The sequence below is a fragment of the Oncorhynchus nerka genome, linkage group LG24 (genome assembly GCF_034236695.1).
Source record: "Oncorhynchus nerka isolate Pitt River linkage group LG24, Oner_Uvic_2.0, whole genome shotgun sequence".
NCBI lineage: Eukaryota > Metazoa > Chordata > Actinopteri > Salmoniformes > Salmonidae > Oncorhynchus > Oncorhynchus nerka.
Window position 1 is genome coordinate 89,418,931 of NC_088419.1, and position 72,089 is coordinate 89,491,019.

Here is a 72,089-nt window from a genome sequence, read left to right on the forward strand (position 1 = left end):
ACCTGGCACAGCCAGAAGAGGACTGGCCACCCAGTGGCCTGGTTCCTCTCTATGTTTCTTCCTAGGTTCTGGCCTTTCTAGGGAGTTTTTCCTAGCCACCCTGCTTCGACACCTGCATGGTTTGCTGTTTGGGGTTTTAGGCTGGGTACAGCACTTTCAAAGTACAGCACTTTGTGACATCGGCTGATGTAAAAAGGGCTTTATAAATAAATGTGATTGATTGATTGACTTGATCTTTTACCAAATAGGGCTATCTTCTGTATACCACCCCTACCTTGTCACAACACAACTGAATGGCTCAAATGCATTAAGAACGAAATAAATTCCACAAATTAACTTTTAACAAAGCACACCTGTTAATTGAATTGCATTCCAAGTGACTACCTCATGAAGCTGGTTGAAAGAATGCCAATAGTGTACAAAGCTGTCATCAAGGCAAACTGTGGCTACTTTGAAGAATCTCAAATATGAAATATATTTTGATTTGTTAAACACTTTTTTGGTTACTACATGATTTTCATATGTGTTTTTTCATAGTTTCGATGTCTCCACTATTACTTTACAATAGTAAAAATAAAGAAAACCCTTAAATGAGTAGGTGTGTCCAAACTTTGGATATATATATATATACACACTGCTCAAAAAAATAAAGGGAACACTTAACCTGTTGCTCCTACCCTCTACTTTTTTGAACATTTTGTTAAAAATCGCGCAGCATTTCAGCGCCCTGCTACTCATGCCAGGAATATAGTACGTTCATATGGTTAGAATGTGTGGATAGGAAACCCTCGGACGTTTTTAAAACTGGTTAAATCACGACTGTGGCTATTACATAACGTGCGTTACATCGGAAAGCGCAGGAAAACCTGATCACAGAAAATGGAAATAAATATCCTTGCGCCACTTCCAGCAATTGTTAACAGTGAGCCGAATTAGATAAGACCGAGCATTCAACTCCCACAGCATCCCCATGTTGTCTAGAGTCTTGTGAATTGAATCATCTTTGATTCTTGGTTGAACCGAAAGAGTGGCACGACTTACCTCCGGTCTCCGCCCAGATCATTCCGGAAGAGCTCTCTCCTGAAATTTTTTCCAAGACGACAGTAAATAATGATATTTACATCGCCTACGGATGATTTTTATCGCTTATTAACGTTTACTAATACCTAAAGTAGCATTACAAACGTATTTCGAAGTGTTTTGTGAAAGTTTATCGTCTACTTTTTGAATTTTAAAAAATGACGTTACGTTGTGAAATCGCTGTTTTTTTCGTTTATCACACAGTCTACATATAACGATATCTTGGCTTTATATGGCCCGATTTAATCGAAATAAAGACCCAATAGTGTTTATGGGACATCTAGGAGTGCCAACAAAGAAGATGGTGAAAGGTAATGACTGTTTTCTATTTTATTGTGCGGTTTGTGTAACGCCGAAATGCTAATTATTTTGTTTACGTCCCCTGCTGTGCTTTTCTGTTGTAGTGTATTGGTGCATGCTATCAGATAATAGCTTCTCATGCTGTCGCCGAAAAGCATTTTAAAAATCTGACTTGTTGCCTGGATTCACAACGAGTGTAGCTTTAATTTGATACCCTGCATGTGTATTTTAATGAACTTTTGAGTTTTAACTAATACTATTAGCATTTAGCGTAGCGCATTTGCATTTCCAGAGCTCTAGTTGGGACGCAAGCGTCCCAAGTAGAGGCAAGAGTTTTAAACAACACAATGTAACTCCAAGTCAATCACACTTCTGTGAAATCAAACTGTCCACTTAGGAAGCAACACTGATTGACAATAAATTTCACATGCTGTTGTGCAAATGGAATAGACAACAGGTGGAAATTATAGGCAATTAGCAAGACACCCCCAATAAAGGAGTGGTTCTGCAGGTGGTGACCACAGACCACTTCTCAGTTCCTATGCTTCCTGGCTGATGTTTTGGTCACTTTTGAATGCTGGTGGTGCTTTTACTCTAGTGGTAGCATGAGACGGAGTCTACAACCCACACAAGTGGCTCAGGTAGTGCAGCTCATCCAGGATGGGACATCAATGCGAGCTGTGGCAAGAAGGTTTGCTGTGTCTGTCAGCGTAGTGTCCAGAGCATGGAGCCGCTACCAGGAGACAGTATCAGGAGACGTGGAGGAGGCCGTAGGAGGGCAACAACCCAGCAGCAGGACCGCTACCTCCGCCTTTGTGCAAGGAGGAGCAGGAGGAGCACTGCCAGAGCCCTGCAAAATGACCTCCAGCAGGCCACAAATGTGCATGTGTCTGCTCAAACGGTCAGAAACAGACTCCATGAGGGTGGTATGAGGGCCCGGCGTCCACAGGTGGGGGTTGTGCTTACAGCCCAACACCGTGCAGGACGCTTGGCATTTGCCAGAGAACACCAAGATTGGCAAATTCGCCACTGGCGCCCTGTGCTCTTCACAGATGAAAGCAGGTTCACACTGAGCACGTGACAGACGTGACAGAGTCTGGAGACGCCATGGAGAACGTTCGGCGGTTTGGCGGTGGGTCAGTCATGGTGTGGGGTGGCATTTCTTTGGGGGGCCGCACAGCCCTCCATGTGCTCGCCAAAGGTAGCCTGACTGCCATTAGGTACCGAGATGAGATCCTCAGATCCCTTGTGAGACCATATGCTGGTGCGTTTGGCCCTGGGTTCCTCCTAATGCAATACAATGCTAGACCTCATGTGGCTGGAGTGTGTCAGCAGTTCCTGCAAGAGGAAGGCATTGATGCTATGGACTGGCCCGCCCGTTCCCCAGACCTGAATCCAATTGAGCACATCTGGGACATCATGTCTCGCTCCATCCACCAATGCCACGTTGCACCACAGACTGTCCAGGAGTTGGCGGATGCTTTAGTCCAGGTCTGGGAGGAGATCCCTCAGGAGACCATCCGCCACCTCATCAGGAGCATGCCCAGGCATTGTAGGGAGGTCATACAGGCACGTGGAGGCCACACACACTACTGAGCCTCATTTTGACTTGTTTTAAGGACATTACATCAAAGTTGGATCAGCATATAGTGTGATCAGCCTGTAGTGTGGCTCCAAATCCAGACCTCCATGGGTTGATAAATTTGATTTCCATTGACCATTTTTGTGCGATTTTGTTGTCAGCACATTCAACTATGTAAAGAAAAAAGTATTTAATAAGAATATTTCATTCATTCAGATCTAGGATGTGTTATTTTAGTGTTCCCTTTATTTTTTTGAGCAGTGTATATATATATATATACACACACTACCGTTCAAAAGTTTGGGGTCACTAAGAAATGTCCTTGTTTTCCATGAAAACATACATGAAATGAGTTAGAAAATGAATAGGAAATATAGTCAAGACGTTAATGATTTTTACTTGAAATAATAATTGTGTCCTTCAAACTTTCGTCAAAGAATCCTCCACGTGCCTTTACAGCCTTGTCAATTTGTTGAGGTAATCTGAAGAGACTGTTGTAGGAGGAAATTGGCTCAAAATGAAGCACCGTCCACAGGGTATGGCATGGCATTGCAAAATGGAGTGATAGCCTTCCTTAGATTTGTCTGTCCATAACACTTTTTTTCCAATCTTCCTCTGTCCAGTGTCTGTGTTCTTTTGCCCATCTTAATCTTTTGTTTTTATTGGCCAGTCTGAGATATGGCTTTTTCTTTGCAACTCTGCTTAGAAGGCCAGCATCCCAGAGTCGACAATTCACTGTTGACATTGAGACTGTTTTGTGGGTACTATTTTTATTTTTATTTATTTTTGAATTTTTACCCCTTTTTCTCCCCAATTCCGTGGTATCCAATTGTTGTAGTAGCTACTATCTTGTCTCATCGCTACAACTCCCGTACGGGCTCGGGAGAGACGAAGGTTGAAAGTCATGCGTCCTCCGATACACAACCCAACCAAGCCGCACTGCTTCTTAACACAGTGCGCATCCAACCCGGAAGCCAGCCGCACCAATGCACCGGAGGAAACACTGTGCACCTGGCCACCTTGGCTAGCGCACACTGCGCCCAGCCCGCCACAGGAGTCGCTGGTGCGCGATGAGACAAGGACACCCCTACCGACCAAGCCCTCCCTAACCCGGGCGACGCTAGGCCAATTGTGCGTCGCCCCACGGACCTCCCGGTCGCGGCCGGTTACGACAGAGCCTGGGCGCGAACCCAGGGACTCTGATGGCACAGCTGGCACTGCAGTACAGCGCCCTTAACCACTGCGCCACCCGGGAGGCCTTGTGGGTACTATTTAATGAAGCTGCCAGTTGAGAACTTGTGAGGTGTCTGTTTCTCAAACTAGACACTCTAATGTACTTGTCCTCTTGCTCAGTTGTGCACCGGGGCCTCCCACTCCTCTTTCTATTCTGGTTAGGGCCCGTTTGCGCTGTTCTGTGAAGGGAGTAGTACACAGCATTGTACGAGACCTTCAGTTTCTTGGCAATTTTTCACATGGAATAGCCTTCATTTCTCAGAACAAGAATAGACTGACAAGTTTCAGAAGAAAGTCATTTGTTTCTGGCCATTTTGAGCCTGTAACCGAACCCACAAATGCTGACGCTCCAGATACTCAACTAGTCTAAAGAAGGCCAGTTCTATTGCTTCTTTAATCAGAACAACAGTCTTCAGCTGTGCTAACATAATTGCAAAAGGTTTTTCTAGTGATCAATTAGCCTTTTAAAATGATAAACTTGGATTAGCCAACACAACGTGCCATTGGAACACAGGAGTGATGGTTGCTGATAATGGGCCTCTGTACACCTATGTAGATATTCCATCAAAAATCAACCGTTTCCAGCTGCAATAGTCATTTACAACATTAACAATGTCTACACTGTATTTCTGATGGATACAATGGATACAAAAATGTGCTTTACTTTCAAAAACAAGGACATCCCTAAGTGATCCCAACGTTTTGAACTGTAGTGTATATATATATATATATATATATATCATTATGGAATACATGCTGAATACATGCTGAAGGCAAGGAGGGTCATGTAACTTGTTCCCCAAGTGGGGGGGTCAATAGATTTGGTGCACCAGTTCCCACCCATGATACACCAGCAGAACAGCCAGAGGGCATTCTCTAGTCTCGATGGATGCCTTGAAAGTTGAAAAAAATGTATCTGAAGAATCTGTAGGCCTTTTCCATAATGAGCAGAAATATATCGTATTGACTATGTATATATTTTACAGAAGAGCTGTAAAACCAGCATTTCAGCGTTCACCCTTGACACAACATTGCAGTGTGCCCCCTTCACGCTGATCCCAGACCTGTGCCTGCGGGGAAAACTTCTATCCAGAACCATGTTTGCACATGCTTGGAGAGACACAGGAGAGAGACACAGGAGACACGGGGCTGTCCAACAGATGTTTCACATTCAACACGTGTGGTGAGCGATAGCTACAGCTGTACCCTTAAATGATGTATGCAAATATTCCCGAATGAAGTTGAAGAATGCAGCGAGGGTTCACCCAGCGTTTGTGACGACGGAGCTCCATAAAACATACATCAATGATGCAAACACAGACATAAATCAATTTCTATAGTCGAATATGTTATTAGTTCCTTATTGGCCAAATGCCTCAAGTAAACATGATGGAGGGATGCTTTCATTCACACAACACTGTCCAAGAAACAGTGACATCAATCTATATAGTCCTGTGTAGTTCAGTTGGTAGGCACTTGCAATGTCAGGGTTGTGGGTTCGATTCCCATGGGGGACCAGTATGAAAACGTATGCACTCGCTAAACTGTAAGTTGCTCTAGATCTGTGTGTCTGTTCAATACGTATAATACATAGTTGTTTTAATTAACTTGCTTTCACTGTCTAAGATATATTATTATTGACAAAGACCGTTTGAAATGCATTGCCCACATGTTCTTTTGGCAAAGGCCAACACTCCAAAAAAAGACTTCCTTTATTAGTCAAGAACATCAAAACCACAAAAAGCTAGACCGCATTTGATGCCATTTGGCACACGCTCTCTCCTGACTGACTTCATCACGCGTATTATGTCTGTGTGTGTGGCGTTCAGGGTCTGTGTTGAATCGGGGAGATAGCCTTACCTTGTATGCCACCTGACAAAGCAGACACAACATGAGAGAATGGGGTCTACAGTTAATAAATACTGAGAGGAAGAAGGAAGGGGGGGCGGACCTGAATGAAATCAGTGAAATGTAAATGGAGAGAAGATGAGTCACAGAAAAGAGGGAGATAGCGAATAAAGGAGAGGCGTCAACAAACAATAAATATTCATGTTTGCTCACAGTACCTCTGTGTGTTGTATTTACATATTCAGCTTGAACCAATGCACACGGGAGAAACCATTATGGGAGGAATAGAGGGGTGCAAGAAGGATTAGGAATGTGCACTCATTGGCCAGTGGTGACCTTCGAAGGCGTTCAGTATAGCAGAATAATGGTTCCCGAGTGGCGCAGCGGTCTAAAGGCATTGCATCACAGTGCTATAGGCGTCACTACAGACCCTGGTTCGATCCCGGGCTGTATCACAACTGGCCGTGATTGTGAGTCCCATAGGGCGGTGCACAATTGGCCCAGTGTTGTCCTTGTTAGAGATTCGCTGGTGTAGGCCATCATTGTAAATAATAATTTGTTCTTAACTGACTTGCCTAGTTAAATAAAGGTTAGAAAATAACATACGCTTCTTTCCCCTCTAATCAGGGACTGATTTAGACCTGGGATACCAGGTGGGTGATTCCCCTCTAATCAGCGACTGATTTAGACCAGGGACACCAGGTGGGTGTTCCCCCTCTAATCAGGGACTGATTTAGACCAGGGATACCAGGTGGGTGATTCCCCTCTAATCAGGGACTGATTTAGACCAGGGACACCAGGTGGGTGCAATAGAAAACCAGCAGTGCTCCTCCAGACCTCGTAGGGTCAGAGTTAAATAGCCCTGACATACTGGTTCTCTACTGGTGCATCAGGAACCACTGGTTGGTCAGGGCCAGTCCCTCTTGGGTCACGACTAAAGGAACATGGCTTGGGGTATCTATATGGTCATTTAAGCCTGTTCAGCTGTAGGTTGTTCACTCATAATGCAATAATTCTAGACAGCTGCCAATGATATAAGCAACATCAGCACCTTATTACTAAATACCTCCAAACAGACATTCCTTCATTCCCCTCATGATCACTGTTATAGCATTAGGTCAGCTCTCTCTCACCCTGCCGGCAGACAACATCTCATTCAGGCTGACTGTTCTCTGTGGCAGGTATACTGAAGCTCTTCTGTGGCGTTCCAGGGACTCAGAGTTGAAGGATCTTTTGAGAAGAAACATGAGGCTGCAGATTATTCATTCACTCTGAACAGGAATTAACTTTCTATCATTCACAGTTCGCTCTGAATTGGAGCCAGACAGATATGATACTTCCCGAGGACATGTCTATATAGGATGAAATACCTTATAGGCACTGAAGAACGGACAGAAAAAGGGCCATCTTGGATCAAATAGCATCAGAGGAAATCAGAACAGCTATTGTGCTGTACATTTTTCATCCTGCAATTTTATTTTCCAAACGGCCTGAGTCATACTTGAGAATAATACCATAGAATAGACTCCATAAACGGTCTGTTCCTTCTCTGCTTTATGATATCAATCAAATGTATTTATAAAGCCCTTTTTAACATCAGCTGATGTCACAAAGGGCTGTACAGAAACCCAGCCTAAAACATCAAACAGCAAGCAATACAGATGTAGAAGCACGGTGGCTAGTTAAAACTCCCGAGAAAGGCAGGGACCTAGGAAGAAACCTAGAGAGGAACCAGGCTCTGAGGGGTGACTGTAGAAGGTAACCTTTGATGTGACCGTTGCAGGTAAACGTTGATGTGACCGTAGGTGACCGTTGATGTGATCTTTGATGTGACTGTAGAAGGTAACCTTTGATGTGACTGTAGAAGGTAACCTTTGATGTGACCGTAGAAGGTAACCTTTGATGTGACCGTAGAAGGTAACCTTTGATGTGACTGTAGAAGGTAACCTTTGATGTGACCGTAGAAGGTAACCTTTGATGTGACCTTAGCAGGTAACATTTGATGTGACCTTAGCAGGTAACATTTGATGTGACTGTAGAAGGTAACCTTTGATGTGACCGTAGAAGGTAACCTTTGATGTGACTGTAGAAGGTAACCTTTGATGTGACCGTAGAAGGTAACCTTTGATGTGACCGTAGAAGGTAACCTTTGATGTGACCTTAGCAGGTAACATTTGATGTGACTGTAGAAGGTAACCTTTGATGTGACCTTAGCAGGTAACATTTGATGTAACTGTAGAAGGTAACCTTTGATGAGACCATAGAAGGTAACATTTGATGTGACCGTAGAAGGTAACCATTTAAGCACTGAGTCTTTTATCCCTCTTCTTGTTCCTATCTAAACGATAGACAGGAACAAATGTACCCTGCAGCCCTCTTCAGTTCAAATTATATACTGCAACCTCACGACCAAGCTGTTCACTCCTGCCCTTAAGCACAGATCTAGGATCAGCTTATCCTGTCCAGTCCCTAACCTTAACCACAAGGGAGACAAAATAAAAACTGACATTAGATCAGAGTGTAGGGGCAACGTCACCACACGGCCTCTTAGCATTCTCAGCAAGGAACATACCTTTTAATGGTGACACTAATTTCAAACAAAGGTAATTGGAAAGGGTATCACACAGCCACTCTCATCTCCTTCAGCCTTTTGCTTCATTCTTCCTTCAGGATGCATTTCAGATTAGCATTGACCACGAAGAGTAAACTACCCCCCCCCCCCCAACAAAAAATATTCCCAGGGCACATTTGTTTCATTACTATAATGAAAGAATAACAATATCGACGACAACAACAAAGTCTCTTGAATGCAGCTCATAATTGAAGTCTGTATCAACAGAGTCTCTTGGCAGTTGGTTTAATGGAGGTAGACTTCGTGCCCATTGAATACAGAGAACTCAAGCTAAAACGCTGAGAAACCCTTGGAACTGTTACAAAGTAAATATGGCAGATTTATCAAACAGGATAATCACATTTGAAAGCAGACTTAATGTTAACTTTACACTCACAGATTTATTTATTTAATATTATTAAATGTAACCTTTAATTTAACTAGGCAAGTCAGTTAAAAACCTCTTGCCGCTCAGATCCCTTTAGCGGGATCATTTTCGTCTACATCCGGTGAATTGCAGAGCGCCAAATTCAAATTAAATTACTAAAAATATTTAATTTTCATGAAATCACAAGTGCAATACACCAAAACACAGCTTAACTTGTTGTTAATCCAGCCGGCGTGTCAGATTTCAAAAAGGTTTTACAGTGAAAGCAAACCATGCGATTATCTGAGAATAACTCTCAGCAGACAAAGCATTACATACAGCTAGCAGCAAAGTAGATGGGTCACAAAAAGTCACAAAAGCAATAAAATGAATCACTTACCTTTGATGATCTTCGTATGTTTGCACTCAAGAGACTCCCAGTTACACAATAAATGTTTGTTTTGTTCGATAAAGATTCTCTTTATATCCAAAAACCTCCATTTGGTTTGTTCAGTAATCCCCTGGCTCGTACGGTCACGAAGGGCAGACTTCGTGACCGTTCCAAATAGTATCCGGAAAGTTCGTAGAAACATGTGAAACGTTTTTTATAATCAACCCTCAGGTTGTTTTTACAATAAATAATCGATAATATTTCAACAGGACGGTAGCCTTTTCAATAGAAGAGAGAAAGAAAAGTTCTAAAGACTGTTCACACCTTGTGGAAGCCATAGGGAAAGGAATCTGGTTGATGTCCCTTTAAATGGAGGATAGGCTTGCAATGGAAAAGAGTAGTTTCAGAAAAACAGCACTTCCTGGATGGATTTCCCTCAGGTTTTCGCCTTCCATATCAGTTCTGTTATACTCACAGACAATATTTTGACAGTTTTGGAAACTTTAGAGTGTTTTCTATCCTAATTTGCCAATTATTTGCATATTCTAGCTTTTGGGCCTGAGAAATAGGCAGTTTACTTTGGGCACGTTTTTATCCAAACATCACAATACTGCCACCTAGCATAAAGAGGTTTTAAGAACCAAATTATTATTTACAATGACGGCTTACACCGGCGAAATCCTAACGACGCTGGACCCATTGTGCGCTGCCCTATGGGACTCCCAATCACAGGCCCGGTTGTGATATAGGCTAGAATCTAACCTGGGTCTGTAGTGAGGCCTCTAGCACTGAGATGCAGTGCCTTAGACTGTTAAAATACTACCCTGCTCTTGTTACACCAGTTGTCCTGTGGTACACAAGTCCTAATTTAGCCTGCTTCCTTCAGCTCTGTACAAAAATACCTCTATTGTGAGGACTACCCTTAATGTCTCCTGCAGGGTGTCTGTTTGAGTCAGACACAGTAGAATACACAGTGAGGTCCTGTAGTTTAAGAGAACACACAGGAAAGAGGTGGTTCAATTTGATCTCTGCTTATAAGCATTGTGGTTTTAAAAAAGTCAGTTCCCTACTGAGCCGACATATGCAGCACAATCGTATTTATGGAAATGAAGGCTGTTCTGACAGGCATGGTGGTGGCTAGATATGTACCTGGGGCACACTTCCTCCTAGGTAGAACAGGATGCAGTGGTTTATCAAAACAGCAGAGCAGACAGAGAGGTTGGGCTGCTCACACACAGAGCTCTGAACACACAACTTGGGAGAATGTTGCCAGATCCTTTATTGTGGATTGATCTAACTAAACCTACTCAAATCTGTCACATACTAGGTTTGGCACCCTATTCCCAGAACGACCCTAATTGTCTTTCTCAGTTATCAGATATACTAGGGGGGAGAACCAGGTTGAAACCAGATGCTGCGAGGTGACCCTGGGATGCTGGGACGGACCACGTGAGGGTGTAAGGAAATGAACAAACTCGCCAGTCAGCAGCCAGGCCAGCACCATCCGTAATGAAACCTAATTTACCATAATGACCTGCATGCTCAGAAAGCAGGTTAATCTCTAGCCTCTAGCTTGCTCACACACGAAGGAACAAGACCCATGTACGACCGCCTGCCTCTGCCTGACCACCTGGTTGAAAAACAGAGATGTGCTGCAGTGCATGAGTGATGACAGACAGAGAGGCAGTGATGACAGACAGACAGGCAGTGATGACAGACAGAGAGGCTGGCTGCACCGGAGGTGATTACTGTACTCCGTGGAGACTGCAAAAAAAATAACACAAACGCACCACACAATTTTACAAAAGCACACAGTCATTTTTTTGGGAACACACACACAACACTCAGGAGAACATAGGCATTCACCACAAACACACACAACACTTAGGGGAACACTGGCACTCACCACAAACACACACATTACATTTGAATCATTTAGCAGACACTCTTATCCAGAGCGACTTACCCCAGTGTGAGTACACACATTTTGGTACTAAATGTCATAATGCCCTTAATACAGGTCCCTGGATACCCAAATCTTTATAATGAGCCATTACTAAACATCTTGTAATTCTATGAAAACACAGGATCAAAATGGGCCACATGATAGAGCAGATCTGTCTTTAAGGTTCCTACCTGCTGTGTGGCCTAGTAAATAAAACACAAAATACATGTGTTCATATGGAGAAACACTCTGAATGGTAAAACTGACCAGAGAACAGAGGAGCTTAATGACAGTGTCGAGTATAAAGTAGAGAGACGGACGGAAGCATGTGTCTACACACACACACACACACACACACACACACACACACACACACACACACACACACACACACACACACACACACACACAGAGAGAGAGGCTAAAGAGAGTACATAGAGATGCTAATGTAAAGCTAGCAGCATCTCCGGATTACCCTCAGAGCTGATAATCCTGTGTGTCCTTGGAGCCCTGTGCAGCCCTTCTCAATGACACTGAGCACAGATGCAGTGTAAGCGTGCACACGCACACACACACACACACACACACACACACACAGCACATTTACCCTCAGCCATAGACAACCAGATGCTATGCCACACACACACACACACACACATACACACACACACACAAACACATTTACCCTCAGCCATAGACAACCAGATGCTATGCCACACACACACACACACACACACACGCACGCATGCACGCACGCACGCACACACACACATTTACCCTCATTCGCTCTACCAGACACACAGACGCTCCAGCAGTCAGTAGCTGATGTAATGGGGATACAGTCCAGACAGTGATTGTTTATTCCCATTTCATCTGCGTGACTGTGGTCATACATCGTACGTACACCTATAAATGAGAGACGGGCAACCACGGTCAGAACACAGATCTTTTCCTGCATGTAGGCTACTGCACTCTGCTGCACACGCAGACAAGGACAGAATGACAACACAGATCTTTTCCTGCATGTAGGCTACTGCACTCTGCTGCACACGCAGACAAGGACAGAATGACAACACAGATCTTTTCCTGCATGTAGGCTACTGCACTTGACAACACAGATCTTTTCCTGCTGCACACGCTGCACACGCAGACAAGGACAGAATGACAACACAGATCTTTTCCTGCATGTAGGCTACTGCACTCTGCTGCACACGCAGACAAGGACAAAATGACAACACAGAACACAATATGGCGCTGTGTAAAAACTGGAACATTGTAATAAGGCTCAAAGACTAGGACTGAAATAGCTGCTGCTGAGCCGGTAGGTGTGGTATCATGGCAACTAGAGGCTCAGGTTTGATGTCACAGCAGATCACCATGGCAACCGGCCCAGATCGCCTGTCACAGCGTGAGGTCAGTGTTTCTATGGAAACACACCAGCTGAGCAGTAAGCTGCCCCCCCCTCCGCCCCTCCCCCTCTGCTCTGAGTGAGCGAATGAACAGGAACGGGGACAGGAAGAGAGTGAAAGAGGGGGGAGGGAGATAGAGAAAGGGGGAGGGAGAGAGCAGGAGAGGGAATGGGAGTGAAGAAGGGGAGGGAGATAGAGGGGGAGGGGATAGGGAGTGAAGCAGGGGAGGGAGAGAGAGGGGGAGGGGATAGGGAGTCAAGAAGGGGAGGGAGAGAGAGGGGGAGGGGATAGGGAGTCAAGAAGGGGAGGGAGAGAGAGTAAGAAAAAGATGCATATTCAGAACTGCCTGTAATAGTAGTCTACTCACAGGAACAGGCAGCCAGCAAATAGGAACAGGCAGCCAGGACACAGGCAGCCAGCACACAGGCAGCCAGCACACAGGAACAGGCAGCCAGCAAACTGGCAGCCAGCACACAGGAACAGGCAGCCAGCAAACAGGCAGCCAGTACACAGGAACAGGCAGCCAGCAAACAGGCAGCCAGCGCACAGGAACAGGCAGCCAGCAAACAGGAACAGGCAGCCAGGACACAGGAACAAGCAGCCAGCACACAGGAACAGGCAGCCAGCAAACAGGCAGCCAGCACACAGGAACAGGCAGCCAGCACACAGGAACAGACAGCCAGCAAACAGGAACAGGCAGCCAGGACACAGGAACAGGCAGCCAGCCAGCACACAGGAACAGGCAGCCAGCAAACAGGAACAGGCCGCCAGGACACAGGAACAGGCAGCCAGCAAACAGGCAGCCAGCACACAGGAACAGGCAGCCAGCAAACAGGCAGCCAGCACACAGGAACAGGCAGCCAGCACACAGGCAGCCAACACACAGGCAGTCACAGCACACAAGAAGCCAACACACAGGCAGCCAGCGCACAGGAACAGGCAGCCAGCACACAGGAACAGGTGCTGCATGTGGTCAAAACGAACACATTAAACAGAGCATTACCTCTAAACTACAAGCATCTTGGCAAACACACATGTAGAAACATAACCTTCATTGCACACAGACTGCACACCACATAATCATTCACGGCAGTGCACATCCACAATACCTGCAGCAGCAGCATGTCTGTGTTTGGACTTAAAAACCTGCATTGTTCAATTATGTCATAGAAGCCCGAAAATTATTACATTATAAGATTTGATCAAATAACGGCCATGGCTTCTCTGCAGTGTCCCTAGATTATATCAAAGCTTAAGGAGTTCCATAGCTTTGCAAGGGGCGCCATCAGGTGGGGAAAAGGTGGAACTACCTGGACACATTATAAATGCACCACGTCATAGAACAAGGACTTGTTGTTTGAGAACAAAATAAATTCCGATTTGAATTGTGGGGGGGTGCAATTTTATAAATAGTTGTGTTTCGGAGGATGCACGACTCTCGGCCTTCGTCTGTCCTGAGTCCGATGAGACAAGACTGTAACTACCAATTGGATACCACGAAATTGGAGGAGAAAAAAAGGGGTAAAGAAAAGATGTAATTATTACCCACCCCTACTCTACAATGTTCAGTTCGTTTTTAGCATGTTGAGTGAAAGCAGACACCCTTCACATGTTTTCCTTACGATTTAAGAAGCTCATTGGTTCCCTTTGATGAATGCAAATACAAAGAAACTAATGGGAGATCTGTACGTGATTACATCTTGCTAGAGGGACAGTAGAATGGATTGTGTCATAACAGGAGTACTTTATCAAAAAGGACCCCCCACCACCACTGATATAAGGTTTGTTTTGCATTCTGCGCCTAAGGGAAACTTCTTATATCCAACATAAAGTAAATATACTATAGATGACTTCTCTCCCTGTGAGGGCACATAACCACAACCAGATGAATAGATGAATAGAGTGATGTTATTTAGGCCACAGGGGAAGAGCAGTGTGCCCAGGTTCAGAAGCTGATGTTATAGGGTAGAAAAATATAAAAAACTTGAAACTGAGCTCAGGTGCATCCTGTTTCCATTGATCATCCTTAAATTGTATTTACAACTTGATTGGAGTCCACCTGTAGTAAATTCAATTGATTGGATTTTTTTGGGGAAAGGCACACACCTGTCCTTATAAAGGTCCCACAGTTGACAGTGGATTCCAGAGCAAAAACCAAGCCATGAGGTCGAAGGAATTGTCCGTAGAGCTCCGAGACAGGATTGTGTCGAGGCACAGATCTGGGGAAGGGTACCAAAACATTTCTGCAGCGTTGAAGGTCCACAGGAACACAGTGGCCTCCATCATTCTTAAATGGAAGAAGTTTGGAACCACCAAGACTCTTCCTAGAGGTGGCTGCCCGGCCAAACTGGGTAAATGGAGGAAAGGCCTTGGTCAGGAAGGTGACCAAGAACCCGATGGTCACTCTGACCAAGAACCCGATGGTCACTCTGACAGAGCTCCAGAGGTCCTCTGTGGAGATGGGAGAACCGTCCAGACGGAAGACACTCCTCCGTAAAAGCACATGACAGCCCGCTTGGAGTTTGCCAAAAGGCACCTAAAGGACTCTCAGAACATGAGAAACAAAGTTCTCTGGTCTGATGAAACCAAGATTGAACTTTTTGGCCTGCATGCCAAGCGTCAAGTCTGGAAGAAAGAAGGCACGGGTCATCATCTGGCCAATACCATCACTACAGTGAAGCATGGTGGTGGCAGCATCATGCTGTGGGTATGTTTTTTAGCGGCAGGGACTGGGAGACTAGTCAGGATCGTGGGAAAGAAGTACGGAGTAAAGTACAGAGAGATCCTTGATGAAAACCTGTTCCAGAGCGCTCAGGACCTCAACCTGGAGCAAAGGTTCACCTTCCAACAGGACAATAACCTTTAGGACACAGCCAAGCCAACGCCCAGCCACAGCCCGGACTTGAACCTGATCAAACATCTGTGGAGAGACCTGAAAATAGCTGAGCAGCGACGCTCCCCATCCAACCTGACAGAGCTTGAGAGGATCTGCAGAGAAGATTCGGAGTAACTCCCCAAATACAGGTGTGCCAAGCTTGTAGCTTCATACCCAAGAAGCATCGAGGCTGTAATCGCTGCCAAAGGTACTTCAACAAAGTACTGTGTAAAGGGTCTGAATACTTATGTGATCAGTTTCAACGCTTCTCCACTGAGATTCTCTGCCTCAAACCCTTTTACAGGGGCTGAGTCACTGGCTTACTGGTGCTCTTCCATGCAGTATTTAGGAGGGTTGCGTCACTTGAGTAACTGACGTGATCTTCCTGTCCGGGTTGGGCCCCCCCCCTTGGGTTCGTGCCATGGGGGAGATCTTCGTGGGCTATACTCGTCCTTGTCTCAGGATGGTAAGTTGGTAGTTGAAGATATCCCTGTAGTGGTGTGGGGGCTGTGCTTTGGCAAGGTGGGTTGGGTTATATCTTGGCTGTTTGGCCTTGTCCGGGGGTATCGTCGGACGGGGTCAGAATGTCTCCCGACCCCTCCCGTCTCAGCCTCCAGTAGTTACGCTGCAATAGTTTGTGTTGGGGGGCTAGGGTCAGTCTGTTATATCTGGAGTATTTCTCCTGTTTTATCCGCTGTCCTGTGTGAATTTAAGTATACCCTCTCTAATTTTCTTTCTCTCGGAGGACCATGCCTCAGGACTACCTGGCCTGATGACTCCTCGCTGTCCCCAGTCCACCTGGTCGTGCTGTTGCTCCAGTTTGAACTGTTCTGCCTGCGGCTATGGGACCCTGACCTGTTCACCGGATGTGCTACCTGTCCCAGACCTGCTGTTTTCAACTCTCTATAGACAGACTCTTAATGATCGGCTATGAAAAGCCAACTGACATTTTACTCCTGAGGTGCTGACCTGTTGCACCCTCTACAACCACTGTGATTATTATTATCTCACCCTGCTGGCCATCTATGAACATTTGAGCATCTTGGCCATGTTGTTATCTCCTCCCGGCACAGCCAGAAGAGGACTGGCCACCCCATCATAGCCTGTTTCCACTCTAGGTTCTGGCCTTTCTATGGAGTTTTTCCTAGCCACCGTGCTTCTACACCTGCATTGCTTGCTGTTTGGGATTTTAGGCTGGGTTTCTGTACAGCACTTTGTGACATCAGCTGATGTAAGAAGGGCTTTATAAATTTGATTGAGTTTGTCTAAATATGTTTATTTTTTTCATTATGGGGTGTTGTCAACTGAAGGGGAAAAAAACAATTTAATACATTTTAGAGTAAGGCTGTAATGTACCAAAATGTGGTTAAAGTAGAGTGGATATTTTCCTGTAGATCACATGGTTTTTTTCACCAGTTGGCTGAACATGGACCAGAACTCCAGTATTTTTCCTTCAATTTGTTCTCCATCTTTTTAAACAGGAAGCCAATTCGGTTTCACCACTTATTTCCATGACTTAACTCATTTTCTCATGGCTCCCTTGTCCCTCTGCAGACATACAGTAAGCAATAGGTTTGGAACATCGAATGGCAATTAAACGTTTATATTTTAAATCACAGTACTGAGTAACAATACATATCTTATCGTGAGGTCCCTGGCAATTCCCACCCCTACTATATGACCCACATTCACAGGCTGATGTCATACAGGCCAGAGGCAGAAAGCAAAAACTATTTAAACGGGACAAAAATGAGTCCATGTGTAGGCTACTTGTGCATTTGGAACGTTCATGTTTCCATTTTGAAAATGTTCCTTCTTGTTTATGCCTAACGAACACAGCCCAGGATTAAACATCAGTGCACATGTTAATCAACAAGTATTTATATGTTCGATTCCCAAGGGGAGGATACGGCAGCAACACATTCACTCCATTAAAAGGCCACTGCAGATGTACAGCTAAAGATCTCCCAGGTACAACAGGCCGTACTGTTATCCAATACGTCTGTTTCTGTCGTGGGATCATTTCATTTCTCAGAAAACCCTGAATGTGGACAATAGTACTTACAATGTGTTTTTTTCCCAAAACAAAAACATACACGAACACGTAAAAAGATTGAAATAAAACGTTCTGTCCCTGTTTATTTTCAGTCACGTCAACAGTGAACAATGTATTAACACTTAGAAGGGCAAAGCCTTTTTGTCAGCTCCAAACTAGTGGATGGAATCATTTTGGCAGACCCTTGTTCGCCACGAGGAGTAGTACCTTTCCCCAGCAGAGCTGCATCAGATAATATGGTCGTGTATCAAATAACATGGCCGTCATATAACACAACGAGGGCAGCTGGTCCCTGCAGTAGTTTCATAGAAAACAAAGAGGACTTAAGTCATTATTAAACACTTGATACACCAAGGCTGAGTTTAGAACAGCAGCCCAATTCAGATATTTGCTCTACCAATTGGTCTTTTGACCAATCACACCAGATCCTTTTCAGAGCTGATCTGATTAATCAAAAGACCAATTAGTTCAAAAAAAGATCAGAATTGTGCTGGCTGTCTAAACGCAGCCCAAGAGCCTAGTCCTGCTGTTCTCAACACATGTACACAAACACATCTAGGGATTAGACAGAACAAGTAGGATTCCTACAGCATCATCTACACAGCTTATTGTTAACGAAGCACCTGATTATGTTGTTATAGGCCAGTGCCATTTGGTTTGATTCCACAAAACACTATTGATTCCAAATCCCATTATGACATCATCCCTGCAGGTTCCATCTGCACCTAGAGCCATGTCAGACCACTAGTCCCAGAGGTTTACTGTACAGAGTCTTCTTCAGAGAGATGGTAAACCACCTGGTTACAATCAGATTAACAGGCAGGTGGACAGAGAGCAGTAGATGTAGCCTCAGACTGGTGGAATGCTAGAGGCCTCTCAAAAGCCTACTTCTTTCCCAGTGATAGACTGAAACGGAAGCAGAGAGGGGGGGGTTGCCCGTGTTAATGATACATAGTATTCTTTATAGTCCTTTCCTAAAAAACAAAAAGAGGATTCACAATAAGGCAATCACAAGGGGAAAACATAACAGCAATTTCAGCATTTCTTCAAGGCTTTGACAAGACACTAAGTCCAGTAAACAGGTCATCAAACACACACGATGGACAGGGTTGCAGATGTGTTTCTGAATATATCTCATTATGGTTCGTCTTGCCATTATTGTCAACTGTATAATAATTTAAGATGTATATGAGTTCTGAATGACTGGCGTTTTTGCACCAGGCCTGTGTCTCCGTTTCTGTGAACCGCTACACACGGACACTAAAGATCCTTGGCAGCATTAAGAGAAGAGGAGAATTACTTCAGTGTGGCACAGACCGTCTGACCAGAGCCATTCTCATTCCAGTGACCAGGCAAAGCAGTGAGATGGAGAGCAAAGACCACGGTTGTGTTCAATTAGCGCACATCGTAACAAAACATGCTCATGTTTTGTAAGGAAAACTAGCGTTTCTTGTTGGATAGTCCTTCCCTGTTTTCAACCTGTCGTCTTCCATTTACGTACCTAATGGTCATAGGTCAAAGCTGGGAAAATGACACGACATGCACACTGGAGGGAATGTGAGAAGAGCAGTCATAACGGTCATAGTTTTGCTAAAAATCATGTTCTCTTAGAGCTAGCATAGAGCCGCTTCACAAAACACTCCAGAGCAACTTTAGGGAATGTCTACTTTTCCCACAGGTAATGTGATAGAGAAGGGATGTCTACTTTTCCCACAGGTAATGTGATAGAGAAGGAATGTCTACTTTTCCCACAGGTAATGTGATAGAGAAGGAATGTCTACTTTTCCCACAGGTAATGTGATAGAGAAGGAATGTCTACTTTTCCCACAGGTAATGTGATAGAGAAGGAATGTATTTTCCCCCCAATATCGCCATTGATTTCCCCCAGCACCTGTAATGCACGACACAGTGTGCCAAACTGGGGATGTGAACACTCACGTCAGAGCTAACCCTGTTTGAGGCAACTACAACAAACCATCTGGGTAGTGGTGAGCCATGCAAGAAAGGACAAAAGCCAGACGAGGACATGATGCTGCGAGAGTGAAGCTAAGAGAAACATACTTGTTAAAAGAGTCGTCTTGAAGGTTGAGGACCAGGTTGTCGGCAGAAAGGTACACCTTGTTCTGGGACGTTGCCACCTGAGACAACATAACAGACAAAACACCCCGTTAAAAACACAGCGTCACAGAGCTAGTCTTTGTAGCAGCTCATAGTACGAGGGTAAACAACCCTCCTTCAGTCATATTGCCTCAGAAAATAACAGAAGATAGCGATATAACCAGCTAACTGCACTGTGGGTTACCATAGCAACGAGAACCAAACAGCCACAACGAGAACAGGCTGCTAAAAATGAATGACCCCATTCTGACTGGAACAATAAGATCAAAAGTTGAGTAACGATTTCCTCCTAAATGAATGAATGTAGTTATGAGGACAATAACTCCATTGATCTCCAAATTCCTTTATACAGGAACAAGGACACGATTACAACTCACCGTCTTAGCAATGGCCTGGGCAGCTCGGATTCGTCGAAGCTTCAGGTATCCAGGATTCTTCGTCACTGCTTGTCCCAACTACAACACCAAACACACAAGAGCCATAATGAAGGAATACTTCATGAAATTCACACGTGTCAGAAGTATTACAATGTAAATGTACTTTTAAATCCGTCTGTCTGCATATTTTTCAAGACATGGCATATGAAGGTGAAGTGAGAGACCCGTTGGATTGGACCATACTTTTCTCGTCCATCATCTTGGGAAAACATGTATACTTAAGTGGAAATCAACCAATCCTCCATCGTTAACACAACGGAAAGGTCACATGCTTTATTATCTAAATGTTGAAAGTTTGTGGGCGACAGAGACACAAAATGGTGCAGTTTGAGGTCATGTGGCGGAGATTGATGCAGGCGCTGGAGATGGGGGTGTGAGCAGGTGGGTCTGGAGATGGGGGTGGGCAGGTGGGTCTGGGCAGGGTGATGTAGTTGATGGGGGGGTGAGCAGGCGGGTCTGGGCAGGGTGATGTAGTTGATGAGGGGTGGGGGTGAGCAGGTGGGTCTGGGCAGGGTGATGTAGTTGATGGAGGGGGGGTGAGCAGGTGGGTCTGGGCAGGGTGATGTAGTTGATGAGGGGGTGTGAGCAGGTGGGTCTGGGCAGGGTGATGTAGTTGATGAGGGGGTGAGCAGGTGGGTCTGGGCAGGGTGATGTAGTTGATGGAGGGGGTGTGAGCAGGTGGGTCTGGGCAGGGTGATGTAGTTGATGAGGGGGGGTGAGCAGGTGGGTCTGGGCAGGGTGATGTAGTTGATGGAGGGGGTGTGAGCAGGTGGGTCTGGGCAGGGTGATGGAGTTGATGGAGGGGGTGAGCAGGCGGGTCTGGGCAGGGTGATGGAGTTGATGGAGGGGTGAGCAGGCGGGTCTGGGCAGGGTGATGTAGTTGATGGAGGGGGTGAGCAGGTGGGTCTGGGCAGGGTGATGCAGTTGATGGAGGGGGTGAGCAGGTGGGTCTGGGCAGGGTGATGCAGTTGATGGAGGGGGTGAGCAGGTGGGCCTGGGCAGGGTAATGTAGTTGATGAGGGGGAGGTGAGCAGGTGGGTCTGGGCAGGGTGATGTAGTTGATGAGGGGGTGAGCAGGTGGGTCTGGGCAGGGTGATGTAGTTGATGAGGGGGTGAGCAGGTGGGTCTGGGCAGGGTGATGTAGTTGATGGAGGGGGGTGAGCAGGTGGGTCTGGGCAGGGTGATGTAGTTGATGAGGGGGTGAGCAGGTGGGTCTGGGCAGGGTGATGTAGTTGATGAGGGGGTGAGCAGGTGGGTCTGGGCAGGGTGATGTAGTTGATGAGGGGGTGAGCAGGCGGGTCTGGGCAGGGTGATGTAGTTGATGGAGGGGGTGAGCAGGTGGGTCTGGGCAGGGTGATGTAGTTGATGGGGGGGTGAGCAGGTGGGTCTGGGCAGGGTGATGTAGTTGATGGAGGGGGTGTGAGCAGGTGGGTCTGGGCAGGGTGATGTAGTTGATGAGGGGGGTGAGCAGGTGGGTCTGGGCAGGGTGATGTAGTTGATGGAAGGGGTGTGAGCAGGTGGGTCTGGGCAGGGTGATGTAGTTGATGAGGGGGTGTGAGCAGGTGGGTCTGGGCAGGGTGATGTAGTTGATGGGGGGGTGTGAGCAGGTGGGTCTGGGCAGGGTGATGTAGTTGATGGAGGGGAGGGGGGTGAGCAGGCGGGTCTGGGCAGGGTGATGTAGTTGATGGAGGGGAGGTGAGCAGGCGGGTCTGGGCAGGGTGATGTAGTTGGTGGAGGGGGGGTGAGCAGGTGGGTCTGGGCAGGGTGATGTAGTTGATGAGGGGGTGTGAGCAGGGTGATGTAGTTGATGGAGGGGGTGAGCAGGGGGTGATGTAGTTGATGGAGGGGGTGAGCAGGTGGGTCTGGGCAGGGTGATGTAGTTGGTGGAGGGGGTGAGCAGGTGGGTCTGGGCAGGGTGATGTAGTTGATGGAGGGGGTGAGCAGGTGGGCCTGGGCAGGGTAATGTAGTTGATGAGGGGGTGAGCAGGTGGGTCTGGGCAGGGTGATGTAGTTGATGGAGGGGGGGTGAGCAGGTGGGTCTGGGCAGGGTGATGTAGTTGATGAGGGGGTGAGCAGGCGGGTCTGGGCAGGGTGATGTAGTTGATGAGGGGGTGAGCAGGTGGGTCTGGGCAGGGTGATGTAGTTGATGAGGGGTGGGTGAGCATGTGGGTCTGGGCAGGGTGATGTAGTTGATGGAGGGGGTGAGCAGGTGGGTCTGGGCAGGGTGATGTAGTTGATGAGGGGGTGAGCAGGTGGGTCTGGGCAGGGTGATGTAGTTGATGAGGGGGTGAGCAGGTGGGTCTGGGCAGGGTGATGTAGTTGATGAGGGGGGGTGAGCAGGCGGGTCTGGGCAGGGTGATGTAGTTGATGAGGGGGTGAGCAGGCGGGTCTGGGCAGGGTGATGTAGTTGATGAGGGGGTGAGCAGGTGGGTCTGGGCAGGGTGATGTAGTTGATGAGGGGGGTGAGCAGGTGGGTCTGGGCAGGGTGATGTAGTTGAGGGGGTGAGCAGGCGGGTCTGGGCAGGGTGATGTAGTTGATGAGGGGGTGAGCAGGCGGGTCTGGGCAGGGTGATGTAGTTGATGAGGGGGTGAGCAGGTGGGTCTGGGCAGGGTGATGTAGTTGATGAGGGGGTGAGCAGGTGGGTCTGGGCAGGGTGATGTAGTTGATGAGGGGGTGAGCAGGCGGGTCTGGGCAGGGTGATGTAGTTGATGAGGTGGGGTGTGAGCAGGTGGGTCTGGGCAGGGTGATGTAGTTGATGAGGGGGTGTGAGCAGGTGGGTCTTGGCAGGGTGATGTAGTTGATGAGGGGGTGTGAGCAGGTGGGTCTTGGCAGGGTGATGTAGTTGATGAGGGGGTTGGCAGGTGGGTCTGGGCAGGGTGATGTAGTTGATGGAGGGGGGGTGAGCAGGTGGGTCTGGGCAGGGTGATGTAGTTGATGAGGGGGTGTGAGCAGGCGGGTCTGGGCAGGGTGATGTAGTTGATGGAGGGGGTGAGCAGGTGGGTCTGGGCAGGGTGATGTAGTTGATGAGGGGGTGTGAGCAGGTGGGTCTGGGCAGGGTGTGAGCAGGTGGGTCTGGGCAGGGTGATGTAGTTGATGAGGGGGGTGAGCAGGTGGGTCTGGGCAGGTGGGTCTGGGCAGGGTGATGTAGTTGATGAGGAGGGGGTGAGCAGGTGGGTCTGGGCAGGGTGATGTAGTTGATGAGGGGGTGTGAGCAGGTGGGTCTGGGCAGGGTGATGTAGTTGATGAGGGGGGGTGAGCAGGTGGGTCTGGGCAGGTGGGTCTGGGCAGGGTGATGTAGTTGAGGAGGGGGATGAGCAGGTGGGTCTGGGCAGGGTGATGTAGTTGATGAGGGGGTTGGCAGGTGGGTCTGGGCAGGGTGATGTAGTTGATGAGGGGGTGAGCAGGTGGGTCTGGGCAGGGTGATGTAGTTGATGAGGGGGTGTGAGCAGGTGGGTCTGGGCAGGGTGATGTAGTTGATGAGGGGGTGTGAGCAGGTGGGTCTTGGCAGGGTGATGTAGTTGATGAGGGGGTGTGAGCAGGTGGGTCTGGGCAGGGTGATGTAGTTGATGAGGGGGTGTGAGCAGGTGGGTCTTGGCAGGGTGATGTAGTTGATGAGGGGGTGAGCAGGTGGGTCTGGGCAGGGTGATGTAGTTGATGAGGGGGTGTGAGCAGGTGGGTCTGGGCAGGGTGATGTAGTTGATGAGGGGGTGAGCAGGTGGGTCTGGGCAGGGTGATGTAGTTGATGAGGGGTGGGTCTGGGCAGGGTGATGTAGTTGATGAGGGGGGTTGTGACGTAGTTTGGATGACGTAGTTTACAAGAAAAAAAGGAATTCATATACCACGTTAAGTCAATAAAAAAAACAATTGTAGACCAGAATAATCTGGTTTTGAAGTCATGTGAGGAAGAGGGAGCAGATTGTCTAGAGGTTGTGGTGAAGATAATATGTTACCATCTTGGCAGGTTGTGGTGAAGTTAATGTGTCACGATCTTGGCAGGTTGTAGTGAAGTTAATGTGTCACGATCTTGGCAGGTTGTAGTGAAGTTAATGTGTCATCATCTTGGCAGGTTGTGGTGAAGTTAATGTGTTACCATCTTGGCAGGTTGTAGTGAAGTTAATGTGTTACCATCTTGGCAGGTTGTGGTGAAGTTAATGTGTTACCATCTTGGCAGGTTGTAGTGAAGTTAATGTGTTACCATCTTGGCAGCCTCTGCCTCTCCCTCTGCCTGAATAATCTTGTGTCTCTGGTCCTGTTTGGCTTTCTCCACGTAGAACTGGGCTCTCTGGGCCTCCTGTTGGGCTGGAAAGACACATAGGCTGTGTTTTAAAACCCAATGCATGTTCTCACACACACACGAACACATTAGCGTACTGAGAACGCCCCCACACATATGCAGACAACCTAACACATGCAAGTACACATCCACAGACAGCCATATATCCCCCCCCCCCCCATGGGTACGTACCAACTTGTTTGGCCTCTACGGCAGCAGTGTACTCCCTGCTGAAGCTCAGCTCTGTGATGGCCACATCGTCCAGGATGATGTTGAAGTCTTTGGCTCTCTCAAACAGCTCCCGGCGAATCAACAAGGACACCTACAGTAGACCCAGGAACACGCCAGACTCATAAAACACCGTCAGGGAAAGCCTAAACATATGCAAGAGTTCATGTGTCAATCTAATGCATGTACATTTTTTTTTTAAGCAGACTGGCAAAGTACACAACCTTAGTCCCCTATAATCCATCACTCCTGTGTGACAGTACCTGTGATCTCTGAGATGAGCTGTAGCGTACCTGTGGTCTCTGAGATGAACTGTAGCCTACCTGTGCTCTCTGAGATGAGCTGTAGCCTACCTGTGCTCTCTGAGATGAACTGTAGCCTACCTGTGCTCTCTGAGATGAGCTGTAGCCTACCTGTGCTCTCTGAGATGAGCTGTAGCCTACCTGTGCTCTCTGAGATGAGCTGTAGTCTACCTGTGCTCTCTGAGATGAGCTGTAGTCTACCTGTGCTCTCTGAGATGAGCTGTAGTCTACCTGTGCTCTCTGATGATCTACCTGTGCTCTCTGAGATGAGCTGTAGTCTACCTGTGCTCTCTGAGATGAGCTGTAGTCTACCTGTGCTCTCTGAGATGAGCTGTAGTCTACCTGTGCTCTCTGAGATGAGCTGTAGTCTACCTGTGCTCTCTGAGATGAGCTGTAGTCTACCTGTGCTCTCTGAGATGAGCTGTAGTCTACCTGTGCTCTCTGAGATGAGCTGTAGTCTACCTGTGCTCTCTGAGATGAGCTGTAGTCTACCTGTGCTCTCTGAGATGAGCTGTAGTCTACCTGTGCTCTCAGATGAGCTGTAGTCTACCTGTGCTCTCTGAGATGAGCTGTAGTCTACCTGCGCTCTCTGAGATGAGCTGTAGTCTACCTGTGGTCTCTGAGATGAGCTGTAGTCTACCTGTGGTCTCTGATGAACTGTAGTCTACCTGTGGTCTCTGATGAACTGTAGTCTACCTGTGGTCTCTGATGAACTGTAGTCTACCTGTGTGGCAGTACCTGTGGTCTCTGATGAACTGTAGTCTACCTGTGCTCTCTGAGATGAACTGTAGTCTACCTGTGCTCTCTGAGATGAACTGTAGTCTACCTGTGCTCTCTGAGATGAACTGTAGTCTACCTGTGCTCTCTGAGATGAACTGTAGTCTACCTGTGGTCTCTGAGATGAACTGTAGTCTACCTGTGGTCTCTGATGAACTGTAGTCTACCTGTGGTCTCTGATGAACTGTAGTCTACCTGTGGTCTCTGATGAACTGTAGTCTACCTGTGTGGCAGTACCTGTGGTCTCTGATGAACTGTAGTCTACCTGTGGTCTCTGATGAACTGTAGTCTACCTGTGGTCTCTGATGAACTGTAGTCTACCTGTGGTCTCTGATGAACTGTAGTCTACCTGTGGTCTCTGATGAACTGTAGTCTACCTGTGGTCTCTGATGAACTGTAGTCTACCTGTGGTCTCTGAGATGAGCTGTAGTCTACCTGTGTGGCAGTACCTGTGGTCTCTGATGAACTGTAGTCTACCTGTGGTCTCTGATGAACTGTAGTCTACCTGTGGTCTCTGATGAACTGTAGTCTACCTGTGGTCTCTGATGAACTGTAGTCTACCTGTGGTCTCTGATGAACTGTAGTCTACCTGTGGTCTCTGAGATGAGCTGTAGTCTACCTGTGTGGCAGTACCTGTGGTCTCTGATGAACTGTAGTCTACCTGTGGTCTCTGATGAACTGTAGTCTACCTGTGGTCTCTGATGAACTGTAGTCTACCTGTGTGGCAGTACCTGTGGTCTCTGATGAACTGTAGTCTACCTGTGTGGCAGTACCTGTGGTCTCTGATGAACTGTAGTCTACCTGTGGTCTCTGATGAACTGTAGTCTACCTGTGGTCTCTGATGAACTGTAGTCTACCTGTGGTCTCTGATGAACTGTAGTCTACCTGTGGTCTCTGATGAACTGTAGTCTACCTGTGGTCTCTGATGAACTGTAGTCTACCTGTGTACGAGTCCCTGTGCCGTACCTGTGCTCTCTGAGTAATGAGCTGTGAGGCATTGAACTTGGCCACCACGCTCTTTAGCACCTCGTTGACAATGGAGGGTAGTACTCTCTCGTCATAGTCTTTCCCCAACTGCTGGTACATGGCAGGCAGGTTGGCGGCCACGGGACGAGACAGCACACGCAGCCCAATGTTTATCATCTGCAGATCTACACAAGGGAAACAGAGACAGGGAGAGAGACCGGGAGAGAGAGACCGGGAGAGAGAGACCGGGAGAGAGAGACCGGGAGAGAGAGGAGTCACAGGGCTGTATCCCAATTGGCTGTGATTAGGAGTCCCATAAGACGGCGCACATTTGGCCCAGCGTCATCCGGCTTCGGCCGTCATTGTAAATAAGAATATGTTCTTAATTAACTGACTTGCCTATTTAAATAAAAGGTTAAAACATCACATCTTTACTGATCTGCTGGACATAATGTATTGGTCTACATGCGTCCATCCCTCCATTTCTGCCATCATGTACCTTTACTTCCAGTTAGTGAAGCGATCTTCCTGGGCCTGGCTCTGATGTCATAGATGATTGGGTACTGGATCCATGGTAACCTGAAGAAGAACAACAACTGTTCAGTTACAATATGGTCATGTGAATTCAGTTTTGTTTCAAGTTGGAGCCTACCGAACATGACGACCCTGGCTTCATGATAAACCCCTGAGACCGAGTCCGACAGTGTACCTGAAGTGCAGTCCCTCAGCCAGCACTGTGTCCATCTGCATCCCCCCAATTCTGTTGAAGATGATCGCTCTCTGACCACCATCAACTGGGAACAAACCATTTCACACAACATTAGAGGGGTGCACTCATGATTGTGATAAGTGTTACCCATTCCACTACCAGAGGTTAAGCATACCCGTGAATGTAGCCTCTTTGACGCCATAGGCCAAAGCTCCAGCACCAATGAGCAGCTTGAGACCTATCCCTGCTCCCTTGCCCCCCGCACCAGACATACGACCGGCCAGGTCCCGCAGATGTGTCAGGAAGCGCTGGGAAGACAGAACAAGGACGTCATGTTAAGCATCTGACAGAGACCCTTTCTCCACAAATGACTACATGGCTTCCTCTACAGTTGTTCATTTAGGCCAGTAATACATTTGAGCGATTTGGAGGGCTTCTTGTGATGGTCCAGCAATTTAACACCCCTCCCCCATCTGGTGGCCTTGAGGGGTACTTGTGTCCAGGACAATGCCTGCCATTCATATTCACCTCGAATATTCTTGAACATTTATAACATAACTGGATTGTGCAGGTCAATAAGTAATGGATGTGCATGTAAACTGGTCACGTTAACGTTTAAGCAGCACTTAAATCCATGTATTCCACGTAGAAACGGGTAGGCAAATTACTTGCATGTGTGTTGACATTGAATGAATGACTTGGAATTTGTTGGTTCTGCTAACTAACTATATTTTGGTAACTGCCTGCTAGGCTCGTCTGTTATTCCAAATACCAATATTTTCCCATACTTCAGAAAGAAGCTAGCTATGTTTAACTAGCTAGCAAATATTAACAAAATACATTTAAGTTAGCTAGCTTATTAGCATCTGATGCAACGTGAGACCTGGCCTGTTTCTAGCTGGTTAGAGAACTGTTTAGCTAAATTGGCATCGGCAAACCTTAGCTTCCAAATGGAATCTAAAAAATATATATACTTGCTATATTTGATAGCTAGTTGTCAAGCATTGCAGGGAGGATATGAGTCTTAACTACCAGCGTAGTTAGCTAGTTATGGTTAACTGGCTAACGTTAGTTATTAGCTAACCTGTGCTAGTTATCTCCATCTCCTCTCAAGCATAGCCTGTAAGTCATAATACATAACACACGTGTCTGAAATACAAACAGCGTCTACAAGCTGACACTATAACAAGTATTTATTCCCTGTCTATAGTAAGTATGGTTGGTAGCTATTTTAAATACTCACGTTGGGCTCTTTATTCGCCATGCTTGCAGTGCAGTCGATATCCAAGGTCGTCACAGACAACTTTACTCATTCAGGCGAAAGGCATCTGGGACTTGAAGTTCACTGCAGCTAAAATGATATAACTGACATGTGGTGGGCTAGGCTAGTCTGCCCATGGATTTATTGAAGTGTTGAGTGGCTTAGTCAAATATATGCATGAATGTTTAGTTATAATTTGCATACAGGTGCCCCATGCCTCATACACTAGCCAAGTTTGGGATCCTAGGAGACAAAATATCTTGCATGAACCACTAATTCTGTTGCAGTTAAACTTCATCAACTACAAAAAAAATGTAGTGAACATATTTTAATCCATAATTGTGTAGTAATAAACACAGCCTATTTTACAAGATTAGTAACAGCTATAAAAAAAAAGAAAAGAAATCCAAACAATGACAATATCAGCAACCACAACATCAACTGAAAGCAAACATCAAAAACACAAGGTGACAATGGAGCTGTGTACATCGCAGGGTGACACTTCTGGAATGACAAGGGGGAAATAATGAATGTACAAATAAAATAATTTACATGGTTTCTTGCCATGAGCATCATCTTTGCCCATATATATATATATATATATATTTACATACAAAAAGTCTCGTCTGCCAAGAAGCCAGTGTGATCTTGATGACTTGGTTGGATGACACTTTCTTCCCGCATTGTTCCCTTTTAGTGCTGCCGTCACCCGTACCCGTCACTGTAAAGAGAAACGCACTCCGTCGAACTCGGCTTCCAGTGACCATTGGATAACAACAATCAGTTGTGTATGCATGGTCCTGTTCCCCCCCCCACGCTCACTTCAAGGATTAATAGAAAAAAGAAGAAAAAAAGTAAAGTTGTTCGTTCTTCTTCAGACATAGAAAAGTCGTACTCGGGAGGTGCTGACGTGAAGATCGTCATCAAAGAACTTGGTCTCTATAACAACATTTCCACTGCAAGGGAGAGAAACGAAGAAACATTACAATTCAGCAAACACTATTCTCTAGCTGCAAAATATGAGACAAAGACGCCTCCATAACGAGGACATTGCAGTTTACAGGAAGTTTGGTGTAGAATAGATAAAGTGTGAAGGAATATTTGGCTGTAGCCTCTTTACTTATTCAAGATGCAGCCTAGTGAGTGACAGTTCTGTATTACCTTACAAACAATTTCACAACCCAAAAGTAGGACAATGAACAAAAGACCCAACAACCCATGCAGATAAATGCAAAAGGCTGAAATAGTTTCTCTTACGTTAAAACATTTGCAGGCATCATCTGCGACTCTGGAGCCGCCTCTATCAAAGACTGCCATGTGTTTGTGGAGTTGGGAATCACAAAGCCAAACTCAAAGAACCATTCTGCAGGTAGAGGAGAGAGCCATCCAAAATACATTCAATCAGTGTTTATTCACTATGCACGGATATTTTATTCTTTAGTACATACAGGCAGAAAGGAAGAGGCGAAGCAAGAGGGATAACTGAGCCCAAAATCTGTCTTCTTCAGCAGGTGGGTGGCGTTTTAAAAATGTTTTTGGTCACCAAGCAGAGTTTTTGATTGGAGGTCATTTAGTGTTGAATTTGGTTAACAAAAAATGTAATGGCTTTTTTGCTATGCGTGGCTCATTAGACCGAATATAAGTTTCGTAATGATTAGGTTGTTACGAATGTACTGATATAAGTAGGACACATGAAATCCCGGCAACTTAAAAAAAAACATTGGAGGTATGCCTGGTTGACACTAGTTACCACAGCCACAAAGTCATAAACCCTGCCTATTTCTAAGATGTGATTTTAAACCTAACATTACTCACACTGCTAACCTTATACCTTACAGTAATCTTAAATAATATTTCACGATATAGCCAATTTTGACTGTATCTGTGGTAACCGTTGTGCCTATTGTTCACATGCGTATCTGCCCTCTCATTGGCTAGAATGGTCCAACCGGCTCTTGCCACCTCCAGACTGCCTTCCATTTTTGAAGACATTTTTTTTACCTTGTTAGAGCGGCCACTACAGTATCATGTCAATAAAATGGATAATCTGTGATATAGGTAACTGCCAAAATAAAGGAAAAACTTGAGTAAATGAGGCATACAAAGTATATTGAACAAAAATGTAAAACGCAACATGTAAGTTGTTCTCGTGTTTGAAGAGCTGAAATAAAAGATCCCAGAAATGTTCCATAAGCACAAAAAGCTTTACATCCTTGTTACTGAGCAGGTCTCCTTTGCAAAGATTATCCAGGTCTCAAATTGAGGGAGCGTGCAATTGTCATGCTGACTGCTGCAGGAATGTCCAAAAGAGCTGTTGTCAGATAAATGAATGTTCATTTCTGTCTGTAATGGGTGTGTGTGTCTCTGTCACCAGATCTTAACCCAATTAAACACTTATGGGAGATTCTAGAGCGGCGCCTGAGACAACGTTTTCCCACCACCATCAACAAAACACCACATTTTATTTTATTTATTGTGGACGAATGGTGTTGTATCCCTCCAACAGAGTTCCAGACACTTCTAGAATCTATGCCAAGGTGCATTTGAATATGTTCTGGCAGCTCGTGGTGGTCCAATACCCTATTAAGACACTATGTTGGTGTTTCCTTTATTTTGGCAGTTACCTGTATATGAAACGCTTATTGAAACAGATCAGAGAGACTAGTACCTTCTAAACACTGGCCTTTGAAGAAGACCTTCTGCTCAAGGCGGAACTTTTCCAGTTTTTCTGATGAAGAGAAATTTAGCTCTCTGGACACAGCTTTGCACTTGAGAATTTTCTTGGGGACTCGAGCTGCAAGGAAATAAAAAAAAACAGACGGTCAAACTACCAATTAGGAGAGAAGAAATGCAGTCACAAACACAAACAACATCCTGGGGCCTCATTTACAAACTGTGCGTATATACAAAATATACCCCAAAATGTGCGTGTGCCAGTTCACGCTAAAGTTGGCATTTATGAAAAAATGTACTTGATGTGAGAATGTGTTCACATCCCTGTCAACTTTAGACCATGTGTAAGCACATCTGCTTGTGATTGAAATATTGTATTGCAAGCTGGCAAGTAAGTCATTTGTGTAAATCGCATTCATGCATATTCATAAAAAATAACAGTAAAAAAAAGAAAAGAATGCAGCCATTTACCATTACTGAGAGGATCCATTTTTATTTTAGAATCTAAAATCATTTGAAATAGGAATCTTTTTCCTATATATTATATAGCCATTGCCATTGCATATATTCATTACCTTTTCTGGTCTTGATTGGGTTTATATTCCTAAAGAAGCCATACAACAAATTACCATGCGCATCTCTCATTTAATTGGACCTAGTAGCCTAGTAAATAGATAGGTTATATGTATTTCAAGTTTTGCAATATCATAGGTAGTGCGGTTTATAATACCGTTATGCGGGTCGAATTTAACAGGTGAACCATTGATCTTGAACATTGATTTAGGTCTTAGTAAGCTACTGGAAGTAAGTTAATGGAATTCCATTTTAATTTGTAGCCTGCCTTAGACAATGTTTCACAATTCGCAGGCAGTCCATATTTAGGTTGGGGGGGGGGGGGGGGGATCAATGCAAAACATTGTTGAATTAAAATGTTCTGTAGACATGTCCACAACAATTTCTTCTCTTTCAGAAACTGACAGTCCTTTTCCAGAAACAGCATAAATGACTGCAGAAGATTAGAACATGCTGCACACACAGTAAATAAACTGGTAGCTTTATGTAAAATATTTGACAGTTTGTGTAAACTTAGGCTACAGTATTGCTGTGTGATATCAATGTCCATTTAAGCTCATAGTCTATACCAAGGTAGAACATATAAACCCAATAATATCTGGATGAACTAAATATTGAATGTCTTTTGCATGCTGTGGCCTAATGCCAATAGTTCCAAATTATAACTCAAATAAAAAGGGCGTTATTGTCACCACATGGAGAGCGTTTTTCAGGTGGAGCACTTTTTATTTTATTTAACTAGGCAAGCCAGTTAAGAACAAATACTTATTTTCAATGATGGCCTAGGAACAGTGGTTTAACTGCCTTGTTCAGGGGCAGAATGACAGATTTTTACCTTGTCAGCTCGTGGGGTTCGATCTTGCAACCTTTCGGTTACTAGTCCAACGCTCTAACCACTGCCGCCCCACCAATGCACGTTCACACACAGTTTTATGACAGGTTTGATTTATAACGAGAAACATGCTTATGTATGGCGTGCGCCAAGTTGATAAATCTCTCTATTTTTGTACATGCAAACTTTTCAGAAATGGCGAATTAAGAAATTATAGATTTATAAATTAGGCCCCTAATGTTTACCTAGAGCTAGGCTACTTTCTCACGTAACATACATGCTCCCTTTTCTATTGATCATAATATACACAATATTAACATGGCACAACATGTTAACTATGTTTAGAGGTAAATTGCTAATTATCATTTAGGGTATTTTGACATTGGTTCAGGGGTTCAAGCTCTTAAGGAAAAACTGACTGTTGGGATGGTTAGAACCGAGTGGTCATCTTGGTAGGGGTTGGAATATTCGGCCTAAAAATCCAGGTTTCCTCCAGGAGGGAAGCAAGATGACAGTAAAACCAGCCAGTACCTTCATGTTCGACCCCAGGAAGAGACAGATCCTCCGTTCCCTGCCACAGCACCTTCCCAGTCTCAGCATCACGCAAGTTCATCCAGTTTCTGGCAGAGGGAGTCAAGGAACACTACGGACACAGCCATGTACTTCCATCAGGCAACAGTAGCCTTGTCTAGGTTCTGGTCTGTACTGTTTGTGTCTGCAGCTCGTGGCAAACCTTAGAATTTTCCCTCAGAGCCAGGGATCAATTAAGTAACGCCAATATTCCTCAAGGTTGCAGGATAACAGGAAACCCATCAAGTTACGATAGTTTAGTGGAAGCCAACTGTCAGACAATTCAAAGAGTAGCCAAGCCCAATCAAAAGGAGGTAAATACACAACAATATACAACCTTTGATCTCTCGGAACCAACAGGTAATCCAGAAGTATGCAACAGATGTTCAACTCAGTCTCGGACAACAACAAAAAAGCTAACCAACGGACACAGGTTTTGTTGATAATTCAACTAGTGGGCACGAGTTAAAGCCAAAAAAAGAAACTGTCTAGGTCTATTTTTATACTTCCGAAACTCTTAAGAGAGCTGACGTTTGTGGCTCTAGTTATTTACATCAGCTCTCACACAATGTTCTTTTATTGGAGTGGCCAATAAAGCCGCCCATGATTATGTAGCTACTACTAGCTAACGTCTTCTAATAGGTCAAGTGGTGCAAGCCGAGGCAAGTGTGTCACGTAACAGTTCTCCAGCTGGTGCTAACAGAACAAAGAGTTTCTGACTCGGCTCTGGAAGCCGACCTGAAGATGTGGCTCGTGTGTCAACTAGAGGGTACTCCATGTCAGAAGCACCTGAACTCCTGTGTCAAGACCATCTGTGCTCCCCCTCCCCCCAAAAGGGTGTCAGCACCAGCCCTCCTCAGGACACAATGCCATTCAGTTGACATGACTATTTCATGACTAAGTGCTTCAAACAGCAAAACGGAATTAAATCGGAAGAGCAAAGTGTCTGTCGATCCATTCCGCACACGGGATCAATTCTTTCAAACTAACAATAAGAGTCAAAATATAGAATGACCAAATTTCAAAACAGCAGGTAGGAAAATAACAGTTGATGTGAAGTGAAAACAGAAACATGGCGCAACCAACTCCTACGCTGAGTTTAGCTAGCTGTTTTAGCGAGATTAAACGTGTGGTGCTTTGAATCATTTAATCCTTTCAAAATCTGACAGACTGCATCCCAGCAACATTGGGTCAGCTCAGTCACCAGCTCAGTCACCAACCTCCCAGCAGCTTCCCACAACCTCCTAGACTGAAACTCAAGTCTACAGTGCGTGGCTCTGTCACCTCAATAGAAACTTCCTCAGAAAACACAGGCCTACTACCAAAAGGTTTACTAGCCTCGCAAGCCACCCTGATCTTGCAAGTTTACATGAATGGTTTGCTGCGCAGTGGTAATCAGTCTGGTATACACGAGGCTACAGTTTTACCCCTTCATTCAAAAACTCTGTACATGACTGGGATGCTGTGTGTGAGGCGGGTTTGTTAGGTAATATTTTGGCTGTGGACTTTGTGCAGTCTGTCTCCTACATCATTTAAATTGATTTCAACAGTTGTCAGTCCTGCTGGACAATGACTGGGGGACGAAGCAATTTAGCAGCGTCGACCCATCTAACGTTTTATGAATGGATTAGAGTACGATCTGTCCTGCTGCTGCTTCAATGTGAATTATATATATATATATAAATTATATTTAGATATATTATAAATATATATATTTTTAAATTAAGCTCCTTAACTGGCTGCAGAGAACAATTCCGGGAGAATGTTTCCAGTACATTCTAAGGTCAAAGCCTAGACAACACAAAGTTCTTCATAATAGGCCCGGATAAAGATGTCAGCTCAACGCAGTTCTATTAGGCCCGGTGGGGAAACAGGTGACAGATGTCTCCAGGATCATACCTACTGAGATCCCTGGCGCTAAGCAGAGAATATCCGCAAGGGGGATAGACCCTTGTTCCTGAACATACTCAAACAGGCTTTTAATTAGCCCCTAGGGTCATGCTAGCCTCACTTAAGCCCAATCCATTTTTAAAGAGTAGCTTTAAAAATGGTCCATGTATAATTTTTTCCCCCCTCTTCTTCTCAATATCAAATATGTTCTGGGTAACAATTAAGTACCTTACTGTGATTGCTTTTCAAATAAAATGGTAAAAAAAAAAAAAAATCTTAGCAAAAAAGCAATTTCTTAAAGAACAATTTTGCTAAGACTGTCCGGGAGTAGCCTGAGTGAGGGGCATAATTGGAGGAGCCTAGTGTGAGGGATATGTAACCTGAAAACTAGCTATTAATGGAGGGCAAACTCTCTTTGTTATGGTCTATTAACCAAATGAATCCAAGGTCATACCGTCTATAATATTGTAACAAGCTCACATAGTTGCTGTCAAACTCTACCCAGTTGTCACTGACTAGTTGGATATTGATTTCCCACAGAGCAAACCATTTCTGTATTTACAGCATTCAGAAATGCATTTTTATCATTTTGTTTGTTTGTTGCTTTTTGGCAGACATTTGAGTTGTTGTTGAGATTTGTTTAAAACACTTCATTGTGAGACTAAATATAAAGGCTGGACATGCAGATCAATGAAAAGACGATTTTCGTTGGCGTCTCGGGACTGATAGGGTTAACTTGTATCACCTGGCGATGTAGCCAAGTGGCATAAAGAACCCACCCATGCAAAGAAGCTGACATTTCAAAAATCTTTTTTTTTCTCTCTTCAAAACAGATCTTAGACTATCACAGAGTATTATTCCTACCTCATAGTGGGAATATAAAACACAGGAACTTAGACTATCACAGAGTATTATTCCTACCTCATAGTGGGAATATAAAACACAGGAAAATCACATTTGACTGCACATGCAATAAACACGAGACATTAAAAGTCATGACGCATGGAATATTGCATAAACTGTCAAATGAAAGCATTGCAAATTATTACATTTCAAAAAACATTTTTTTTGTAACAAACATCTTCAGAAATGCAATTGAGACAGTTTTACTTTTCTGAAGTCTTAAAGCTGAAATATCCTACCACTACACTAGACCCACTCAAGACTTTCCCTGTGAGGTTAGCCAGTCATTGTGTTCACACAGTTCTGTGAATCAGTTTGTTACAGGGACAGATTAAAATGCAAGTCAGATCTACTCAGGGGAAGGAGAAGCTGGCTACAGTGCACACTGCATTCTCCTCCGAGGCCAGCCTTTGCCTTTCCTTAGGGACATAACAGAGGCAATGTTGTACAAGCCAGGAAGCCCAATGCAGCAACAGCATCATACATAAATCAGTCATGTAGCCTGTAGATTTTTAGTCTGAGATGTACATTTGTCTAATTAACCAAACTGCAGAGAGGTTTTTCAATACAATGAACTACTGTAGGGCGGCTTAATAAAAAACTGTGGTGTTCTATGGAAAGGCAGGATTCTCAGCACGACTTGGGTAATCGGCTATAGCCTAGGCCTAAGGCACACGCTACTGGGTTATTCATGGATGCAAGGCAGTTCCCAGGAATCAAAGTATCAAATCATCTGATTAGGCAGCACAAGGGAAAAGCACACAAATCACACTTTCATCATTTCAGGTTATACCTACATATTACGCTAGACTTAGAATTTGTAATAACTGAAAACAATTACGATAGTGTCGTCGTCAAAGTTTGCAAAAACAAGCAAATTGGTGATGACGCTGAGTTGTAGCACATCTTGTGCCTTCTTTGAATTCTCCCTGCTGTGATACAACTTCTAGTGCTTTCTATAAATATCCTCATTGCATAAGACAATGACCTACAGGTCAAAAACCTGGTCATGCTGGGGAAGACTTCCTGACCTCCTTAACCCGATAGTCACCACACAGCACACATCAAATAAATACACCACTTCTAGATTCATTTGATGGAAAACCTTGAGAAATCTGTGTGAATGTAGCCTGTTTCTTGATGACGTTGTAATCACGATTAATCTGATGCTCGTTACGTACATTTTTAAGGAGGGGGGGGGGTGGTTTTAGTTCAAAGATGGACAATTCCTCAGAGTACAGATTGATTGGTCTCAGAAGAATCATCTTACACTTGAAACAGCTAGACTATCCACTGTATCATTTAGTTTTTTTAATAACAATTTTTTTAACCTTTATTTAACTAGGCAAGTCAGTTAAGAACAAATTCTTATTTACAATGACGGCCTAACCCAGACAACGCTAGGCCAATTGTGCGCCACCTTATGGGACTCCCAATCAGAACCTGGATTTCGAACCAGGGACTGTAGTGATGAGAGTGCCTTAGACCACTGCGACCCTCGCGATTCTCTCGCAATACACAACCAAACAAAATTCAAAGGCTAACCTCTTTTGCAAAGGTTGTAAAATCAGGTACACAATAGAGCCCCATAAAACCTAGCGGTCAAAAACGGAAATGGTTCCTACATTTATAAACCACCCATTTTAGAACCCTTTCGAACAAGGCCTGCATTTCATGTAGGTTTTCCCTGGCATTACGTTTTGATAACCATGTAAATCACTCTAGGACAAGGTTACTTTTATCAATATAGTCAGCTCCATTTACTTTGAAATTTGAAAATGCTAATTACCATCAAAGTACACATCATAAAAATTCCTGCAAGACTTCTCTAACGGACACCTTTGCTGTCAGCTAGCTAGCTACCTTGTAACAAAACAAAATATTTTGATTTACTGATCTAAATCATTTAAATAATATTTGTTGGCTTATGCATTTGGTTTTGTACACAATACTATCAGTCAGACATTTACATTATGCCATGAATACTAGGCTATATATATATATATATATATATTTTTTTTTTTTTTTAGCAAAGTCGCTAGCTAGCTAACCTACCTAAGTGAAAATAGCAACATAACCTTCTTTTACTAGATCCTCTTCTCCTTTAGCTGGTGGTATACATTTCATCCCTTATCAGTTCTGCCAACTATATGAACGAGGTGATACCTATTTCAATTAAATGGTGTCAGAATGCACTACTGTATTAAAGCGATTCAGAACTAACTTAACACATTCGGTTGCAGATTCAAAGCCAGACTTATTCATAGTAGAATTTAACAGGTCATGAATGAATAAGCATATTTATTTGACAAGAACGCACCTAGTCACTCATCAATCAAGTCAAACACCTTAACTCCACCAATTACATTGTTTTACAGAAATCTAAATAGTAAACAATGCATACATAAAATAAACATATGTCTTGAAGTAAAGCTTAAACTATTTAAATCAAATCAAATTTTATTTGTCACATACACATGGTTAGCAGATGTTAATGCGAGTGTAGCGAAATGCTTGTGCTTCTAGTTCCGACAATGCAGTGATAACCAACAAGTAATCTAACTAACAATTCTAAAACTACTGTCTTATACACAGTGTAAGGGGATAAAGAATATGTACATAAGGATATATGAGTGAGTGATGGTACAGAGCAGCATACAGTAGATGGTATCGAGTACAGTATATACATATGAGATGAGTATGTAGACAAAGTAAACAAAGTGGCATAGTTAAAGTGGCTAGTGATACATGTATTACATAAGGATGCAGTCGATGATGTAGAGTACAGTATATACGTATGCATATGAGATGAATAATGTAGGGTAAGTAACATTATATAAGGTAGCATTGTTTAAAGTGGCTAGTGATATATTTACATCATTTCCCATCAATTCCCATTATTAAAGTGGCTGGAGTTGGGTCAGTGTCAATGACAGTGTGTTGGCAGCAGCCACTCAATGTTAGTGGTGGCTGTTTAACAGTCTGATGGCCTTGAGATAGAAGCTGTTTTTCAGTCTCTCGGTCCCAGCTTTGATGCACCTGTACTGACCTCGCCTTCTGGATGATAGCGGGGTGAACAGGCAGTGGTTCGGGTGGTTGATGTCCTTGATGATCTTTATGGCCTTCCTGTAACATCGGGTGGTGTAGGTGTCCTGGAGGGCAGGTAGTTTGCCCCCGGTGATGCGTTGTGCAGACCTCACTACCCTCTGGAGAGCCTTACGGTTGAGGGCGGAGCAGTTGCCGTACCAGGCGGTGATACAGCCCGCCAGGATGCTCTCGATTGTGCATCTGTAGAAGTTCGTGAGTGCTTTTGGTGACAAGCCGAATTTCTTCAGCCTCCTGAGGTTGAAGAGGCGCTGCTGCGCCTTCTTCACGACGCTGTCAGTGTGAGTGGACCAATTCAGTTTGTCTGTGATGTGTATGCCGAGGAACTTAAAACTTGCTACCCTCTCCACTACTGTTCCATCGATGTGGATAGGGGGTGTTCCCTCTGCTGTTTCCTGAAGTCCACAATCATCTCCTTAGTTTTGTTGACGTTGAGTGTGAGGTTATTTTCCTGACACCACACTCCGAGGGCCCTCACCTCCTCCCTGTAGGCCGTCTCGTCGTTGTTGGTAATCAAGCCTACCACTGTTGTGTCGTCCGCAAACTTGATGATTGAGTTGGAGGCGTGCGTGGCCACGCAGTCGTGGGTGAACAGGGAGTACAGGAGAGGGCTCAGAACGCACCCTTGTGGGGCCCCCCGTGTTGAGGATCAGCGGGGAGGAGATGTTGTTGCCTACCCTCACCACCTGGGGGCGGCCCGTCAGGAAGTCCAGTACCCAGTTGCACAGGGCGGGCCGAGACCCAGGGTCTCGAGCTTGATGACGAGCTTGGAGGGTACTATGGTGTTGAATGCCGAGCTGTAGTCGATGAACAGCATTCTCACATAGGTATTCCTCTTGTCCAGGTGGGTTAGGGCAGTGTGCAGTGTGGTTGAGATTGCATCGTCTGTGGACCTATTTGGGCGGTAAGCAAATTGGAGTGGGTCTAGGGTGTCAGGTAGGGTGGAGGTGATATGGTCCTTGACTAGTCTCTCAAAGCACTTCATGATGACGGAAGTGAGTGCTACGGGGCGGTAGTCGTTTAGCTCAGTTACCTTAGCTTTCTTGGGAACAGGAACAATGGTGGCCCTCTTGAAGCATGTGGGAACAGCAGACTGGTATAGGGATTGATTGAATATGTCCGTAAACACACCGGCCAGCTGGTCTGCGCATGCTCTGAGGGCGCGGCTGGGGATGCCGTCTGGGCCTGCAGCCTTGCGAGGGTTAACACGTTTAAATGTCTTACTCACCTCGGCTGCAGTGAAGGAGAGACCGCATGTTTTCGTTGCAGGCCGTGTCAGTGGCACTGTATTGTCCTCAAAGCGGGCAAAAAGTTATTTAGTCTGCCTGGGAGCAAGACATCCTGGTCCGTGACTGGGCTGGGTTTCTTCTTGTAGTCCGTGATTGACTGTAGACCCTGCCACATGCCTCTTGTGTCTGAGCCATTGAATTGAGATTCCACTTTGTCCCTGTACTGACGCTTAGCTTGTTTAATAGCCTTGCGGAGGGAATAGCTGCATTGTTTATATTCGGACATGTTACCAGACACCTTGCCCTGATTAAAAGCAGTGGTTCGCGCTTTCAGTTTCACGCGAATGCTGCCATCAATCCACGGTTTCTGGTTTGGGAATGTTTTTATCGTTGCTATGGGAACGACATCTTCGACGCACGTTCTAATGAACTCGCACACCGAATCAGCGTATTCGTCAATATTTTCATCTGACGCAATACGAAACATGTCCCAGTCCACGTGATGGAAGCAGTCTTGGAGTGTGGAGTCAGCTTGGTCTGACCAGCGTTGGACAGACCTCAGCGTGGGAGCCTCTTGTTTAAGTTTCTGCCTGTAGGCAGGGATCAACAAAATGGAGTCGTGGTCAGCTTTTCCGAAAGGGGGCGGGGCAGGGCCTTATATGCGTCGCGGAAGTTAGAGTAACAATGATCCAAGGTTTTACCACCCCTGGTTGCGCAATCGATATGCTGATAAAATTTAGGGAGTCTTGTTTTCAGATTAGCTTTGTTAAAATCCCCAGCTACAATGAATGCAGCCTCCGGATAAATGGTTTCCAGTTTGCAAAGAGTTAAATAAAGTTCGTTCAGAGCCATCGATGTGTCTGCTTGGGGGATATATACGGCTGTGATTATAATCGAAGAGAATTCTCTTGGAAGATAATGCGGTCTACATTTGATTGTGAGGAATTCTAAATCAGGTGAACAGAAGGATTTGAGTTCCTGTATGTTTCCTTCATCACACCATGTCTCGTTAGTCATGAGGCATACGCCCCCGCCGCTCTTCTTACCAGAAAGATGTTTGTTTCTGTCGGCGCGATGCGTGGAGAAACCTGTTGGCTGCACCGCATCGGATAGCGTCTTCCCAGTAAGCCATGTTTCCGTGAAGCAGAGAACATTGCAGTCTCTGATGTCCCTCTGGAATGCTACCCTTGCTCGGATTTCATCAACCTTGTTGTCAAGAGACTGGACATTGGCAAGAAGAATGCTGGGGAGTGGTGCGCGATGTGCCCTTGTCCGGAGTCTGACCAGAAGACCGCTACGTTTCCCTCTTTTTCGGAGTCGTTTTCTTGGGTCGCTGCATGCGATCCATTCCGTTGTCCTGTTTGTAAGGCAGAACACAGGATCCGCGTCGCGGAAAACATATTCTTGGTCGTACTGATGGTGAGTTGACGCTGATCTTATATTCAGTAGTTCTTCTCGACTGTATGTAATGAAACCTAAGATGACCTGGGGTACTAATGTAAGAAATAACACGTAAAAAAACAAAAAACTGCATAGTTTCCTAGGAACGCGAAGCGAGGCGGCCATCTCTGTCGGCGCCGGAAGTGGATGAGAGCGCACAGATTCTTCTGCTTTTCCATGATAGGAATTAGACCAGCATAAATAAAGCAAAATGTAAAACGGCATTTTGTGATTTTTGGTGGGTGAGTTACAAATGGAGAAATAACGATGTTGAAGGTAGGCTTAAAACACACTGAACAAAATAAACCATTTTTTCTCAATATTTAGCCAGTTTAGCAGATACTGTAAATTGCTCTGGATAAGAGTGAATACATTTCCATTCTTTTTGCATTGGTCCCCTGTGGGAATAGAACCCACAACCTTGGCATTGCAAGCACCATGCTCTACCAACTGAGCCAAACAGGACTGTGTCGATCCCATGTTATATGAGCTGAAATAATAGACCCCCAAAATGTTCCATGTGCACAAAAAGCTTATTTCTCTCAAATTGTGTGCATCCCTATTAGTGAGTGTTTCTCCTTTGCCAAGATAATCCATCCACCTGACAGGTGTGGCAAATCAAAAAGCATGATCATTACACAGGTGTACCTTGTGCTGGGGACAATAACACAATGCCACAGATGTCTCAATTGGCATGTTGACTGCAGGAATGCCCAACAGAGCCAGATCATTTTATGTTAATTTCTCTACCATGAGTCGCCTCCAACATATGGCGCTGTGTGGGTGAGCGGATTGCTGTTGTCAACGTTGTGAACAGAGTGCCCCATGGTGCCAGTGGGGTTACAGTATGGGCAAGCATAAGAGACAGACAATGCACACAATTGCATTTCACCGATGGAAATTTGAATGCACAGAAATACTATGACGAGATCCTGAGGCCCAAGGTATCTGTGAACAACAGTTGCATATCTGTATTTACAGTCACGTAAAATCCATAAAGTAGGGTCTAATTAAATGCATTTACTCAAATGTTATTTAACTAGGCTAGTCAGTTACGAACCAATTATTATTTATAATGACGGCCTACCAAAAAGGCCTCCTGCGGGGACAAGGGCTGTGATTATTATTATTTTTTTTAAATAACAAAAGGCAAGAGAGACACCAAAGATACCTAAGACAACAACATGGCAGTAACACATGACAACACAGCATTGTAGCAAAAAAATAAAAAGACATGGTAGCAACACGAACTGTAACTCAGAAAATATTTGAAGTGATTGCATGTTGTGTTCATATTTTTGTTCAGTATAAAGTACTAGGTTAAACTCCAGCAGAATGAGAAATACTTAAGACAACAAAAAAAATGAAGCCATGCCTAAATACAGCTTCTTCATGAACTATTCATACCCTTTGACTTCTTCCACATTTTGTTGTGTTACAAAGTGGGATTAAAATGGATGTCATTTTTTGGCAAAAAAATCTAGTGTCAAAGTGGAAGAATAATTCAATGGAAAATAACACATTTTTGATTAGCGAAGTTCCCAAAGTTGACACAAATGATAAACCAAGAAATGCGAGAAACTACTACACATACAGTGCATTCAGAAAGTATTCAGACTCCTTACCTTGTTACATTACAGCCTTGTTCTAAAATGTATTAAATATTTCGTCAGTCGTGGCCAAAAGTTGAGAATGACAAATATGAATATTCATAAAGTCTGCCGTCTCAGTTTGTATGATGGTAATTTGCATATACTCCAGAATGTTATGAAGAGTGATCAGATGAATTGCAATTCTTCGCTATGCAAATGAACTGAATCCCCTCCAAAAAACATTTCCACTGCATTTCAGCCCTGCCACAAAAGGACCAGCTGACATGTCAGTGATTCTCTCGTTAACACAGGTGTGAGTGGTGATGAGGACAAGCCTGGAGATCACTCTGTCATGCTGATTGAGTTTGAATAACAGACTGGAAACTTCAAAAGGAGGGTAGTGCTTGGAATCATTGTTCTTCCTCTGTCAACCATGGTTACCTGCAAGGAAACATGTGCTGTCATCATTGCTTTGCACAAAAAGGGCTTTACAGGCAAGGATATTGCTGCCAGTAAGATTGCACCTAAATCAACCATTTATCAGATCATCAAGAACTTCAAGGAGAGCGGTTCAATTGTTGTGAAGAAGGCTTCAGGTCGCCCAAGAAAGTCCAGCAAGCGCCAGGACAGTCTCCTAAAGTTGATTCAGCTGTGGGATCAGAGCACCACAAGTTTTGGAGGATGGCCTGGTGTCAAGAAGGGCAGCAAAGAAGCCAATTCTCTCCAGGAAAAATATCAGGGATAGACTGATATTCTGCAAAAGGTACAGGGATTGGTCTGCTGAGGAGTGGGGTAAAGTAATTTCCTCTGATGAATCCCTTTTCCGATTGTTTGGGGCATCCGGAAAAAAGCTTGTCCGGAGAAGACAAGGTGAGCGCTTACCATCAGTCTTGTGTCATGCCAACAGTAAAGCATCCTGAGACCATTCATGTGTGGGGTTGCTTCTCAACCAAGGGAGTGGGCTCACTCACAATTTTGCCTAAGAACACAGCCATGAATAAAGAATGGTACCAACACATCCTCCGAGAGCAACTTCTCGCAACCATCCAGGAACAGTTTGGCGATGAACAATGCCTTTTCCACATAATGGAGCACCTTGCCATAAGGCAAAAGTGATAACTAATATTTTGGGTCCATGGCCAGGAAACTCCCCAGACCTTAATCCAATTGAGAACTTGTGGTCAATCCTCAAGAGGCGGGTGGACAAACAAACACCCACAAATTCTGACAAACTCCAAGCATTGATTATGCAAGAATGGACTGCCATCAGCAGCATCATGACATCACAACATCCTGATGTGGCCCAGAAGTTAATTGACAGCATGCCATGGTGGATTGCAGTGGTCTTGAAAAAGAGGGTCAACACTGCAAATACTGACTCTTTGCATCAACTTCATGTAATTGTCAATAAAAGCCTTTGACACTTATGAAATGCTTGTAATTATACTTCAGTATTCCATCGTAACATCTGACAAAAATATCTAAATATACTGAAGCAGCAAACATTGTGGAAATTCATATTTGTGTCATTCCCAAAACTTTTGGCCACGACTGTACACACAAAATCCCATAATGGACAAAACAATAACAGGTTTTTAGAAATGTTTGCAAATTTTTTACAAAAAATTTAAAAAGAAATACCTTATGTAAATAAGTATTCAGACCCTTTGCTATGAGACTCGACATTGAGCTCAGTTGCATCCTGTTTCCATTTATCATCCTTGAGATTTCTACAACTTGATTGGGGTTCACCTGTGGTAAATTAAATTGATTGGACATGATTTGGAAAGGCACACACCTGTCTATATAAGGTCCCACAGTTGACAGTGCATGTCAGAGCAAAAACCAAGCCATGAGGTCGAAGGAATTGTCTGTAGAGCTCGAGCAGAGACAGGATTGTGTCGGGGCACAGATATGGGGAAGGGTACCAAAACATTTCTGCAACATTGAAGGTCCCCAAGAACATAGTGGCCTCAATCATTCTTAAATGGAAGAAGTTTGTAACCAACAAGACTCTTCCTAGAGCAATCGGGAGAGAATGGCCTTGTTCAGGGAGGTGACCAAGAAGTGACCATCGAGTTCATAACAACCCTAAGCACACAGCCAAGACAAAGATCATTTCTGTGGCACTCCACCAATCAGGCCTTTATGGTAGAGTGGCCAGACAGAAGCCACTAAAAGGAACAAGACAGCCCGCTTGGAATTTGCCAAAAGACACCTAAAGGACTCAGAACATGAGAAACAAAATTATCTGGTCCGTTGAAACCAAGATTTAACTATTTGGCCTGAATGCAAAGCATGACACCTGGAGGAAACATGGCACCATCCCTACGGTGAAGCATGGTGGTGGCAGCTTCATTCTGTGTTGATGTTTTTCAGCGACAGGGACACTAGTCAGGATCGAGGGAAAGATGAATGGAGCAAAGTACAGATATCCTTGATTAAAATCCTGCTCCAGAGAGCTCAGGACCTCAAACTGGGGTGAAGGTTCACCTTCCAACAGCAGAACAACCCTAAGCACACAGCCAAGACGATGCAGGAGTGGCATTGGGCCATGTCTCTGAGCGTCCTCGAGTGGCCCAGCCAGAGCCCGGGCTTGAACCCGATCGAACCTCTCGAGAGACCTGAAAATAGCTGTGCAGCGACGCTCCGATACAACCTGACAGAGCTTAAGAGGATCTGCAGAGAGGAATGGGAGAAACTCTGCAAATACAGGTGTGCCAAGCTTGTAGCGTCATACCCAAGAAGACCCGAGACTGTAATCGCTGCCAAAGTTGCTTCAACAAAGTACTGAGTAAGGGGTCTGAATACTTATGTAAATGTGATATTTCAGTTAATGAAATTGCACAAATTTCTAAACCTATTTTTGCTTTGTCATTATGGAGTACTGTGTTGATGAGGGAGAAAATAACTAATCCATTTTAGAATAAGGCTGTAACTTATCAAAATGTGGAAAAGTTTCAGAAGGCACTGTGTGAAATACTGTACAATAGCCTACACATGGAGAGGAACTGAAAGGCACATGCCAGTACCAACCAATACTACTCATCCGACAGACAGTGCAGGTGTGGACCAGTGATGCCTTCTAGTTGCAACCGCTCCCCTCTTAGCATCAGTCAACAAGTTCAACTTGAGTGTGACATGCATTATATATACACACTGCTCAAAAAAATAAAAGGGAACACTTAAATAATAAAATGTAACTCCAAGTTAATCACACTTCTGTGAAATCAAACTGTCCACTTACGAAGCAACACTGATTGACAATACATTTCACATGCTGTTGTGCAAATGGAATAGACAACAGGTGGAAATTATAGGCAATTAGCAAGACACCCCCAATAAAGGAGTGGTTCTGCAGGGGGTGACCACAGACCACTTCTCAGTTCCTATGCTTCCTGGCTGATGTTTTGGTCACTTTTGAATGCTGGCGGTGCTTTACTCTAGTGGTAGCATGAGATGGAGTCTACAACCCACACAAGTGGCTCAGGTAGTGCAGCTCATCCTGGATGGCACATCAATGCGAGCTGAGGCAAGAAGGTTTGCTGTGTCTGTCAGCGTAGTGTCCAGAGCATGGAGGCGCTACCAGGAGACAGGCCAGTACATCAGGAGATGTGGAGGAGGTCGTAGGAGGGCAACAACCCAGCAGCAGGACCACTACCTCCGCCCTTGTGCAAGGAGGAGCACTGCCAGAAGCCCTGCAAAATGACCTCCAGCAGGCCACACATGTGCATGTGTCTGCTCAAACGGTCAGAAACAGACTCCATGAGGGTGGTATGAGGGCCCGACGTCCACAGGTGGGGGTTGTGCTTACAGCCCAACACCGTGCAGGACGTTTTTCATTTGCCAGGGAACACCAAGATTGGCAAATTCGCCACTGGCGCCCTGTGCTCTTCACAGATGAAAGCAGGTTCACACTGAGCACATGAGACAGAGTCTGGAGACGCCGTGGAGAACGTTCTGCTGCCTGCAACATCCTCCAGCATGACCGGTTTGGCGGTGGGTCAGTCATGGTGTGGGGTGGCATTTCTTTGGGGGACCGCACAGCCCTCCATGTGCTCGCCAGAGGTAGCCCGACTGCCATTAGGTACCGAGATGAGATCCTCAGACCCCTTGTGAGACCATATGCTGGTGCGGTTGGCCCTGGGTTCCTCCTAATGCAAGACAATGCTAGACCTCATGTGGCTGGAGTGTGTCAGCAGTTCCTGCAAGAGGAAGGCATTGATGCTATGGACTGGCCCGCCCGTTCCCCAGACCTGAATCCAATTGAGCACATCTGGGACATCATGTCTCGCTCCATCCACCAACGCCATTGCACCACAGACTGTCCAGGAGTTGGCGAATGCTTTAGTCCAGGTCTGGGAGGAGATCCCTCAGGAGACCATCCGCCACCTCATCAGGAGCATGCCCAGGCGTTGTAGGGAGGTCATACAGGCATGTGGATGCCACACACACTACTGAGCCTCATTTTGACTTGTTTTAAGGACATTACATCAAAGTTGGATCAGCCTGTAGTGTGGTTTTCCACATTAATTTTGAGTGTGACTCCAAATCCAGACCTCCATGGGTTGATAAATTTGATTTCCATTGATCATTTTTGTGTGATTTTGTTGTCAGCACATTCAACTATGTAAAGAAAAAAGTATTTAATAAGAATATTTCATTAATTCAGATCTAGGATGTGTTATTTTAGTGTTCCCTTTATTTTTTTTGAGCAGTGTATATAGCAATACCATCAAAATTAATTCCCCTCACAAAAAATGTGTACCCATAGTACAGAATAATTACAGATCTGAATGGCAGGAGTATGTATAAGCTTTTGTTCCTGCCCAGCTCATATTGGAATACAAATCTTAGCTTACAACCGTGATTCATTATGTTGATTATTTAAGCCAGGTGTTAGAGCTGGGCTGGGACAAAGCCCTTCATACACTCCAGCTCTTCAGGACTTCCTGCAACGACAAACAGACCAAAGCAGGAGAAAAGTGTTCCAGGTTGAAACAGCTTCCTTAGTTGAGAGGTGATGAGACTCTGGCACACCCATTGGTTCTGCAACAGAGAAAATGCAAATAAGGTCTGCAATTAGGCATCAATAACACAACATTTATTCTACCTCAAAAAGAAACGTGTGAACACCAATTACATTAAAACCCACCATAACAGGTCTGACTAAATAAGGTTACATAACATTGCCTACTAGTGTAAATACAGGCAAATATATTGATAAAAGTCACCTTGTCCGGGGCCTCCTGAATGGCACAGCGGTCTAAGGCACTGCATCGCGGTGCTAAGGGTGTCACTACAGAGCCGGGTTCGATCCCGGACTGTATCACAACCAGCCGTGAGCGGGAGTCCCCTAGGGTGGCGCACAATAGGCCGAGTGTTGTCCGCGTTAGGCCGGGGGGCTTTACTTGGCTTATCACGCTCTAGCGACTCAGGGCCAGGTGCCTGCAGGCTGACCTCGGTTGTCAGGTAAACGGTGTTTTGTCCGACACATTGGTGCGGCTGGCTTCCGGGTTAAGTAGGCTGGTGTTAAGAAGCATGGTTTGGCGGGTCATGTTTCGGAGGACGCATGACTCGACCATCGCCTCTTCCGATGAGACAAGATCGAAATTGTGGAGAAAAAAGGGGGCAAACAAAATACATTTTAAAAAAAGTGGGACCTTGTCCGAGAGAGATTTGCATGGTAATCAAAACGTCCCACCAGGGTAAGACTACACAAAACAGACCTTCATTTAAGTGTTTCTATAGTCCCCTACGGGGAAAAATTAACAGTGGAAAAACCATTGGAACCATTTCATTGTTCGACTGCTAGATTTTATGGGTATTATGACCTCGACTGTGGTACTCTAGGAGTATGTAGCGGGCCGTGTCTCCATGCAGTGCTTGGTAGCATGTTAACTCAGTCACCAGGCCTGTTAGGAGAACCATAAGACAGTAAATCCCTGTCATTGCAAATCAAGGATTTAAGAATGAGAAGCCTAGAAAATGAAGCCTATCTTGCCTTGAATGTCATGAATACGCAGTCTGCTACACGAGTCACGATCCCTTACCTATTCAACACTGAATAGGCCTACCCTCAGTGCTACCAAGTCATGTTTAATGTACAGGGAGTAATTAAAGAACGACGGATCTTCAGTCTTGAAGCCGATGGCAGTAGAGTAGGTGCGATTAATCTCGTCCGCATTACCGTGCCTATTTTGGGACCGTTGGCTTGTGTTAGCCTATGTAAACCAGAAGAAGGGCTTCCATCTGAGCTACAGTAGGGGAGGTGCACTGAACATTACCCATGGAAGGTACATGGAAAGCTCCTCAAATGACCTCCTCCACTATGGTAGGATTAAAAATGTTAGACATAGGTATGAGTTACAACAACCTGCCCTACCCCACTTCCCGCCCTCTCTCCCAGACACCATTTGGACAGCACTGACTACTTGCAAAGACAAGTCTCAGTCCTCAGGTCTCTACCCCACACACACACACACACCATAACACATATGGAATCCTGACCAAAAAGTAACCAAAAAATAAATTTAAAAAAGTGTTAAAAAACTATATTTTGTGGTTTAGATTCTTCAAAGTAGCCACCCTTTGCCTTGATGACAGCTTTGCACACTCTTGGAATTTTCTCAACCAGCTTCACCTAGAAGGCTTTTCCAACAGTCTTGAAGGATTTCCCACATATGCTGAACACTTGTTGGCTGCTTTTCCTTCACTCTGCGGTCCAACTCATTCTAAACCATCTCAATTGGGTTGAGGTTGGGTGATTGTGGAGGCCAGGACATCTGATGCAGCACTCCATCACTCTCCTTCTTGGTCAAATAGCCCTTACACAGCCTGGAGGTATGTTTTGGGTCATTGTCCTGTTGAAAAACAAAAGGATAGTCCCACTAAGCCCAAACCAGATGGGATGGCGTATCGCTGCAGAATGCTGTGGTAGCCATGCTGGTTAAATGTGTCTTTCATTCTAAATAAATCATTTACAGTGTCAACAGCAAAGCACCCCTACACCTCCTCCTCCATGCTTCACGGTGGGAACCACACATGCGGAGATTATCCGTTCACCTACTCTTCGTCTCACAAAGACACGGCAGTTGGAACCAAAAATCAAATTTGGACTCATCAGAACAAACAGATTTCCACCGGTCTAATGTCCATTGTCGTGTTTCTTGGCCCAAGCAAGGTGTCCTTATTGGTGTCCTTTAGTAGTGGTTTCTTTGCAGCAATTCAACCATGAAGGCCTGATTCACGCAGTCTCCTCTGAACAGTTGATGTTGAGATGTCTGTTACTTGAACTCTGTGAAGCATTTATTTGGACTGCAATTTCTGTGGCAGGTAACTAATGAACTTATCCTCTACAACAGAGGTCCACTCCGGGAAAATGTCAAGAACTTTGAACGTTTCTTCATGGCAAAAAACATCCAGAGCAATGATGAAACTGGCTCTCATGAGAACCGCCAGAGGAAAGGAAGACAGAGGATAAGTTCATTAGAGTTACCAGCCTTAAATTGCAGCCCAACTAAATGCTTCACAGATTTCAAGTAACAGACATCAACTGTTCAGAGGTGACTACGTGAAACAGGCTTTATGGTCAAATTGCTGGAAAAAAAAAAACGACTAAAGGCGCCAGGCTGTGTAAGGGCTGTTTGACTAAGAAGGAGAGTGATGGGAGTGCTAATGAGTGTGCAAAGCTGTCATCAAGGCAAAGGGTGGCTACTTCGAAGAATCTCAAATATATTTTGATTTGATTAACACTTATTTAGTTACTACATGATTCCATGTGTGTTATTTCATAGTTGATGTCTTCACTATTATTCTTCAATGTAGAAAATAAAGGAAAACCTTTGAATGACTTGGTGTCCAAAGTTTTGACTGGTACTGTATATATGAAAGGACAACGATCACGTGACACCATTCACTCCCATGTGAAGACTCAATAGCGCATTGTCTCATGGACACATAACATGCACACTTTGAGCTACTCCAGGAAGAGACGTTGCAGGCTCAGTACTGCCCCTCATTGAGTAACTCAAGTTGAAGGCTGACCAGGTTAATGCAACCTGCCATTAGCGACTAAATTATCCTTCTAACTTTTTCTGTGTGAGATTTAAAAGTAAATTGGTTGAAGGACATACATCTAGTGTATTAGAAAGCAATTATGATTGTCTTCTAAACTTTATTCCACAGATTTTTTTTCTTTCCATTCACTATAATGGTGGGGATCCTGCTTTCTGCTAATACACAATATTATAATAATCAATCATAGTTGAATTCCGATTGGAACTATAGCTGAAATCTTTGTGAAAACTCTTGTCACAAGCACAGTATTCAGCAGGAGCAGGCTGTTGTGGAGTGGGTTGAGAACTTCAAGTTCCTTGTCGTCCACATCACTAAAGACTTAACAACGGTACAGACATACCCACGACGAGGGCAAGGCAGCACCTCTTCTCCCTCAGGAGGCTGATAAGATTTGGCACGGGCCCTCGGGATCCTCAAAAGTTCTACAGCTGCACCACCGGGGGCATCTTGAATGGCTGCATCGCCGCTTGGTACGGCAAATGCACCACCCTTGACCGCAAAGCGCTACAGAGGGTGGTGCAGACAGCCCAGCACATCACTGGAGCCGAGTTCCCTGCCATCCAGTACCTCTATATTATGCGATGTCAGAGGAAGGCCTGAAAATTTTTCCAAGACTCCAGCCACCCAAGCCATAGACTGTTCACGCTGCTACCGCCAGGCAAAGAGTACTGGAACATCGTCTCTTGGACCAAAAGGCCCCGAGACAACCATAAGACTGCTAAATAGTGAATTAATAATACAAACTATATGCACCAAAATCTATTTTGCACTGAGGCACACTCACTAAACTACACACTCACTAAACTACACACTCACTAAACTACACACTCACTAAACTACACACTCACTAAACTACACACTCACTAAACTACACACTCAGTGTACAAAACACTGAGTGTACAAACCTAATATTGAGTTGCACACCTCCTTTGGCCTTCAGAACAGCATCAATTCATCGTGGGCATGGACTCTACAAGGTGTCGAAAGCATTCCACAGGGATGCTGGACCATGTTGACTCCAATGCTTCCCCCAGTTGTATCAAGTTGGCTGGTTGTCCTTTGGGTGGTGGACCATTCTTGATACACATGGGAAACAGTGGATCGTTTAAATAATACAACAAATAATGCCATTTAGAAGAAGACACTTATGAAGAAAAAACCCAGCAGCGTTGCAGTTCTTGACACAAACCTATTCAAAGACACGTAAATATTTTGGTCTCGCTCATTCACCCTCTGAATGGCACATACACACAACTCATGTCTCAAAAATCCTTCCTCCCCTTCATCTACACTGATGTGGATTTAACAAGAGTTCGGGAAAAACCGCACCAAACCAACTTGGTATGAAAGACCCCGAAAACTCGAAACTAATGCTGTAAGAAAGGATGCTCTTGCACAAGTAATAGGCAATGCATGACAATTGGCCAATACTGTTCTGTATGTTCGAACAGGTAACGCTACAGAGACTGAGCATCAGCAAACGACTCAAAGTTTAGTGCCAGTCAGAACCAGTCAGCAAACTAGCGACGGCAACAATTCAGCTAACCTTAAATGCATATCTAAATAGCATCTAATTGTCCAATGTAACTGCTCCTTATCAACTTATCCGAAATAATTGGCTAAAGTTAACCACCACATCTATGAGTTGAGTATATAACTAGATAACATAGCGAGGCCTGTTACTGTTAGCTAACGTTAAGCTAACTTGACAGCAAACTAACGTTAGATTCAGAGCATATGACCAAGAAAGACACTAAGCAACACTAACGCTACCAACTAGTTAGTTAATAAACCATCAACAGACTGAAAATATTATCTAACTTCGCTAACGTTGCCTAGACTAGCCATCCACGAACTAGCTAACGACTTAACAGTAGCCAGCGTGGTACAACAAGGACAGGTAACGTAACTGGCTTAGCTAGCTAACTGAAGACTGTAGCCAAATAGCTAGCTAAACAACCAAGCAAAACTCAATTAATTGAAAAGGATACAGCTTAAACCCCTTCAGGATCTCCTTGGCCCGGTCTTCGGTTGAAGACATTATGTCGGAGTCGGACATCTTCAATTTCGTGAGCGTAGAAAAAAAAACTGAGGTTGCTTGTGATGTTACTGTACAGTTAGTTAGCTTTACCAAGCTAATGTAAATGCACCTGAAACTGGCATAAAGTCCAAGGACTCTATCACATTAACCTCTAACAGACCCAGAATGAATCTCACTGGGAACTGCTACAGTACTGATCCCTTAATCAACCTACCCTAAATATATTTTTGGTCGGAGATTGACAGCTAATTCGTCCGAACACCTTGCGCTGGTAGCAAAGCAACACGCAAAACAACAAATGAAACCGGGCGTCTAGGGAGGGATCAGGCTGGGGGAGACGCGTCACCAGTGGCAACGCCAAAAGGCGGAGGCAACGCCCCATTTCCGCCCCCTTTTTTTCTTGCACGAGTGCCACAGGCAGAATCTATACAAGATAAATCATACAGAGATATTTGAGGAGCACCGCTCAATTTGCAGACACAAAAGCTTTGAATCTAGTGTAGGGGCTGTTGCACCTGTGCTTTAAATCAAATTGTCTAGATAGAACCATGAACAAATAGTATGAATACACAATCCTGAGTGTCCTTTTTTTAATCTGATAATTGTATTCTTAATATAAACCAATCAGGTTTTAGGCCTGGGCATAATACTATCACAGCAACCACGCTAGTTGTTAATGATCTTGTCAATGCCTTGGATGCTAAAAAGAGCTGTGCTGCCTTGTTCATTGACCTGTCAAAGGCATTCAACACTGTTGATAATTTTGTTTTGCTGAAGAAATTATATAGTAGGCCTGGGATATACAGCCTGTTAATTGTTTCAGAATTATCTTAGCGACAGAACTCAGGCCATCTGGATAGATAGGGTTAAATCTGAATTTCTTGAGATTCAAAAAAGGTGTTCCTCAGGGTTCGATGCTGGGCCCATTATTGTTCACTTTGTATATTAATGACATAGGAAACACTCTTGATACTTGTACTACTCATCTCTATGCAGATGACACAGTTTTGTATTCCTGTGCCACCTCAGTGCAGCAGGCCATTTGTGAACTTCAGCATGACTTTGATCCAATAAATAAAACAGAATGCACCTTTCTTCTTACAGACAGAGAGGTTCATCCCACATGTTTATACAGACTACAATGATGAGTCCTAAAATTGTCCCCTGTGATAAAACATATTGCTGAATGGTAGACTGCAGCCAAGATTATTATTATTTATTTTTAATATCAAAATAAATCATGCCTTAGTATTAAAAATAAGAGAAAGATTGTTCAAACAACGCCTCTCCCTGTATTAGATGTTGGTGATATTGTTTACATGCATGCGGCACAACCTCTGTTTTAAAACCCTTGGACACAGTCTACCATTCAGCAATACGTTTTATCACAGGGGACAATTTTAGGACTCATCATTGTAGTCTGTATAAAATGTGGGAATGAACCTCTCTGTCTGTAAGAAGAAAGCCTCATTCTCTTTTATTTATTTACAAAGCAATCTGACAGAAACTCCCTCTATATGTAACATCATTAATAAAGTTAAGAATCATAAGTTATCAAACCCGTTCACAGGAACGGATAACACTAGAGATCCCTCCAGTCTCCACAGATTTGGGAAAATCTGCATTTTGTTTTTATGCTACAAATCTGTGGATCAATCTGCAGAGTTCACTGCAGTTAGATGTGCTGGTGCCACTGAGGCAGTTTAAATTATTGATTGAGGACCTCTATGTGTTGAATGTGATTGCTTTTCTTAAATGTTATATATATATATTGTCTGTTTTTTTTTGTGCTGAATTCTATTGTTTTATACACATGTATATTGTTTTAATATTATGTTTTTATTTGTAATGTGTTCATGGCTCTCTTGTAAAATATATTTGAATCTCAAAGTGACTCCCTGTTTAAATAAAATAAATAAATAAATAAAGATAAATGGATGTTTGTAGAGATGAGAATGTCTAGCAATTTACAATGGATAGAGGGATGATCTTATACAGTTGGCCTAAATCATCACTCAAGGGCGCTCACACAGGCCTATGTCTGCAAACAGTGAACAAAACTGTAATTGCCCAGATTTCCTGCAGTCTCTCTGATCACCTCTGGACTAGTATGATATATTATACAGCTGCTTCACACTGTCTATACGTCGGAAGTCACCCAGCTGCTCATGGCAACGTCAGAAATCTGCAGGCCTCAAAACTGAAGGAATGGAAAATATTAGCGTAGTGTAATTCCATCTAATTAGATGGTGCCAATCTTTCCCATTGATTAGGGATTGAGGCCCTTTATCCTAATATACACATGACAGGCTTACTACATGGTGACCCAACATGGTATGGGGAATATGGACACGAGTCAACTTAAGACCACTTACTCTGTATATATTGTAAAACATCTGACTAACCCTTTGGGGTAAACTATCTCTTTAAGGATATATGCAGTGACCTGTCAGTCATCACAGTGCTGAATATTGGCTTGATAGCAAGGTGCAATTCCCAACACAATCAAAGGTGATTACAACAGACAAAGGGACTGAGTATAGCTAATGAACTCCATCTTCAAGAGAATGACCTTTGACTTCTGCCATACAGGTAGTCAGTAAAATGTCCTTCAGTATTCACATAAGCCTCTCAGTGTGCTCCAGCTGAACTCCTCATCAGCTAATTAATGAATGTCATTTATCCTCAGAGAGGACAATTGTAGGCTTGCCAACAGCCACAGACATAGATATACAGTACATTACAGAGACTCACCGGTACACAGAACATAGAAAGGAACCAGGAAGAACACCGATAAGAATGCTGTAATGGGACAACACCAGTTTGCGGTGCCACAGGTGGCCATCTAGTGATTACAGAATGGACTCACACCTTCTGATGAGCATCAGATTAAAAGGGGGGAAAAGGTCCTATAGAAACATTTTTGTGTACTCTGTCAAACATTCTTTCAATAAAACCAAATTTAATGCAGCACAGATAATGATACAGATTATTTTCAATAAAAATAAGACTGTTAGTGGAACTGTCTGTGACTGTTTACCTCATTAGAAATATATTTGGTTCTAATGTACTGTCTATGAGATGTTAATATTGTATTTCAGTAAAATGTGTACATTTTCTTGTTTACTTAATGCTGGTGTGTCATTATACTGCGTTAACAGGCAAGTGATACTGTGATGTCAAGATTCTTACAGTACCCAGAAGCTATAGAAAGGGGGAGCCATCCACCATAAACAAAACACATACTGTACTCCTGGGAATTCATGAATAACTAGGCCACCTCAGATATCCAAAGAACTAGGCAACCACTGAGAACAAAAATAGAATAAATAAAGAGAGTAAAAAAGAGAAATGTAGATCATGCCATACATTTGGCAAAGCATGTCAAATCAAATCAAATGTTATGTCACATGCACCGAATACAACAGTGAAATGCTTACTTACAAGCCCTTAACCAACAATGCAGTTAAAAAAAATACGTAAATAAGATATAAAAGTAAAAAATAATTAAAGAGTAGCAGTAAAATAACAATAGTGAGGCTATATACAGGGGGTACCAGTACAGAGTCAATGTGGAGGCTATATACAGGGGGTACCAGTACAGAGTCAATGTGGAGGCTATATACAGGGGGTACCGGTACAGAGTCAATGTGGAGGCTATATACAGGGGGTACCAGTACAGAGTCAATGTGGAGGCTATATACAGGGGGTACCAGTACAGAGTCAATGTGGAGGCTATATACAGGGGGTACCAGTACAGAGTCAATGTGGAGGCTATATACAGGGGGTACCAGTACAGAGTCAATGTGGAGGCTATATACAGGGGGTACCAGTACAGAGTCAATGTGGAGGCTATATACAGGGGGTACCAGTACAGAGTCAATGTGGAGGCTATATACAGGGGGTACCAGTACAGAGTCAATGTGGAGGGGCACCGGTTAGTCGAGGTAATTGAAACTAGACTTGGCGCTCCGGTACTGCTTGCCGTGCGGGAGCAGAGAGAACAGTCTATGACTGGGGTGGCTGAAGTATTTTTAGGGCCTTCCTCTGACACCGCCTGGTACAGAGGTCCTGGATGGAGGGAAACTTGGCCCCAGTGATGTACTGGGCCATACACACTACCCTCTGTAGTGCCTTGCGGTTGGAGGTCGTGCAGTTGCCATACCAGACAGTGATGCAACCATGGTGCAGCTGTAGAACCTTTTTGAGGATCTGAGGACACATGCCAAATCTTTTCAGTACCCTGAGGGGGAATAGGTTTTGTCGTACCCGCTTCACGACTGTCTTGGTGTGCTTGGACCATGTTAGTTTGTTGGTGATGTGGACACCAAGGAACTTGAACTCTCAACCTGCTCCTTTACAGCCTCGTTGATGAGAATGGGGGCGTGCTCGATCCTCCTTTTCCTGTAGTCCACGATCATCTCCTTTGTCTTGATCACGTTGAGGGAGAGGTTGTTGTCCTGGCACCACACGGCCAGTAGATAAGGATCTACACTGAGTGCACAAAACATTAGGAACACCTTCCTAATATTGAGTTCCACCCCCTTTGGCCTTCAGAACAGCCTCAAGTTGTCGGGGCATGGACTCTACAAGGTGTCAAAAGCATTCCACAGGGATGCTGGTCCATGTTGACTCAAATGATTCCCACAGTTATGTCCAGGTGGCTAGATGTTTTTCAGGTGGTGGATCATTCTTGATACACACAGGAAACTGTTGAGCATGAAGAAAACCCAGCAGTGTTGCAGTTCTTGACTCAAGCCGCACCGCGCCTGGCACCTACTGCCATACCCCGTTCAATGGTACTTAAATGTTTTGTCTTTCTTGCCCCATTCACCCTCTGAATGGCACACATACACAATCCATGTCTCAATTGTCTCAAGTCTCAAGGCATAAAAATCCATCTTTAACCTGACTCCTCCCTTTCATCTACACTGATTGAAGTGGATTTAACAGATGACATCAATAAGGGATCATAGCTTTCACCTGGATTCACTTGGTCAGTCTATGTCATGAAAAAGAATAGGTGTTCCTAATGTTTTGTACACTCAGTGTACAATCCCAGTCCCTCTGTGTAGCCTCTGGACCACATATACAGTACATCCCATAGGATCTCACTGTCGTTGCCTGCACTGCAGTTGATGAAAGGCATTCATGCAATAAAAATTGGTTCAAAAAGGTAGTGAAATGGCTGATCAAAGCAGCTATACTGACATGCCTCATCTTGTATGTAAGTATACGAATTGCAATTACAATACTATTATTTCGATTTGGGATGGATAGGCCTACAGTAAAAGTCAAAAGTTTGGACACACCTACTCATTCAAGGGTTTTTCATTATTTGTACTATTTTCTACATTGTAGAATAATAGTGAAGATATCAAAACAATGAAATAGCACATATGGAATCATGTAGTAACCAGAAAAGTGTTAAACAAATCAAAATATATTTTATATTTTTGATTCTTCAAAGTAGCCACCCTTTGCCTTGATGACAGCTTTGCACACTCTTGGAATTATCTCAACCAGCTTCACCTAGAATTCTTTTTGAACAGTCTTCAAGGAGTTCCCACATATGCTGAGCACTTGTTGGCTGCTTTTCCTTCACTCTGCGGTCCAACTCATCCCAAACAATCTCAATTGGGTTGAGGTCAGGTGATTGTGAAGGCCAGGTCATCTGATGCAGCACTCCATCACTCTCCTTCTTGGTCAAATAGCCCTTACACAGCCTGGAGGTGTGTTGGGTCATTGTCCTGTTGAAAAACAAATAATAGTCCCACAAACCAGAAGGGATGGCATATCGCTGCAGAATTCTGTGGTAGCCATGCTGGTTAAGTGTGCTTTGAATTCTAAATACATTACAGACAGTGTCACCAGCAAAGTACCCCCACATCACACCTCCTCCTCCTCCATGCTTCACGGTGGGAACCACACATGCAAAGATCATCTGTTCACCTACTTTGCGTCTCACAAAGACACAGCAGTTGGAACCAAAAATCTAGTATTTGGACTCATCAGACCATAGCACAGACTTCCACCAGACTTCCATTGCTTGTGTTTCTTGGCCCAAGCAATTATCTTCTTCTTATTGGTGTCCTTTAGTAGTGGTTTCTTTGCAGCAATTCAACCATGAAGGCTTGATTCACGCAGTCTCCTCTGAACAGTTCATGCTGAGATGTCTCTGTTACTTGAACTTTTAGGCATTTATTTGGGCTGCAATTTCTGAGGCTGGTAAGTCTAATGAAAATCCTCTGCAGCAGAGGTAACTCTGGGTCTTCCTTTCCTGTGGTGGTCCTCATGAGAGCCAGTTTCATTTATTTTTTTTTATTTTTTTATTTGACCTTTATTTTACTAGGCAAGTCAGTTAAGAACAAATTCTTATTTTCAATGACGGCCTAGGAACAGTGGGTTAACTGCCTGTTCAGGGGCAGAACGACAGATTTGTATCTTGTCAGCTCGGGGATTCGAACTTGCAACCTTTCGGTTACTAGTCCAACGCTCTAACCACTAGGCTACCCTGCCGCCCCAGTCATCATAGTGCTTGATTGTTTTTGCGACTGCACTTGAAGAAACTTTCAAAGTGCTTGAAATTTTCCAGATTGACTGACCTTTATGTCTTAAATTAATGATGGACTGTCATTTCTCTTTACTTATTTGAGCTGTTCTTGCCATAATATGGACTTGGTCTTTTACCAAATAGGGCTATCTTCTGAATACAACCCCTACCTTGTCACAAAACAACTGATTGCTTCAAACGCATTAAGAAGGAAAGAAATTCCACAAATGAACATTTAACAAGGCACACCTGTTAATTGAAATGCATTCCAGGTGACTCATCTCATGAAGCTGGTTGAGAGAATGCCAAGAGTGTGCAAAGCTGTCATCAAGGCAAAGTGTGGCTACTTGGAAGAATCTTAAATCTAAAATATATTTTGATTTGTTTAACACTTTTTTGGTTACTACATGATTCCATATGTGTTATTCCCTCGTTTTGATGTCTTCACTATTATTCTATAATGTAGAAAATGGTAAAAATAAAGAGAAACCCTTGAATGAGAAGGTGTGTCTAAACTTTTGACTGGTACTTGACCAGCGCAAAGTTTGCACATGTTATTTTCTGGTGGAAATAAACATCTGACCAAACCCCAAACCTTTTATAGAAGTCAAGTTTATATATAATGATTAATTTATACTTTTTTATTTATATTTTTTATTTATACTTATCTTGAAGGGGGGAAAGTTCTGAAAGAGCCTGGGCAAAGGAATTGAATTTGGTCTATTGGTTGTTACATGGTAATTACATGCTAAGATAGATCAAATGCTAATACCTGTAAAAAATGTATGAGAAAATGCACAGAACCAGTGATTTCAGAATTCAATCAACCAATGGACTTTTTCTCCCAAGTATAACACACTGGGTAGTCGACTAGTCTACAAATCACACCTACTTCCAGACAGCGTAGGGTTGGGCAGTCAACCAAGGTCCTTGGAAAGCACAACAAAGCACTTGTTCACAGACACAGAACCGTCTCTGCGCGTGGGACGGGACGAAAGAGAGAGCCACCACAACTGGAGCAGGTCACTAATAAACAGGTTCATTTCGTTGCTGAGTTTATTTCAACCTCTCTGGTCTACATCTTGACGGATACAAAGTAAACTCGCAAAACGACGGCGTTTTCGGTACTGCGTTAAGCGCCAACAACCGTCAGTTTTTTTCTTTTACTTTCAGGTAAGTGAAATGGGCGTTACATCGAATTTAAACCGTTAGAAAGCGAAATAATAACCTATTTAAATGGGTAGGCTTCATTTTAACATTTAGTTTGAGGACTTTTCCCACGCACTCTACGGCGGTTCAAAAAAGTCAACAGTCTACAAGACATGTTGCTCGATTGGCTACATATTGAACACCATGTCTTCTAGACCAAGGTTTCCCAAACTGGGTCCTGGGGCCCCCGCGTTTTGATTTTTGCCCTAGCACTGCTACACAGCTGATTCAAATAATCAAAGCTTGATGATGAGTTGGTTATTTGAATCAGTTGTGTAGTGCTATAGCAAAAAACCTAAAGGTACACCCGGCGGGTGCAGGACCTAGTTTGGGAACCCCTTTAGAGTATACTGTAAGTGGGGATAGGCCTCAAACTACATTTTTAAAATAACGTCGACCAATTTAAATAGGTTATTATTTCGCTTGTAAATGTTTTAGGCTACATTTTGAGTATTTTATAATTAATATTAGTTGCTCTAAACTCCAGGTTTTCTTTTGGTCTATATATTGTCAAGTGTTCCCGTTCTCTCACACAAGCTCGCAATTGTGCCTGCTCTGAGAGACGTGAAGTGCGCTCATGGGGCTTGAGGGGGGCTCTCACAGGTGTGGCCTGTGGGGCTTTCCGTTTGCATTGTTAGTAGCTTTTCTCTGTTATTTATGTTATTTCTAATTTTACATCCTGTATTAGGAAAATATGCCTAGTGGTTGACCTGGTCCACTCTTCAGTAAACCTGATCTTACTGCGTATATAAAATCAGATAGCCTTTAATGGGAACATCTCAGGCTAAAAAGTTCAAATACATTTGTATGATGCCCATTTGTGTTCTCTAAGGGAGAAACATTCAGTTATTTTTGCTCTAGTCTGTCTAGCCCTGTATTGGGAGATTGTGAGACATTATTTGTTCATTCTTTTCTTGTACTCCTTTATTCTTCAGTTTGATTTATTAGAGTGCTCCTCTCTATAGAGTGTTTTTAATAGCCATGTAACTAGAGTCTCTACTACTAGCTGTGCCCCAGCCTTAGCCTACATTAGGCATGGGGGATAATAGTTTTTGACAGATGTGAGGCATGTGATTCAGGGTTAGAATTCTGTTATCAACAAGAGATGATTGAGTGTGTGGCTGTCTGTACTGGATGACAGCAGCTCAGTGAGTAGTGAGTGGGTGGCTGACCTTTGACTCCAGCTTAACAGCCTCTATCACTCTGTTGTCTGTTTCATAGAGGCAACATTTACATGGAGCTCTGAATTGTAGGCTGCTGTTAAACTGTATTGTATTATTGTATTTGATTTATTTGATGATTTAAAAAACACAATACAATCACACGTGGATACAACAAGGGATGGAAAGTAAGCAGTATATATATACACTGTATAGCCTCAAAACATGGTTAAAACTATAATGTTGATGTCATGGATGGTCAGTCCTTCCATCCATAGCTCTGTCCATGAATTTGAGAGTGGTGACATCTCTCCAGGCCCATTCCTCAAGCTTTTTAAAAATCAAAACAGAGTAGGGATGTCTGCTTTGTTATTGTTTCAGTTAAGGACTTTAGCTTTAAAGCATTTAGCCCATTAACCATTTCTTAAGGTTTGCCTTAAGATTCCCTAACATAGGGGGTGGCTTTGTCTCTTCTGTCAAAATGTCCAGTTGGAGGTGTTTCTTTTGGTGAGGCAGTATCATCACCACGTACATGTAGAGCAGAGTCCTGGAATGGTGTAATGGACACCGGTGTCTAGACTTTACACACTGCAGAGGGAGTTATTTCCAATATGTTGTGATGATGGAAGCTACTAGACAGGCTATTGATAAACAGAGGTGCAACCCCCTTCAGAAGACACCTGATCCTCCTGCCCAAATGTACCCCTCCCTCTCTCCCACAGTATCCACACAGGAGAGCTCTTGTTGGATCCTTTTTTTTTTCTTTACTGTGGCCCATTTTTTTTCTTCTAAATACCATGGCAACCACATTTCCCACACCTAGCAGTCTTGACTTTTCCCTTCACCCTCCAAAAACAAAGACAAGAAGTTAGGGAGCGAGGAGGGGAGGGAGGGGTAAGAGGGAAGACGGAATGAAAGATATGGAGTGGGGGGGGGGGGAGAGGATGAGGGGAAGGTGTATGAGAAGGAGGCTCTCAGTCAGGAGAGACCCCTACTGAACTGAGTCATAAAGAGAGAGAAGTAATGGCTGTACTGGGTTGAGCCTGGCCTGTCTGTTTTGTTTGTCCTCCATGATGTAAAGCTTTGGGCCGTTCACAGTGTGCCTGTGAGTGTGACTGTAAGGAAACAGTGAGTTCTTTACCCCCTTTCAGGCAAAAAGACAGACAGGCAGACACGCAGGAAGACAGGCAGGCAGACAGACAGGCAGGAAAACAGGCAGGCAGGCAGACAAGCAGGAAGACAGGCAGGGAGGAATACAGGCAGAGAGGAAGACTGGTAGGCAGGCAGGCAGGAAGACAGGCAGGCAGCCAGACAGGAAGACAGACAGGTTGGCAGTCAGGCAGGCAGGAAGACAGGCAGGCAGGCAGGAAGACAGGCAGGCAGGAAGACAGGCAGGCAGGAAGACAGCCAGGGAGGAAGACAGGCAGCCAGGCCGGAAGACAGGCAGGCAGGAAGACAGGCAGGAAGTCTAAATGTCTTGTACTACTGTTATCTAATGAATTTAGCCACACACTGTTCTTGCCCAGTGCTACAATGTGTCATGATAAATAGATGGAACAATGCAGTCTTTTGATGTCAAAGACTGACATGGCCTCCTCAGCATCAGCACTAAAATAAATACTTCACACTGCCATGTTTACAGTATCGACTGAAATACCCCACTGCCATGTTTACAGTATCGACTGAAATACCCCACTGCCATGTATGTAAAAATCTTTAAATATTTTTTCTTCTTTAATTAAATCAGCTTGTTGTGAATGCCAAACTTTTGCCTGTTGACTTTTATAAAATAATGGCCATTGTTAAGTCTGTTTATACTGTGTGCTAGCAGTTACGTGTGGCCTAAATTCAAAACAAAAGCACATTTGGCCGAGGATGGGATATGAAGTGTTCAAAGGCAGCAGAACAATTTGAGGGATTGAAGGAGACTCCCACTGCCCACGGGGCCCGGGTGAAAAGCAGCATTGTGCTGGGTTGGGCTGCTGTCTGATCTCTGGTTCCTGGTACCAACATCTCCATGCTGGTTCTGACTTTGTTGGTTCATAGAACTGAAAGCTAAGGTCATCTGTAAAGTGTCTATGTTGTAAATGATGGCCTGATGCACCCCCTCTAAATAAATGATGGCCGGATGCACCCCCTCTAAATAAATGATGGCCTGGTGCACCCCTTCTAAATAAATGATGGCCTGATGCACCCCCTCTAAATAAATTATGGCCGGATGCACCCCCTCTAAATAAATGATGGCCTGGTGCACCCCTTCTAAATAAATGATGGCCTGGTGCACCCCTTCTAAATAAATGATGGCCTGATGCACCCCCTCTAAATAAATGATGGCCTGATACACCCCCTCTAAATAAATGATGGCCTGGTGCACTCCTTCTAAATAAATGATGGCCTGATGCACCCCCTCTAAATAAATGATGGCCTGATACACCCCCTCTAAATAAATGATGGCCTGGTGCACTCCTTCTAAATAAATGATGGCCTGATGCAACCCCTCTAAATAAATTATGGCCTGGTGCACCCCCTCTAAATAAATGTTGGCCTGATGCACCCCTTCTAAATAAATGATGGCCTGATACACCCCCTCTAAATAAATGATGGCCTGGTGCACCCCCTCTAAATAAATGTTGGCCTGATGCACCCCCTCTAAATAAATGAGATAAATAAATTCATAAAGGAGAACAGACATTGGACTGCTGTCTGTAAATGTACAATCAATCATCAAACACATCTGTTTAAACACATCTGTTTAGTCATACATGTTGGGACCAGTCAAGTAAATAATGTTTATTAGGAATATAATAGCAAACATATGTATTTAATTATATTACTGTAAAGCTTGCCAAGTGTATTCATGTAGATTCATTCTATTCGTGTAGATCTTGAGATGAGCAAGGTCAAGTGTAATCCTGCACATTGCCACACCTCACACCTCATCAAAGCTATGTCTCAGTGCTGTTGTGCTTTAGTGTCCACTAGCATATATTTTGTCTCTGTAGGTCCCTGCCAATCTTTGAGAGATGTTTGAGAAGCAGCGTTACGACAGCCCTCCCGTCTACAGTCCTCCATACAGCCCGGAATCCAATGGCTACGGCCCCCCACAAAGCTACCACCCACCCAGGAGTGAGTTTGACCCATACCCACCCCCACCGGGCTCCTACTACATGGAAGAGAAGCCCCAACACTTCTACAAGTGGATCTCTCCTCCTGGCATCGTCAAGGCCATGTTTGGCACAATCATAGTGCTCTGTGTGGGGATCTTTGCCTGTGTGGCCTCCACCCTTGTCTGGGACATGCAGTACGGGATGGGGGGGATGGGCTCCTACGGCGGAGGGATGGGCTACGGTGGCGGTTATGGGGGAATGGGAGGCGGCTATGGCTCCAGCTACGGCTCTGGCTATGGAGGAGGCTATGGAGGAGGCTATGGTAACTATGGTAGCTCCTATCCGACACCTTACTCGGCCAAAACAACCATGATAGCTATGGCGGCCATCAACTTCTTTGTGGCGCTGGGATTCTTCGTGGCCAGTTTCTCTAAATCGACCACGTTCAGGAGCAGGAAGTTCTTCCTGGTGGTTCTGGTGGTCAGTGTCATCATGGCTGTCATCCAGGGTATCATCACCATTGTGTACGTCGTAGGGGTGAACCCTATGGCACAGAGCTCTCAGAACATGATGTACAACCCTATGCTGATGATGTGCCAGAACCTGTACGGAAGCAGCTATTCTAATATGGGTGGAGTGGGTGGTTTCGGCATGTATAACCAGTACCTCTATCACTACTGCTACGTGGACCCACAAGAGGTAGAGCAACAGTTATATTACCTGTGTAATGTATCATTTGATTGTGGTGTTGTTGGTGCTCTGAAGATGTAGAATTGGTCTATGATTACAGGCAGTTCCTTAACCCCTTTATTGAACCCTTATACTGTGTATATTTTTTTGTAGCCCTTTAAGCCTTAAATAACAATGTAATGTTTCAGATAGTTTAATAATTGTCTTCCATAATAATGTAATAATTGTCTTCCATAATCTCCTTGGTGTCTCCTTCAGGGTGTAGCCATGGTGTGTGGCTTCCTGGTTACCGCTGCCTTGGTCGTGGCTGCTTTCTTCTCCCACAAAACCAGAGGCAAGATATGGCGCTACGGCAAGCCAAACATCTACTGGGAACAGCCCCCTGAGACTGGAGGACTAGTTTCTGAAGGCAGAGATGTGAAGGACTGGGTAAGGAAAACTCATACTGGTATGAATATCATGTTCATACTCTTGATTGATGGATTTTATTTGCCAGTAAAAAAACAACAACATATATACAGTACATATATTGAAAAAATATAATAATAAAAAACAATAAATGTGAAGGGATATCACAATAAATGTGACAGAGATATCACAATAAATGTGACAGAGATATCACAATAAATGTGACAGAGATATCACAATAAATGTGACAGAGATATCACAATAAATGTGACAGAGATATCACAGCAAATGTGACAGAGATATCACAATAAATGTGACAGAGATATCACAATAAATGTCACGATCGTTAGTATAGACGGACGAAGGCGCAGCGTACGTAGAGTTCCACATATGTATTAGACAGTGAAACTTAGAAAAAACAAAACAATAAAGAATCAACTAAACATGACGACAATGCAGTGCTAACAGGCAACTAAACATAAACAATATCCCAATTACCCACAGGTGGAGAAAATGCTACTTAAGTATGATCCCCAATAAGAGACAGCCAGCTGCCTCTAATTGGGAATCATACCAAAACCCCAACATAGAAAAAACAATCTAGAACCCCACATAGAAAATATAAACTAGACTAACCCCCCCTAGTCACACCCTGATTAACCTAGTACTTTGATGAAGCACCTTTGGCAGTGATTACAGCCTTGAGTCTCCTTAGGTATTACGCTACAAGCTATTTTCAGGTTTTTCCAGAGATGTTCGATCGGGTTCAAGTCCGGGCTCTGGCTGGGCCACTCAAGGACATTCAGAGACTTGTCTCGAAGCCACTGCTGCATTGTCTTGGCGGTGTGCTTAGGGTCGTTGTCCTGTTGGAAGGTGAACCTTTGCCCCAGTCTGAGGTCCTGAGTGCTCTGGAGCAGGTTTTCATCAAGGATCTCTCTGTATGTTGCTCTGTTCATTTTTCAACTCAATTCTGACTAGTTCCCCAGTCCCTGCCGCTGAAAAACATCCCCACAGCATGATGCTGCAACCACCATGCTTCACGGTAGGGATGGTTCCAGGTTTCCTCCAGACGTGACACTTGGCCAAAGAGTTAAATCTTGGTTTCATCAGTCCAGAGAATCTTGTTTCCTTTAGGTGCCTTTTGGAAAACTCCACGCCGCCTGTCATGTGCCTTTTACTGAGGAGTGGCTTCCATCAGGCTGCTCTACCATAAAGGCCTGATTGGTGGAATGCTGCAGAGATGGTTGTCCTTCTGGAAGATTCGCTCATCTCCACAGAGGATCTTAGGAGCTCTGTCAGAGTGACCAACGGGTTCTTGGTCACCTCCCTGACCAAGGCCCTTCTCCCCTGTTTACTCAGTTTGAGTGGGTACCCACCACTAAGAAGAGTCTTGTTGGTTCTAAACTTCTTCCACTTAAGAATGATGGAGGCCACTATGTTCTTGGGGACCTTCAACACTGCAGAATTGTTTTGATACCGTTCCCCAGATCTGTGCCTCGACACAATCCTGTCTCAGAGCTCTACGAACGATTATTTTGACCTCATGGCTTGTTTTTCACTCTGACATGCACTGTCAACTGTGGGACCTTATATAGACAGGTGTGTGTCTTTCCAAATCATGTCTAGTCAAATTAATTTACCACAGGTAACATCTCAAGGATGATCAATGGAAGCAGGATGCACCTTTGCTATATTTCGAGTCTCATAGCAAAGGGTCTGAATACTTATGTAAAAAAGGTATTTCTGTTTTTTAAAATAGTTAATACATTTGCAAAAAAATCTACAACCTGTTTTTGCTCTGTCATTATGGGGTATTGTGTGTAGATTGATGAGCATCTTTAAAATCCAATTTAGAGTAAGGCTGTAATGTAACAATGTCCTTGGGCTCCCGAGTCGCGCATTCGGCCGCGATTGGGAGTCCCATAGGGCGGTGCACAATTGGTCCACCGTTGTCCGGGGTAGGCCGTCATTGTAAATAAGAATTTGTTCTTAACTGTCTTCAGTAAATAAATCAATGACAAAATGTGGAAAAGGAGAAGGGGTCTGAATACTTTCCGAATGTACTGTATTTCCATTGTGGTTCCTCTTTAGAGTAGAAAACTGATACTGGTATTAATACACTGTAAATATGTGTTTTTAGATGCTCCCAGGTTTAATGCAGGAATATTTCATTTACTACGAGTCATTGTCAGGTTGAACATGATAAGTTACTGTGACTAATCTATCCTCTCCCCCCTAATCAGTTGTAACACATTAAGAAATGTTACATATTTGACAGTTAGAATTGCACAATACCTCTGTCAGTTACAATGTTTTCTTTACCCGAGGTAAATTCTAGTTCAAAACGGACTTTGGAATGCGAGGTTGCGTTTCCCTGGTTTTACTTTATGAGTTGAAAGTCCACAAGGAGTATCGTCATTTCATGCTTTTTATGACAGAAAATGTCAATAAAGAGTTTTTTTTTTTAAATGACACACTTACAGATACAGTATAATTCCATAGTGGGGGCTTGGTTTAGGTGTGTGTCTGTATGTTTTCACGTATCTGACTGTGCCTCTGTAGGTCAAAGGTTATCAGTCAATACAGTGAGTATTGTATTAGCTGTGACACATTGACTGGTCATTGATCAATCTCAACCCAACATTGTCCTCTTGTACACTTTCTTTCAATTCATGACTCTCGCCTCAACCTTCTCTCAATTACCAGACAATCGAGAATTGTCTGATCATAAAATGTTGGCCACGCTTAGGAAAATCAAACTAGTAACCTTTAACCTGTGCCCTACTCTAGTTTCACATTTTAAGAGCAGCCTTTTTGACTCCTCAGGTTAGGTTTTTAGCTGCTAGCTATTGCTACAGTGTTGCCACTCTACTGAGGGGCTGTTGCTAACAGGCGGGTAGCATGGCTGTGTGTAGTGTGTGGAGCTCATAGTTGCTGTTTGTTCAGTCTACCTAGTTTCACTCTGGCTGATCATTAACTAATATAAACAGGCGGTTTCTAGAGCTCTTATCTTATCTAAGGCTGACTGCCTGGCTGGTTGGCTGGCTGGCTGGTTGGGGTTTTAAACGTCAACAACATGTCAGGGTTGCATGTCAACCAAAGGCATTGTTACCGTGGTTATTGTTGCCAGGGGGAAGGCATTGTTTCCAGGGTTTTTGGTGCCAGGGGGAAGGCATTGTTACCAGGGGTAATTGCTGCCAGGGGGAAGGCATTGTTACCAGGGTTATTGTTGCCAGGGGGAAGGCATTGTTACCAGGGTTATTGTTGCCAGGGGGAAGGCATTGTTACCAGGGTTATTGTTGCCAGGGGGAAGGCATTGTTACCAGGGTTATTGTTGCAAGGGGGAAGGCATTGTTACCAGGGTTAATTGTTGCCAGGGGAAAGGCATTGTTACCAGGGTTATTGTTGCCAGGGGGAAGGCATTGTTACCAGGGTTAATTGTTGCCAGGGGAAAGGCATTGTTACCATGGTTATTGGTGAACTAGTACTGATCTACACTGGGGATGTGTTGTTCCTGTTGACAGATGTGTGGCATGTGAAAGTAGTCAATGTAAAGCAGTCACAAGTCAATTTCACTTAATCCTCAGTTAAATGAGCAAATGATTTAAAATTCATAAAATAATCCTTAAAGGCATATGAATGGAATTGAAATGTACTTCCTGTCATGGGTCCCATTCCTCCTTGTTATGTTGTGTTCGTCCAGCAGGGTTGGGATCAATTCCATTTCAATTCTAGTCCATTCAGAAAGTAAACCAAATGTTCCTCATTAAGAAGCATTGCAGAGTATTGGAATTGGAATAAACATTTCAATATACTTCCTGAATTGACTGTATTCTACCCCAACCCTGTACTTCAGTAAGGCTTTTTACAAGGGGTGTTATCTAGTTGTTTATGGTGAGAGTGGTTGTCACAGAGCATACCCACAGATGGCCCTCGTCAGAGGACAGTAAAGGACAGGAGGGAACAGCAGAGGACAGAAGAGGTCAGGAGAGGAGAGGGCAGACGAGGACAGGACAGGAAAGGACAGAAGAGGTCAGGAGAGGAGAGGACGGGAGAGGACAGGAGAGGACAGAAGAGGTCAGGAGAGGACAGGAGAGGACAGGAGGGGACAGAAGAGGTCAGGAGAGGAGAGGGCAGACGAGGACAGGACAGGAAAGGACAGAAGAGGTCAGGAGAGGAGAGGACGGGAGAGGACAGGAGAGGACAGAAGAGGTCAGGAGAGGACAGGAGAGGACAGGAGGGGACAGAAGAGGTCAGGAGAGGAGAGGATGGGAGAGGACAGAAGAGGTCAGGAGAGGACAGGAGAGGACAGGAGGGGACAGAAGAGGTCAGGAGAGGAGAGGGCAGACGAGGACAGGACAGGAAAGGACAGAAGAGGTCAGGAGAGGAGAGGACGGGGAGAGGACAGGAGAGGACAGAAGAGGTGAGGAGAGGACAGGAGGGGACAGAAGAGGTGAGGAGAGGACGGGAGAGGACAGGAGAGGACAGAAGAGGTCAGGAGAGGACAGGAGAGGACAGGAGGGGACAGAATAGGTCAGGAGAGGAGAGGACGGGAGAGGACAGGAGAGGACAGAAGAGGACAGGAGAGGACAGGAGAGGACAGGAGGGGACAGAATAGGTCAGGAGAGGAGAGGACGGGAGAGGACATGAGAGGAGAGGACAGGACAGAAGAGGTCAGGAGAGGACAGAAGAGGTCATGAGAGGAGAGGACGGGAGAGGAGAAGACTGGAGAGGAGAGGACAGGACAGGACAGAAGAGGTCACGAGAGGAGAGAACAGGACAGGACAGGAGAGGACAGGTCAGGACGTGTAGTATGTACTAAAGTATCTTTCAGCCCATGCTGTGAGTCACCCCACACTGGTTCAATGACAGTTACTTTGACTCCCTCTGCCCACTGTGCCCAGGGCCCTGTCTCTGTCTGATGACCTCACCCACACTGGCCTCATTCAGCCTGACCAGGCTCCTTTGTCCTCCGACAGATGATGTCACATGTTCTGCAGATGTAAGGCTGAATGATGCGGTAGAATATTAGACCAACCTTAACTCTGGTAGACAACATGATGACATGCATTGGTTGACAGTTTATTACACTGTTCAATGCACAATGCATTACCGCAGTTGTCCAAACTAAAGCCTTGCTCTTTGAGTGCATACTAGTGTTTCGAAGTGCTTGGCTGTTCCCTGCTCTGCAAATACATTGATTTAGATGAAGACGTGGCTGTTGAAACTGGCTTTCAGTAATATGGCTAATTGCATTTGCTTCTCT

At 44.4% G+C, this 72,089-nt stretch overlaps 3 protein-coding genes across 3 annotated transcripts in view; 1 reads left to right on the plus strand and 2 right to left on the minus strand.

Annotated features, from left to right (window-relative positions):
- Positions 1-17,750: 17,750 nt before the first annotated feature.
- LOC115121053 (prohibitin-2-like) lies at positions 17,751-28,888 on the minus strand. The gene is made up of 10 exons (XM_029650075.2): positions 28,752-28,888; positions 27,684-27,816; positions 27,509-27,593; positions 27,299-27,378; positions 26,800-26,984; positions 24,719-24,848; positions 24,449-24,552; positions 20,193-20,270; positions 19,759-19,835; positions 17,751-18,603 (listed from the first exon to the last, which is right to left on the minus strand). The coding sequence occupies exons 1-10, from the start codon at positions 28,770-28,772 to the stop codon at positions 18,582-18,584; spliced, it is 915 nt and encodes a 304-aa protein (XP_029505935.1). The 5' UTR covers positions 28,773-28,888; the 3' UTR covers positions 17,751-18,581.
- Positions 28,889-29,082: 194 nt separating this feature from the next.
- On the minus strand, positions 29,083-54,006 carry pde6d (phosphodiesterase 6D, cGMP-specific, rod, delta). The gene is made up of 6 exons (XM_029650076.2): positions 53,647-54,006; positions 33,379-33,467; positions 31,438-31,563; positions 30,027-30,132; positions 29,592-29,725; positions 29,083-29,490 (listed from the first exon to the last, which is right to left on the minus strand). Exons 1-5 carry the CDS (start codon positions 53,712-53,714, stop codon positions 29,644-29,646), a joined length of 471 nt encoding a protein of 156 aa, XP_029505936.1. The 5' UTR covers positions 53,715-54,006; the 3' UTR covers positions 29,083-29,490; positions 29,592-29,643.
- A 7,139-nt stretch (positions 54,007-61,145) lies between these two features.
- Positions 61,146-72,089, plus strand: part of si:ch73-61d6.3 (occludin) — an 83,555-nt gene continuing 72,611 nt past the window's right edge. Inside the window, exons 1-3 of the mRNA XM_065009264.1 lie at positions 61,146-61,422; positions 65,621-66,424; positions 66,674-66,844. Of these exons, the coding sequence (XP_064865336.1) occupies positions 65,642-66,424; positions 66,674-66,844 (954 nt within the window). The 5' untranslated portion in view covers positions 61,146-61,422; positions 65,621-65,641. The remainder of the gene's footprint in view (positions 61,423-65,620; positions 66,425-66,673; positions 66,845-72,089) is intronic.

Bases quoted from the DNA above. Each gene is read 5' to 3' on its own strand.
- LOC115121053 (XM_029650075.2), bottom strand. From the start codon at position 28,772: ATGGCGAATAAAGAGCCCAAC. The intron at 27,817-28,751 runs GTGAGTATTTAA...CTGTCTTCCCAG, and splicing joins TGGCGAATAAAGAGCCCAAC to CGCTTCCTGACACATCTGCG. The intron at 24,553-24,718 runs GTACGTACCCAT...GTGTCTTTCCAG, and splicing joins CGTAGAGGCCAAACAAGTTG to CCCAACAGGAGGCCCAGAGA.
- pde6d (XM_029650076.2), bottom strand. From the start codon at position 53,714: ATGTCCGACTCCGACATAATGTCTTCAACCGAAGACCGGGCCAAGGAG. The intron at 31,564-33,378 runs GTACTGGCTGGT...ATTTCCTTGCAG, and splicing joins TCCTGGGGTCGAACATGAAG to CTCGAGTCCCCAAGAAAATT. The intron at 29,726-30,026 runs GTAAGAGAAACT...TCTCCCTTGCAG, and splicing joins ATGCCTGCAAATGTTTTAAC to TGGAAATGTTGTTATAGAGA.